Source organism: Dasypus novemcinctus, chromosome 10 (assembly GCF_030445035.2).
Source record: "Dasypus novemcinctus isolate mDasNov1 chromosome 10, mDasNov1.1.hap2, whole genome shotgun sequence".
NCBI classification, from domain to species: Eukaryota; Metazoa; Chordata; class Mammalia; order Cingulata; family Dasypodidae; genus Dasypus; species Dasypus novemcinctus.
This window is the reverse complement of record NC_080682.1, coordinates 17,213,445-17,285,533: the sequence shown is the minus strand read 5'-3', so window position 1 is coordinate 17,285,533 and position 72,089 is coordinate 17,213,445. Positions and strand designations below refer to the sequence as shown.

The 72,089-nt window shown below is 39.8% G+C and overlaps 1 protein-coding gene across 1 annotated transcript; it reads right to left on the bottom strand.

Moving 5' to 3' along the window:
- Positions 1 to 51,053: 51,053 nt before the first annotated feature.
- On the bottom strand, positions 51,054 to 51,971 carry LOC101444304 (olfactory receptor 5AN1-like). The gene has a single exon (XM_004448252.1). The coding sequence runs from the start codon at positions 51,969 to 51,971 to the stop codon at positions 51,054 to 51,056; it is 918 nt and encodes a 305-aa protein (XP_004448309.1).
- Positions 51,972 to 72,089: the final 20,118 nt, after the last annotated feature.

Genomic DNA, 72,089 nt, shown 5'->3' with positions numbered 1-72,089 from the left:
CATTCAGTTTGAATGAATTCAGGTAAACTGGGTCAATGAACAACCAGAATTCAAACTATGATGGTCATTGAGATACAGATAGGGTCAAATAAATATTTTACATCTCAAATATTCCCAAATACCACCATAACTGATCAATTCTGTGAAAATATGTCAAAAATTTGACTATTCTTTTGCAATAAAATTCATTTTCTTGTACATTTCAGAGCCAGAGGCAAGCATAATTAAATGTAACGTACGTAATCAACCATTCCCAGGAGAATGAGGAGTTGTGCATTGTTTTTCTCATTCTTGATGAAATTTATCCTAATTCCTTTTAAAATTTGGCAGACAAGAGTAAAAAGAAAAACATCTACATATACTCACCTCTATTTTTAATATATTTTTATTTATTTTTAAAAGATATTTAGATTACATAAAATGTTAAACAAAAAATATATATATAGGATTCCCATATACCCCACTCCCATACCTCCCACTTTTCCCCTCATTAATAACTTCTTTCAATAGTGTGGTACATTCATTGCAATTGATTAACACGTTTTGGAGCATTGTCACCAAGTTTACATTGTAGCTTAGGCTCTCTCCCACTCCATTCTGTAGGTTATGGCAGGATATATAACGGCCTGTATTTGACGTTGCAATGTCATTCAGGACAATTCCAAGTACTGAAAATGCCCCCATATTACACCTCGTTTTCCCCGTCCCTGACTTCAGCACTCCAGTGGCCACTGTCTCCACATCAATGATATAATTTCTTCCAAGCTAGAGTCACAATAATTCTATAGTAGAAAACCACTAAATACACTCTAGTCCATATTTTATTCCCCAATCCTGAGGATTCTGAGATGCATACACTCAACTCGCTAATTTCTTTGCGTGTTTCACGAGACAATTTGGAGAAGAACAAGTGATAGACTTAAACAGTATTTCTAACTAATCAAAACCCCTTGCAATCCTAATCCTATAAGGATGTGTTCAGTTTCCTAGGTTATACAAAATCAGGCAAAGAAACACAGAGGAAGTTTCTAATTGAAGAAAACTAGGCAAGTAAAAGAAGCTTAAAAGGGACCAGAGACCAACAATACCTGAGCTTGGAATGGGCAGCTCTGATATCTGCATTCCAGAGTATATTGTCTCAAGACACCCTGAGCCTCCAAAGATGACAATGGAGAGATATTTGAGGAATTTTTAAAGTCATAATGGAAACCATTATACCATTATACCATTACACCATTATAGAGTGAATCTGCTTGTCTCTTGCTACTCAGAAACTATAAATCAAAGTCATATGTTTCAACAGAACTAATTTATTATTATTTCAAGAACAAAGTCCTCAAGAGCAAAAATTAGATGTCAGGCTTTACTGATATTGTCTCGTTTGATTCTACCTTAATTTATTCAATCATATCACAGCAGTCAGCACAACAAATAAGGCATTATTTCCTTTGTCTAAGTCAGGAAATAGATGCACTAAATACCACAGTAAGAGTAATTCATGACTGAGAGACAGCAATGCAGCTTTGACCATGGACTTTGGAATCAGACAATCTGAATTGAAATGTGGTTTTGCCAATTGCTGGTAGTGACCATGAGCAATTTAACATTTCCATCCTGCATGCAGTTGAAGGTAGTAGGTACTTCAGCGAATAGCACACATAACAAGAATTCAATTCGCTAATGTATATCAAGCATTTTTCAGAATATGGTATATATAGTATGCCCTTTATTAATAATTGGTGTAATTTCTATTTTCTGATTGGATTTCTAACATATTAATCTGCATTTCTAATCTTTAAATATATACATAAGATCATTACCGGAAGCATTAATTTTTTGAAGGAGCTCACCTATACTGCCAGTTACTAGGAATGCAGAGTTATTTTAGGTAAGATTCCTTACTTGGTCTATTTGCTTCAGACAAATTTATCTAGGAGGGAAAAAGAGGAGTGGGAAGTTAATTATTAATTAAACCCTTGTAATAGGTTAGTACATACAAATACCTCCTGATAAGGATTGTTATGATTTAAGCCTTTCAACTGAACAGCTTCTTAAGACACTTTGAAGAAATAGCACCAAGAGTAAGATATTTAAGCACAGTGAAATAACAAAGAGGAAATATATTTTGTCAGTACAAACAGTATAGGCACTAAAAATCATACTTTGTAAGATTTGAGATAGATTACTTCCTACATCAAATGCATGGCAGAACTCAATATGCTCTATATTCCATTTGCAAATGTGGAGAATTTCTTACCTACCAAATTCATGTGAGCAGAAAAAAAATCAAATCTATATAATGAAACTATATGAAGGATAAAATGTACAGATAATAAGAAAACATGAATAAAACCTGATCCATAAATTCTGGCATGTATAAAATATCTCTTTGGTAAAAAAAAATTAACACTTTAAAATTTTCATTATTGGACTCTGAGTCTCCATGTTATCTCTGGTTCTAGTTTTTCGCACCTTTCTTCTCAAATTGAGGCCATGTAATTACTGGGCTTTATAGTACCCAAGGACTGGTTCTGCCACAGTAAACACATTTCAACAGTCACAATTTCTTATACATCCTTGCATATACAGTCAATTGATGTTCAACAAGGCTACCACGCCCTTTCAACTAGGAGAGAAGGCCTTTTCAAAAAATGGTACTTGGAGAACCGGATATCCATATCCAAAATAATAAGAGAAGAACACCATCTCATACCTTATACAAAAATTAACTCAAGATGGATCAAAGATCTAAATATAAGAACCAAGACCATAAAGATCTTGGAAGACAATGTAAGGGAGAATCTGTGGGATCTCATATTAAGAAATGATGCCATGAACTTTACAACCAAAGCATGAGCAATGAAATAAAAAATAGATAAATGGAACCTCGTCAAAATTTTAAAAATTTGCACCTCAAAGGAGTTTGTCAAAAGACTGAAAATGCAGTCTTCTCAATGGTGGAAAGCATTTAGTAACCATATATCTGATAAGGGCCTAATATCCAGCATATATAAAAAAATACTACACCTCGAAAATAAAAAGACAAACAACCCATTTAAAAAATGGGCAAAGGATTTGAATAGACACTTCTCCAAGAAGAAATGCAAATGGATAAAAAGTACATGAACAGATGCTCAATGCCAGTAGCTATTAGGGAAATGCAAATCAAAACCACGATGAGATATCATCTTAGACCCCTTAGACTAGTGGCTATAAAAAGGCAGAAGACTACCAGTGTTGGAGAGGATGTGGAGGAATGGGAACATTTATCCATTGCTGGTAGGAATGTAGAATTGCGCAGCCATTGTGGAGGAGAGTTTGGCAGTTCCTCAGGAACTTAGCTATAGAACAGCCATATGATCCAGCAATCCCACTGCTGGGTATATACCCAAAAACATTGAGCAGGGGCATGAACAGAAATAATGCACACCAATGTTCATAGTGCTGTTATATTCTATTGCCAAAAGTTGGAATCAACCCAAAAGTCCATCAACAGATGAATGAATAAACAAATTGTGGTATGTACATACAATGGAATATTATTCAGCTGTAAGAAGGACTGCAGTATTAACGCATGGGATAACACGAATGAATCTTGAAGACCTTATGTTGAGTGAAGCAAACTAGGCACTGAAGGACAAATGTTTCATGACCTTACTGATATGAATTAAGCAGATTGAGAAGACCGAAAACCTAGAATCTGGAGGATAAGTTTACAGGAGACAAAAAGGGAGAAGAAGATTGTGAGTCAATGCCCATATGGGCAAAATCTATGATAAGGTTGACGAGTGTAGTTGTGTAGTGAAAGGTCGTAACAGTGGTACAGTGATTCTACTGGGTTGGACAGGGCTGGTCTGTGATGGAAGGGAGGATGGGGAGGGGGGGCTGGACTATCCATGGAAGTGGGGGGAGGTTTGGAGGAAGCAGCAGGTGAACTATGGGGATTTGCAGGTATGTGGTTGAAACTACAACACTGGGAATATTCTTTTGGCAAATATGGTAGGGGAGGGTTACTGATATAAGGTGTTAGATGAGAGGGGCATGCAGGACAGGATGCACCTGGAGCAGGTCTCTAGGGAGTGTGTCGTGTTCATCTTATCAGGGTGTGTTGTATCAGTAGGTGGAGACTCACACAATAAGTGGGATGGTATTGGACTCCATCTGGGGAAGTCTTGCTACAATCTGAAATAGAGGGGAGGGAGTCTCTTGAGAGCATAGGCAGTGCCTAATAGGGGAGGGCAGGCCAGTATGACAAGTCCTCAATGTTGTTGCAAGTTACTATGAACTGTATTCTTCAATGAGTTAATATTGGTAGTTACCGGGAAGGGGAAAGGGGGAGGCTATTGGGTATATGGAAATCACCTATATCCTGTATGTGACTTTACTGTATTTTAAGCGTCTTTGAACACAAAATGAAAAAATAAGTACTGGGGGAATAAATGGAAGAAAATGTCGCTGTACATACAAGACAACACATCCTACAGTGATGAAAGACAGTCAATTTTTTAAAATTTGAAATACTTTATTATTTTTATTATTTCAAATTTTTTAAATTTTTTAATATTTTATTCATTATTTTTAAAATTAATTATTTCATTTTCTTATTAATTGTATTGTTATTTTGTTGGCTTCAATTTTGAAGAACTTTTGGATCAAAGAAGGGTTACAACTGTGGCAGGGGAGGATCATCTGTGCAGGGTGTCAGAGATGTGGGATGCATGGAAGGAGGCTCACCTGGGGCATACCTATAAGGCATATGAATATGTTAAAGTCTTCATGGGCACTGTCACACTGGGAGGAGAGTCATACATTAACCAAAAGAATATAGAATTCCCATTCCTAATGGGACAAATGGCGGTGCTCAGTGAAGGAGGATGGACCATTTTGCCAAGCCTGTAACATTGATAACTGTACTTGTGAACCTTTTCTTTTGAAATTGAAACTTAGTCTGGTATTATATGTTGCCTAAGAGATGACTTCTGAGGGCCTCCTCGTTGCTCAAATGAGTCCTCTTTCTAAGCAAAACTCAGCATATAAATGCTCTACGTTCCACCTGGCATGGGACATGGCTCCTGGGAATGAACCTCCTTGGCACTGAAAGATTACTTCTAAGACCAGTTAGCAATGCACCTGGAAAAAGACCTTGACCATAAGGGGGAAATGATAAGTACAGATGAGTTGTAATGGCTAGAAGATTTTGAGGTAAGGAGGTCATTCCGATCTTACCCTTTTGTATGTCTCAGCAGGATCCCATTAACTGTCCAAGTAAATATTGCCTCAAATAGCAGGGTTCCTGGGGGCTCTGGAGATACCAAGACATTATAGGCAGGGCAGATGGCTTAGGAGATTTGTACCCTGCCAGTGGACCCTACTTTGGAATTTATGTTCCCCAGTGTAACTGAGTTGGACTCATTGGTGGTTTCCCTACAAATGACTCTATTGCCCCTTCTATTTGAACCTATAGTTAGTAGTAGAGTAGATAGATGTATGTGCAAGAGACTTAAATCTTTAGGCTTTCCATGGGCCAGTTGGGTCCATAATCTCAACAGCATTGCAACACCTATTCTACAGTTCATTAGACTCACCCAGGACAACCAACAAGGTGATGATGATGGACAACTTCTGTCATAAAAAAATATTTAAAAAATAAAAATAGGGTGGGTTGGGGGAAAAATACACCAAATGTAAGAAAAGGACTACGATTAGTAAGATTTTTACAGTGTTCTTTCATAGTTTGTAACAAACGTCTCATGACAATGAAAGGTGTTGGTGGAGGGTTGATGTAAGGGACCCCTGTATGATATTACGCATGTTTGCTTTGTAAGTTCACAGCTTTCACTATACACTTAATTGTTTATGTGTGTTCATATATAAATGATATAAAGAGAATAATAATCGGATTGGTTAGGGGAAAACTAATTTGTGTAGTAGTAGTATTTTGACAATGTTCTTTAATCATTAGTTAAAAAGGTTTAAAAACAATGCATGTTTTTGGTGGTAGGGTGAGATGTTATATATGTTTGTTTGATGTTATATATGCTTGTTTTGTAAGCTCACAACTATTATACATTTATTGTTTATGTATGAGTGATATATTTCAATAAATGAAAAAAAATAATGGGAGGAACGGACGTGGTCCAAGTGGTTGAGTGCCTGCTTCCCACATGGGAGGCGGGGCGGTCCTTTGTTTGGTTCTGTTACCTCCAAGGAAAATGAAAACGAACAAACAAAAACGTAAAAACCAACTCAGGGGAGCCGATGTGGCTCAGGGGTTGAGCCCCAGCTTCCCACATACGAGTACCTAGGTTCATTCCCCAGGCCCCAGCACCTCAAAAACATAAAGGTGGGGGGAAGCCACAAAAAGGATGTGGAGAAACTGGAATTCTTGTACACTCTCAGTGGGGATACAAGACGGTATATCCCTGTGTTTGGCAGTTCCTCAAGAAGTTAAACATTTTGGCAGTTCCTCAAGAAGTTAAACAGAAGTACCATAGGACCCAGCAGTTCCACTTCTAGGAGTATACCCATACGAATTAAAAACAGGTTGTCAGACAAAAACCTGTCCATGGATGCTCACTGCAGCGTTAGTCCACAGCAAGCAGAGGGATGGAGTGAGCAGCTGAGCACGTGGGGGGGGGGTGGTATTGAGTAAAGGAGGAACAGAGCTCCTACACACACGACAACTCGCGTGGACTCTGACCACGCTAAGTTAAGTGCCAGAGGCCGGGCTCCACCAACGAGAAGTCCAGACGGGCAAACCTAGACAGACGAGGAGCAGACGGACACCAGGGTCGGGGAGGGGGCATGGGCAGTGCCTGCTTGATGGCGCGTGGGTTTCTTTTGGAATCACGAAAACTTTTGGCTCTAGAGGTGGTCGTTGCTCAACATTGTGAACATATAAAATGAACTGTACACTGTAAATGGCTGATTTTTGGTTACGTGCTGTTTACCTTTAAAGGTAGAAGGGGAGACGGCCTCTCTGGGCGAGTCCACTCCCTTCCCGCACCCTTGGCCTGACGGGAGGCCTCCAGAAGCAGCCACTGCCCCGGCCTGGCCGGGCACATCTGGCGCATGTCCAGTCACCCCGCACCCCCTTAGCCCGGAAGCCCTTCTCGATGAGGGTTCCTGGCCCCTGCTCCTCAGCTGTCACAGAAGCCGCCTGGGGCCCCGGGGGCATCCCTCGGCCCCAGTCGTGCCATGGCACCCTGCCCGAGGGTGGCCAGTCTCCATCGCACCAGCTCCGGCTTCCGGGGGCGCTGTGCAGGGTCGAGGAAGGCAGGCTCCGGGCGATGGCTGCTCACCTCCACCACGCAGCCTCTGCTTGAGAACCACACCCCAACCACACGGCCTCGGGCGGCAGCGGCCGGTAGGATCCCACCACACGGAAGGCCCAAGCCACACGGCTGCAGAGACCAGGGCCAGCCCCCTCAAGTATTTTTTATTTGGTCGGAGCTGAGGATACCCGCGCCCCACTTGCGTCCACGGCCCTCCGGGGTCTGTTCCACTGAACCTCAGTGGCTCCTCGGGCACGCAGGCTGCGGTGGCCGGTGCCAGGAGGGAGGGGCCTCTGACACTGGGCCCCATCTGCCCAGGTCACTCCCGGCTCAGCACCCCAGGGACGGCTCGCTCTAGCCGACCTTCTTCTGGACCAAGCGGATACAGCCCCAAACGCAGGCCCACCGTGGCCCTCCCCGCACCGGGAAGACAGCCCCAGGGTCCAGGGAGGGAACTGGTCTGGGTCAGGGGAGCCCTTGAGGAGACCCCGGGATCAGGGGTCGAGAGGCCGCAGCAGAGTCAGGGCACCTTCTCCCCACCCCACCCCACAGGGTGACAGGACCCTCTCAGGCCATGGGTGCTGCCTGCTGTCCTGGAGCTCCGGCCACCACTTACAGTCCCGTGGGGCCATGGAATGATGTGGACAAGGAGGTGCAGGGAGCCACCGAGAACCTGCCTGCCAAGCCCAGAGAGCCGGGCACCGCCAACCCCGCCGACCTCGGGCCCCCCCGCCCCTCCTCAACCCCAGTACCCCTCCTCGGGCCCACCCCTGCCCCCTCCTCGGGCCCCCATCCCTCCTCGGGGCCCCCCGCCCCCTCCTCTTCCTCCTCGGGCACACCCGGCCCCTCCTCGGGACCCCCGCCCCCTCCTCAGCGCCACTGCCCCCTCTTCAGGGCCCACTCCCGCCCCTCCTCAGCCCCACTGCTCCTCCTCCGGCCCTCCACACCCTCCTCGGGCCCCCCCGGCCCCTCCTCAGGCCCACCCCTGCTGCCTCCTCGGGCCCCATTGCCCCTCCCGGGGGGCTCCTGCTGCCATCGGTTTGGAGCAACCGCTGAGTCTTCCACGCTCGGGCCTCCAGGCTGTACAAGCTCCGCAGACAGCTGGCTTAAACCAGAGGGATTTATTGTCGTAGGCTGAAGCTAACGTCAGATGAAGCCTGTCCTTGGCCGATGGCTGCGTCCCTCTGTCTTTCCGTCTGTGTCCACACCTCTGCAGCCCTGGAGGTTCAGGGCCCCGTAACCGATCGCACTTCAGAAATCCACTTGCAGATGAGCTCACGGTTCCAGGAGTGGGAGCCAGGCCTCAGGGACACACAGCCCCAGATGGAGAGGACCCTCTGGAAGCACTGACAGATGCGGCTGCTGCATTGTCACCTCACCTGGCGGCCGTCAGGGCAGTGCAGGTGAACAGGTGCGGAGGCCTGCACCCCTTGCAGGCCAGAGAAGGGCACCTTTGGCGAAGCACCCACAGGTGCTCTGTGGAGAGCAAGCAGAGCCTAGCTGCCCTTAGTCCAGGTCCCAGCCAAGGTCAGCTGTGGAGACTCGGGTCCACTTCCCAGACGGGCAGGCGGCGGGGGGCACAGCTCACCCTGGGCCTCCCCAGGGCAGCTGCTCTGGGTGGGGCAGGGAGCCTCCACCAAGTGTGGAGAGCACCCACAACCCCCTCCAGGGCTGACCCAGGGGGCCCACAGCTACGAGGTGACCAGACACCACTGGCAGGTGCCACGAGTTCCCTAGAGGGGCTTGGTGCCCCAGTGTGTGCCAGCTCAGCCCACCCCCGGCTGCCTTGGGAAGGAGGTGGACACAGCCCAGTGCAGGGTGAAACGCTATTGTGGGGTGATGCTGGGCTGGGGCACGAGCAAGGGGCCATGGGCATGGGCAGGTGTGCAGCTGGCTATTTGAGCCTTTCCATGCGTGGAGAGCAGGCTGTCTTCAGTGTGTGGGAGCCCCGTGTTCTTTACTTCCCACTTCTGAGCTCTTTTAATCTGGGGTCTCTTCTGGCTCAAAGCAGCCCCTCAGGGTCAGTGGTCAGCTCAGGGTGGGGCCCTCCTGGGGGCTGGCCCTCCCCTCTGCTTGCCTCATGCCACCCTTGTCCCCATCCTGTGGCACTTGTGGCCCCTCTGCTTCTGACAGAGTCCCCGTTTCTCTCTTTGGGACCCCCATAGCGTCTCAAGCCCCCACTGCACCAGTGGAGGGGGGGTTCCTGTGGGTGGGCTCTGGTTCCCATCCTCACAGACCCCCGGCTTTGGACAAAGGAAGGGAGGAGGTCCCCACCCCTTCCAGGTCCAGGCTGCACTGACCAACCCCAGCCCCACTCTTAGAAAAACAGTAGGTCAAAGAGGAAATCTCAAAAGAAATTAATAACTACGTTAAAACTAATGAAAATGATAACACAACATACCAAAACTTATGGGATGCAGCAAAAGCAGTCTTGAGAGGGAAATTTATAGCCATAAATTCATACATCAAAAAAGAAGAAAGAGCAAAAATTGAAGAACTAACTGCACATTTGGAGGAATTAGTAGAAAAACAACCAGTAACCCCATAGGAAGAAGAAAGAAAGAAAGAACAAAGATAAGAGCAGAAATAAATGAAATAGAAAATAAGAAAGCACTTCAAAGGATAAACAAAACCAAGACCTGGTTCTTTGAGAAGATCAATAAAATTGACAAACACTTAGCGAGACTAACAAAGAAAAAAAGAGAGAAGATGCAAATACACAAAATAAGAAATGAGAAAAAAGATATCACAACTAAACCCACAGAAATAAAGACTATCATAAAAGGATACTTTGAAAAACTATATTCCAACCACCACGACTATTCAGAGGAAATGGACAAATTCCTAGAAACACATCAGCAGCCTATACTGATGAAAGTAGAAATTGATGATCTCAACAAACCAATAACAAGTAAAGAGATAGAATCTGTCATTAAAAACCTCCCAACTAAGAACAGCCCAGGGCCAGATGGCTTCACAGGAGAATTCTACAAAATATTCCAGAAAGAACTAATGCCAGTCTTGCTGAAACTCATCCAAAAAATCAGAAAAGAAGGAACACTTCCTAACTCATTCTATGATGCCAACATTACTCTAGGTCCAAAGCCAAACAAAGACACCACAAGAATGGAAAATTACAGACCAATTTCTCCAATAAACCTAGGCAAAAAAATGCTCAACAAAATACTTGCTAACCATATTCAACAACACATTCAACAAATTACACACCATGACCAAGTGGAATTCATTCCCGGTATGCAAGGATGGTTCAACATAAAAAAATTAATCAGTGTAATACACCATATAAACAGATTGAAGGGGAAAAAATCACATGATTTTATCTATAGATGCATAAAAAACATTTAACAAAATACAGCACCCTTTCTTGATAAAAACACTGCAAAAGATTGGAATACAAGGAAATTTTTTGAACATGATAAAGATTATATATGAAAACCCACAGCCAACATCATTTACAATGGTGAAACCCTAAAATCTTTTCCTCTAAGATAAGAAACAAGACAAGGATGCCCACTATCACCTCTTCTATTTAACTTTGTCTTAGAAGTACTTGCTCAAGCACTGAGGCAAGAACGAGATAGAAAAGGCATTCAAATGGGAAAGGAAGAAGTCAAAATTCATTATTTGCAGATGACATGATTCTATAAATAGAAAAATCTGAGATATCTACAACAAAACTTCTAGAACTGATAAATGAGTTTAGCAAAGTCACAAGTTATAACATCATTGTGCAAAAATCAGTAGCATTTCTGTATACCAATATGCAGCAAGCACAGGAGGAAATCAAGAAACAAATACCATTGACAACAGTAAATTTTTTTAAAAAAACATATTCCTAGGAATAAATTTAACTAAAGATGTAAAAAACTTACACACAGAGAACTACACAAGACTGTTCAAGGAAATCAAAGAAGACCTAAATAAATGGAAGAATATTCCCTGTTCATGGATAGGAAGACTAAATATTATTAAGATGTCTATCCTCCCAAAACTGAACTAAACATTCAATGCAATCCCAAAAAAATCAATACAGCATTCTTTAATGAACTAGAAAAACTAGCTATGAAATTTATTTGGAAAGGAAAGAGGCCCCAAATAGCCAAAGACATACTGAAAAAAGAAAACAAAATTGGAGGAAACACACTACCTGACTTCAAACATATTAAAAAGCTACAGTAGTGAAAACAGCATAGTGTTGGCAGAAGGAAAGACACACAGGACAATGGAATGGTTCTGTGAGAGTTCTGATATAGATCCTCATATGTATAGTCATATAATATTAGATAAAGCCACCAAACCCTCTCAACTGGGAGAGAATGGCCTATTCAACAAATGGTGCCTGGAGAACTGAATATATGCATGTAAAAGAATGAAGGAGGACTACCAATTCACACATTATACAAAAATCAATTCCAGATGGATCAAAGACCTAAATATAAGAGCCAAGACCATAAAGACTTTGGAAAACAGTGCAGGGAAGCATCTACAGGACCTTGTATAGGAAATGGCTTCATGAACTTCACACCAAAAGCATGAGCAGTGAAAGAAGAAATAGATCAATGGGATTTACTCTAAATTAAAGCCTTCTGCACCTCAAAGGAGTTTGTCAAGAAAGTGAAAAGACAGCCTACCCAATGGGAGAAAATATTTGGTAACCATATATCTGATAAGAGACTTATAACCTGCATATATATAGAACTCCTATACCTTGAAAAGAAAAAGAAAAACAACCCATTTTTAAAAATGGGAAAAAGATTTAAACAGACACTACTCCAAAGAAGAAATACAAATGGCTAAATGGCACATGAAATATGCTCCACATCTCTAGTTATCAGGGAAATGCAAATCAAAACTACAATGAGATATCATCTTACTCCCCTAAGATTGGCAGCTATGAAAAAACAGAAGAATACAAATGCTGGAGAGGATGTGGAGGAATGGGAACACTCATCCACTGCTGGTGGGAATGCAGAAGGATCCAACCATTCTGGAGGACAGTTTGGCGGTTTTTAAAAAAACTAGCCATAGATTTGCCATATGACCCAGCAATTCCACTGCCGGGTATATACCCAATAGAACTGAAAACCAGTGCACAAACCGATACATGCACACCAATGTTCATAGCAGCATTGTTCATTATTGCCAAAAGTTGGAATCAACCCAAATGCCCATCAACAGATAAGTGGATCAATAAAATGTGGTATATACATACAATGGAATACTACTAGGCTTTAAGAACAAATACACTACAAACACACATGATAACATGGATGAATCTTGAGAACCTTATGTTGAGTGAAGCAACCCAGGTATTGAAGGGCAAATTCTACATGACCTCAATGATATGAAATAAGGAAACCAAGCTTCCTCAGAGAGCTAGAGACTGGATGATAGGCTTAAAGGAAATTGGAGATGAGGTAGAGAGGGGATGTAAGCTGACACGTACATGGGTGAAATCAATGATAACCTGAAGGTAAGTATTTGTACAAGGAAGGGGTAAAATGGGGAAATAGGGTTACCTTTGGGTGGGGCTTTGTGCGCTTGAGGGGGGTAGGGATGGGAGGATGGGTAATATTGCCCAAGAAATTGGGGGGAGGGTGGGGCAACATTTGAACATAGGAGATTGTCAGGTATTTGGTTGAGAGTATAATGCTGAGAAAACTTTTTCAAAAATATAATGAGGAAGGTTACCTGTTTAAGATGCTTAAAAGGGATAATCTGATGCAGGACAGGCTCCTAGGGAGTGTGTGAGTGCTCATTTTGACATAGTGGGTTTTGTCATTGAATAGAGACCCATATAATAAGAGTGAAGGTATACCCACATTCTGGGGAGGACTGATGCTCTCAAATAGAGGGAATTGTATCTCTCAAGAGAAATGGTGGCTCCTAATGCATTAGGGCAGTTGAGCATGTCAAGCCCTCAACACTGTTGCAAGTGTCTCTGAACATGGTCCTTCAAGCAATGAAGATTGACTGTCACTGTGGGCCCTAAGGGGAGGGGGAGAGAGGTATTGAATAGATGGAATCAATGTAACTGTGTGGGCAATAATAGTGTTCCACAAGATTATGCAAGGATGGATATAAGACATGTTAAATTACAACAAAAACTATATAGAGGCTGATAGGCTAAAATGTAAATCATAATATAAAACATAAGATATCTAAAAATTTAGAAAATTGTATAGTCCAAAATATAAACCACAGTGTAAACCTAAGTGTTACTTTGTTTGAAAGATATTGTCTCAATATCTGTACATCAGTTTCAATAAATATAGTATGAATATATAAAAAGATTATTGCTATGGAAGGAAAAGGGTTTATGTTGGATATGTGGGAATACTGTATATTGTATATATGAATTATTGTAATCTAAAACTTTTGTTAAGATGGGCTTAATAATTAGGGGGAAAAAAGGATGTAGACACTCAGGAAAAGAAGGAGGAGGTTGTCTTTCAAGTTTACATACAGGGCAACACTTATTGCAGTGATGAAAGGCAAAACATCAGGAACAAAGCTTTTGCATTTTTTTAATTTTTTGATACCCCAATTTATTTTTACCTTAATTTTTCTAAATTTTTATGTATTCTATATCTAACTTTTAACTCATCACTATATTCCATTTAGCTATTAATGGAACCTGAAAATGTATTGGGCCTCATTTTTTAAGAAGTTTTGGATCAAAGAGAGGTTCAACAATGGCAGGGGAGGAATATTGGTGTGGGATGTTATTGACAGGGGACACATGGTTGGCAGGGAGTTCTCCAGGGCATATATTCAGGATACATAGAAATGTTTGGATATTTTCCTAGTGGTTACAATTAGGTTAAACAACTGAGGGAGTGCTGGGTTCCTGCTCAGGGGAACTCTATCACAGTCCCTAGAGGAACAGCAACAATCCCCCAAGTGCAATGGCAAGGACGAGAATGGAAGGAAGGCCCAACAATGAACACTTGATGCTAATGTCTATGCTTGTAAGCCTGTGCACCTGAAATAAGAACAAGGCCTAGAGCTGCAGGGTGCTTAGGAGTTACCTCCTGAGAGCCTCCATGTTGCTCAAATGTGGCCAGTCTCAAAGCCAAACTCAGCACGTAAATGCATTGCCTTCCCATGCCAGCATGGGATATGACTCCTGGGGATGAGCCTTGCTGGTGCCAAGGGATTACTACCAAGTACCAGCTGATGATGTAACTAGAAAATGACCTTGAATAAAAGAGTCAACTCAGACCAGCAGAAGATCTCAGGCTACATATAATACCAAGAGTTAAAAATGCCTTTTGATCTGAACAAAAGGGGGAAATGGAAAGGACAAATGAGTTTATATGGCTATGAGTCTCCAAAAAGAACCAAGAGGTTATCAGAAGTGTTGCCCTTATGCACACCTGATCAGAGTCCCAGAGACAGATAAAGTAGATACAACCCTGGGTATTGGTTCTTCTGAGGGCTACAGAGACCTACAGGTTTTATGGTCATGCAGATGGAGTTCAGTGCCATGTCAGTTGGCCCTACTGTGAGTTTGTGTTTCTGTGTGATGGAGCTGGACTCAGTTGTGATCTTTGCCCACAAGCCTCTCTGGTTACTTTTACTGGAACTGTAGTTGGTGCTGGTCTTTGGTGTATACCCAGGGGACCTGAATCTCTGGACTGACCATGTGATAGCCAGCCCCTGAGCCACAACAGACTTGCAACTCCTACAATCTGGTTTATGGGACTTATCCCAATCAGCTAACATTAAGTTGAAGAAGGTCAACCACCACACCAGAGAGCCACGAATGCCTATAACTGAAAGCAGGAGAAGTGCATCCAGCATCCATGTGGAATGTAAGCCCCCTCTTGATATAGATGTGGAGTAGACACAACCATTCTAAGGTCCACAGGATGGAGGAATATAGTAGGGATTAGAGTTGATTTATTGATCTTCTATTCATGAATTATTGTGATTAGTAATTGAAGAAAATGTGGCATTGGTGTGGAGAAAGTGGCCATGGTGGCTGCCGGGGGTAGGGAGTGGGAGGAAAAGATGAGATGTCGGGGCATTTTCGGGAGTTGGAGTTCCCCTGGATGGTCCTGCAGAGACAGTTACCAGACATTGTTTGTCTTCCCATGTCCCATTGGATGGACTGTGGAAGAGTGTGGGCAATGGTGTGGACCATTGACCATGAGGCACAGCAGTGCTCAGAGACATATTCACCAAATGCAATGAATGTCTCATGATGATGGAGGAGGTTGTTGTGGGGAGAGGAGTGGGGTAAGGGGCATGGGGTATATGGGGCCTCATATTTTTTGACTGTAACAATAAAAGAAAAACAAAGACAAAAAACAGTAAGAGCACAAAAAATTTTAGCAATATCCATTGCTTTTATGACATTTCTCTGTAAAAGAAGACAAAAGAAAAGCTAAAACTGAAGGATCATAGAGTTCTGTGTTGGAGATTTGTACCTGAAGGGTATTGGGAATGAAAGAAAGAGAAAAAGTGGAAGGAAACAAAGAGCAAGAATGAGCAAGAGAGCTGGGATCAGGGGGTCTGTGAGTAATAACTCCTCAGACAACTTTATTATTTACAAGGACTCTCTATATACCCCGGTCTTCTTGATAACAAGCAGCAACACATAGTTAACTATCAGCATTACCCATAGTCTAAGGAATTTTTTAAAATCTTACCTCAAGTTACAAAGTCTAAGTGTTCTATTTACTACAAAAGGTATGTGCTTATCTTTTCTTTCAGCCTTTAACAGCTTCATCCTATCTGCCGGGAACTCTTAATTATCACATTCCTTAAGTTGCAAGCTTAGCCATAGAGACAGCGCATCTCTCCTTGTGAGGCCACTGTGCCTCAGTTTCCAACATTTTCCCTTTTTTAAAAAATCAAGGTGACCATACCTGCCTTAGGTTGCTCTCCTCTGAGAGTCTTACCCATCATTGACTACTGGCCAAGCTCTCTGACTAGGGGAAGTTATTGAAGTGCTTTTGCTAGCACCAGATTATTCGCATGTCCCATAGCTGTTACTCTTTGCAATTTTCTTCAAAAGCACTGTCCGACACAGGAGAGAATCATGAGCCACAGAACAAATATGATTAGCCCTATTCCTAAAGCTGACAGGAAATGCTGTGATTTCCACCAATTAACTGGGTTAAATTTTGTAATATATGAAATCATATGTGAGAAAATATCCTTATCATTGGCTACATGAATTTGATTTTGAGACATTTCTAATATTTTTCTTTGTAATTCAATTATTTCCAGAGAGATATTACTTTTATGGCCTAGCAAATGATTCTTAATTTTTCTTCATTCTATATCAGATGAATTATAGGCAAGAGAAGTAATACAAAAGTTGCTGTCATTCCAATCACATTTCAATCCCCTTAACAAGTTTAAATTATACAATTGATCTCCAATATGCAAAACAGCTGATTCTAAATCATTAACTAATTATTTACCTGTTCATCAATGTGCTCTTGGCTATGCCACAAATCACTAGCATTTTTATGTCAATCATGCACGTATTGTTGAGTTTGAACAGTCTCATACAAGGCAACAACAGCAGTTGCAGCAGCTGTGATGATTCCAATTAGTCCCATTATACTAATTATTAGGAGTCAAATAAATCTTTTTGTCCATTTCATGATTTCTTGCACCATGTGGAGCAATAGCTGACTTTCAGGTGATGACTGCCATATTCGGGTTCATTTGGACAGGAATCCATATACTGTGTCTTCTTCTGGCTATTGTGATGGTGTCTCCATCCTGCAGCGCACTTTCTGATGAACATGTATACAAGGCACCATTTTTATAAAACAAGGCATTATCTCTTATAGTTACTTTTCCAGTAATGAATACGAAAGGATCCCTGACACAGGCTTTCAATTGATAGGTTTGATTTAATTGTAGATATTGACCTGTTTAATGTAATTACCAATCCATGCATAAGTAGGGGCAATTCCAAGAAAAACATTCCACAAGTTTTTATGTATATTAAGATTATAGGTGTCATTAATCCAAGGGATTCATAACCATTTTCCTTTACATTTCCAAATAGTAAAATCGTTAGTATATACTACTTGTTCACCCAAGAATAGAGATTCTGAAAAAGGATATTGCATATTACTAACTCATTGACCCTTGTTGTTAAGTCCATATCATATAAATCTGCTGTTATAGTCTTTGGGGGTCTCCATAGGAGCACTTTCCCACACTATTCCATAGGAATCATTAGAAATGACAGAGTTTCTTCCTATATGGCATTCCTGCCATTTCTCTTTCTTTTCAGGTTTTTGAGGTGGACAATTATAATTCTGCTTTTTAGTTACCAAAGAATTATATGAAGGAAACAAAGTTATTAATAATTTTGTACCATTATTTTTCATGGTAACCATAGTCTGATTTTTTGTTTGCATGCAAGGGGGGACTTTTTCCAGTACATAATGGTCTATGATCAAAAGGAAGGATAAAATTATATATTTCCTTCCCTTCTTCATCAGGTTTTAAGGGTAGTCTGTCATCTATAGACCCAGGAAATACATGTGTTTTATTCAAAAATACAGGAAATGATGGGTTTCTCCATGTTAGAGCACATACTAGAGGGGGGCTAGGAATATATGCCCAATAAGTATGATTTTCACCTGCATGACCCAGAGTTACCATTAACATGACCAGAAGAGGAGAAATCATAGTCAAAATTCTCTTTGTTCTTCTCTATCCATGGTTTAATCCATCGAGCTGGCACCCAAATTTGTTCCCGTCAACCTTTCCCTTTTGTCAAGTGTTAGTTAGTACATCTGTCCAATATTTTGGCTGATATTTAGCTGAGTCATGCAATACCTTTTCTTTATTCTTATTCAATGCATAATGCTGTTCAGCAGGTATTATTGAATCATATACATTAAGGAAATTTAAAGTGAATAAAGCTTTTGCCAATTGGTCCTTTGGTACTATAATGCCATCATCTCCCCCTTTTTGTTTTAATAACATTTGCTTAAGGGTATGATGCAACCGTTCAACTATAGCTTGACCTGTAGGATTATAAGGAATTACTGTGACATGAGCAATGGAATATTTAGAGCAAAATGTTGGAAACTGTTTGCCAGAATAAGCTGGACCATTATCAGTTTTGATTTCTACAGGGCATCCCATAGCTGCAAAGGCAGAGCACAAATGTGAACGAACATGACAAAACCTTTCCCCACTGTGTGCTGTAGCCCAGAGAAAGTGAGAATTAGTATCAATACAAACATGAACATATTGCAATTTACCAAAAGTTGGAACATGTGTGACATCCAATTGCCAGATCTGATTTGGAGTCAGCCTTCAGGGATCAGTGCCTTTATCAAATGTTGCTGACATGAGAGGGCACAGATAGAACAATGTTTTATATTTTGTGTTTGTAATTTTGTAAAGATGGAGATTTATGTTGCAATCCCTTAGTATTGATATGAGTTAGAGCATGATATTTGGCAGCATCCTGTATAGCCCCTGCCAGAATATCTGCTTGCACATTATGTGTGGATAAGGAGCCAGGAAAAGCAGAGTGTGATCAAATATGGGTAATGTACAGAGAATTGACTCATTGATGAATGAGTGCCTGCAATTGCAGGAACATTTGAGAAAGCTCATCAGTTACAGAGATATTAGCAGTTTCAATATGAGCAACAGTTAAGCAAACATACTCAGAATCAGGAATAATATTGAGATGCTCTTTAAAAGTCTGTAGGACCATGAGAACAGTTGATAATTTTGTACATTGTAAAGAAGTATGTGGTGTTTGCCAAACCTTTTCTGTAAAAGGAGTAACATAAGCTGCTTTACCATTGCTACTACGGTAAAATGTGTGAAAATGGTAAGTGCATTTTCAATTGGAAATGACTTAACTTTTTTTGGTAAAATCCAAGTTGTTTTCCATAAGAATGTTAACAGCTTAGAAGTGGGGTAATGGTTATCAAAAATTCCCTGAAAATCACTAATAGCAACTTGCCATTGTGTATTTGTAACATAAAGATGTTTAATTTCATCATTAGACAGAATACATATTATTCAATCAGGATCAGTCCCTTTCAGTTGCATGAGCCGTAATCGACCTTTAGCAATAATAGAAACAAGTTTCTGTAAAAATGTTTGCAATCTTTTTTGTTTATTATTGGGGATAAATACCCATTCTAATATGCCATCTTGCCAGAACAGGGTGGTAGGAGATTGTGAGGTGAAAAAATCACCAAGTCTATGGTTTTGTCAGGATCTATTTGAGTCAATTGTCCCTGTGAAATTCATTCTTCAATGAGATTTAATTCCTTTTCTGCCTCTGAAGATAATTTCCTCGCACTTAAGAGGGCAGGCTCTCCCTCTAAAGTTTGAAATATTTGCTGCAACATGTAGTTAGGAATGCCTACAGTAGGACAAATCCAATTAATATCCCCCAGAAATTTCTGAAAGTCATTTAAGGTTTTTAATTTATTATGTCTCAATTGTATTTTCTGTGGGTGTATGCATCCATTTGCCAATTGCATACCTAGATAACAATAGGTGGCATTCTGCTGAACCTTTTCAGGGGCAAACTGTAACCCATACTCAGGAAACACCTTTTCAGCATACTGAAACAATTGCTGTAACTTGTCATCCAAAGAATGGGCAAATAATACATCATCCATGTAATGAATAATCATAGCTTTTGGAAATCCTTTTCTTAGCACCTGTAGGGAGACTGATGAACAAATAATTAACATATGGTAGAACTGTTCATCATGCCCTGAGGCAACACACACCATTGATATCTCTGCATAGGGGATTGATTATTTATAGCAAGAATAGTAATGGTGAATTTCTCTTTATCAGAAGGATGCAAAGGAATACTAAAGAAACAATATTTCAAATCTATAATAATCAAAGACCAATTCCTAGGAATCATAGAGGGCTGTGGAACCCCTGTTTGCAGTGCCCCCATAGGACTCATAACCTTATTAACACCTCTTAGGTCAGTTAGCATTCGCCATTTTCCAGATTTCTTTTTTATTACAAACAATGGAGAATTCTGAGGACTATTTGAGGGTTCAATATGTTTCTGAGATAATTGTTCTTTTACTAAACTATGAAGGGCATTGAGTTTTTCCACAGGTAGAGGCCATTGATCAACCCACACTGGTGCTTCTGTAAGCCAGGTTATGGGAATAGTAATGCCCTTTATTGCAATGGCCCCTATGTTAAATTTTGCATCTCTGAATCTTGTCTCAGTGTAACAGAAACAAGTCCTCTAGGATCCCCTTGTTGACGTATGTTAGGGATATACTGCCTATCCATAAATAAACTTTTGCCTGCTCAGATAATGTAGAAATGTGAACAAAAGCTCCCCACTGACTAAGTAAATCACAGCCCCATAAATTAAGTCCAACATCAGCCACATAAGGTTGTAGCATAGATTTTTTGGCCCATCAGGCCCAACTACATAAAAAATAGAGGTACTCTGATAAATATCTGTCATAGTGCCAATGCCAGTAAAGACTGCTGGGACCTTTTGTAACGCCCATGATTGAGGCCAATATCATTTAGCAATGACAGACACATCAGCTCCTGTGTCTATTAATCCCAAAAACACTTTTCCATTAATAGTAATAGTAACTTCAGGCCGATCATCACCTACAAAAGTTTGCCAATAAATTTCATTCCCCATAGACCCAAATCCCCCATTTCTAGCAGAAGGAAGAGTGCATGGTTTGTAATAGGGCAGGAGTAATAATTGAGCTATACATTGCCCCAAAATAACTTGTACTTGACTGACAACTTGCACCATAACCTTAGTTTCTTCCTTATCATCACTGTCTATAATGCCAATTTGTACTAGCAGTCCTTTCATAGTTAAACTACTACTACCTACAATTAAACCAACAGTTTCAGGAGGTAATGTACCTTTTACACCTGTAAGTATAGTTTGCATACCCATAGCAGGAATAATAAGTTTAATTTCTGTTAAGGTAAATCAATAGCAGCACTCCCTCGAGTAGCTGCCCTTAATTCAGAAACTGGGATATATGCTGCTGGCCATTGCTGCTTGGGTGTCTTTCCTGTAGGCTCATATTGTTTGTTTGGCGGCCTTTAGCTAGGCCCACAAAACAGTTTCCAGACAGTGAGATGGGAGAGCCAATTTTATGAAATCTAGATTTACATTAATTAGCCAATGAAAGCCCTTTTGACATATAGGGCACAGTTTAGAGGGGTTTATATATCTTGTGGCTGAGCAAAATTTGCTCTGCAATCCCTTTGAAAATGACCAGATTTCCCACATTTAAAACAACTTCTACTTTCAGTCTGGGGTCTCTGATTGCCCCTTATTGCCACAGCTAATATTGCCATCTGATGGATGGTGGAACCTATATCCCGGCAAGCTGTAATATAGTCTTGTATTGACCCTCTTGCTGCCTTAATGGATCTAATAGCTCTTTTGCATTCACTATTTGCTGATCAAATGCAAGAGTTAACTGTAGCCCTGTCCCCACAGGCAGCTAAAATTCAAGTCTCTTGCATCTGGAATTTCTATAGTTTTTTGAATAATATCTGATAGCCTAGTTACAAACTCTACATATGGCTCATTTACTCCTTGTGTAACCTTAGCAAAGGATTGTACAGGTTTCCCAGGGGCTGAAATTTTTCTCCAAGCTGCTAAGCAGGACATTCTAATTTGAACTATTGCTTTACCATCACACTGCATTTGTCTGCCAACTCCTGCCCAAGCTCCTATTCCCAATAGCTGTTCTGCCAATTTAATCACTGGAGGGTCTTGATTAGCATTTCTCTGGGCAGTCATATTAGCCTCATTGGTCCACCAAGTTTTAAATTGCAGAAATTCAGCAGGGCTAAGAACAGTATGGGCTAACATTTCCCAGTCCCAAGTAATCAATCTATCTGCCTGAGCCATGCCCTGAACTAAACCAAACATAAATGGAGAATTAACCCCATATTGTACACAAGCCTGTTTTAAATCTTTCAATAGTTTAAAAGTTATTGGTTCATGATGGAACTCAACACCTCCATGAGGATTATTAGTGTCTGATGGAATTGGTCGTGATATGACCAGAAAAGCTGATAAAAATTGCACAACCTCCAGATCCCCTTGTCAAGATCCTTGCAAAAAACAGCACATCAAGGGTGTTTGAGGAGTGGGGTTGGAAACAACTATCTTTTTAACACAGGGAATAGTTTCTGCCATATCTGAAAAAATTCCAGGTGCTGAGGTCAGGGCAGCCATAAGTGGCAGCTCTTCAGGCCCAGTAGGTTGGACTGGATATAAGCTAGGATAAGCACCTGGATGAGATATATGGAGATTGGATCTTTCATTGGAGCAGACAGTTGTCTTTTATCTATAAAAGGATTAGTACTGGGATTAGTCATAAAGCCAGGAGATTCTCCTCCACCTTTTGGTTCAGAATTTAGTTCTTTCAAATGGCCCTCCATTTTCTTTTTGTCTATGTTTTGAAAATATAATAATTTCTTCTTCCTCAACTTCATCTGATTGTAAAGGATCTAAAGTGGCAGCAATTTGCTGGCACAAAGTCCATGCAGATAAAGGAATGGATTCCCCTTTCTGATATGCTCTTTATAGGCCTTTTTTACATGTTTCCACTCTTTTGAATATAAGACATTGTGTCCCCAACCCTGAAACCAACCACAATGCTTTCGTATTAAAGGAAACAGTTCTTTTAACTCACAACTTTTTACAGGCACACCCTAGCTTTCAATAAGGTTTTTAACACTTATGAATGTTCTTCCACATGTCCAGTTCAATTACTCATTATCCTGATGACTTCACAGAAAATGTTACTTACCTAAAAGACAACTCGAGTCACACTGCTTTGGATGTCACACAACCTTCGACAAGGTCTTTTCTGCGGTTCCCAATAATGATTTGGAAGACTCACTAACTTCTTTGGGCCCCAAGCTGGGCTACAGATGTTGGAGATTTGAACCCAAAAGGTATCAGGAATGAACAAAAGGGAAAAGAAGGAAGGAAACAAAGAGCAAGAACAAACAAGAAAGCTGGGATCAGGGGGTCTGTGAGTAATAACTAGACAACTTTATTGTTTACAAGGGGCTCTCTCTATATCCCAGTCTATGTGACAACAAGCAGGAACACGTAGCCTACATGACAACAAGCAGCAACACATAGCCTACGTAACAACAAGCAGCAACATATAGTTACCTATCAGCATCACCCATAGTTTAAGGAATTTTTAAAAATCTTATCTCAAGGTATAAAGTCTAAGTGTTCTATTTACTACAAAAGGTATGTGCTCATCTTTTCTTTCAGCCTTTAACAGCTTCATCCTATCTGCCAGGAACTCTTAATTATCACATCCATTAGGTCACAAGCATAGCCATGGAGACAGTGCCTCCCTCCTTGTGACGTCACTGTACCTCAGTTTCCAACAGTTCTGCATCAAGTGGTTTCCTAAATTAGATGATCACTGAGCCCAGGATCAAGATTATTAATTATTTTATGTATCTTTTTCTTATATCATTCTGCTATTTCCCAATCATTTTACTATAAATTCCTGGCACCAATTTTTATGCACCACAACAAAATACTATCGTGCTGATGAAACTGGCTCTATATTCTATATGAATTAGTTGAAATGTTTTCTTATTTAGTGATAAACATATTGAAAACTAATATATGCACTCTTCAATAAATATACATTGCATATATTAATGAATAGTTCCTTCACACAGTTTTGAATGTGGAATTAAGAATATTTTTTTCATTTTTGTATCATTTCACCTATAGTCCTATTACTTGGAAATCTTTCTTTCTGCTTCTACTTATTATACAGTACTGCCAAAATCTTGGTTGTGTTAACCAAAATGATTTAGATTCAGCTAAAATATTTTGAAAATATAAGCTTCCTGAGACAATCCTAAAACTGCACCATAATTGGTGAATTGGAAAAAACAAGTCAAACTGTTAACCAATAAGTTGCAGTAAAATTATTCATTTTCATAATATTTCAGTAACAGGGGTATTCACAATTTATCTGTAGTCTATGTAAACAACCATTCACAGAAAAGGATAGGATGAGGATTTTTTGTATTGTTTCCTAATTCAGTAGAATTTTACCCTGAAATTTTCATTTGTTAAAATTTGTTAAGCTAGAGGAAAGAGAAAAATTCTGAATATGCTCACTCTCTGTTATTAGTGACATTGCATGTTTCAGCATTCTCCAAGACAATTTGGAGAAGAAAAGGTGAGGGATGCAAACAGTGGTTGGAGATTTTATGATATGGATCCACCTAGTCTTATTCCCTTGAAACCCAGATGGATTAAGGAGGTGGTCAGTTTCCCTGTTCATGCTGGGTACAAAACAGGAAAAGAAAACCAAGAATGTTTCTGACTGAAGAACATCAGTAAATATATCTATAGGACAGTTGAATCAACAATAATAATGGTTGAAGTAAGCATCTCTGATATTTGTGTTCCCCAGTCTATTGTTGGCAGGCCCCTAGGATCTCCAAATGACAGTGAAGAGATATTTGAAGAATTTTTAAAGACCTTATAGAATTGTCCATGAGTACTTAATTATATCATTATGAAGTAACTCAGTTTGCCTCTTGATATTCAGAAATGATGAATTAAAGATGTATATTTAAATGGAATCAAAATTATTATTATTTCAAAGACAAAGTCCTCAATGGGAAAAAGGAAATTCAAAAGGTGTTAGGGAGAGGGGCAAGAATGGCGGCTGAGTGAACTTCCCTGTTAGGGTCTCCTGCAGGGAGTCAGCTGGGCGGCATTGGAGACTCTTTGGGACCGGGTTGTTTCGGGATTTTTGCTGGTCTGGAAGTGTCTGGACATTGATTTGGAGGGAAGGTAACAGAGAGGATCCATCTGTGAAATATACACGGAGATCCCGGCTACATGTGGAGGATTCCCTCCTTGGGTAAGTGGAGCCAAGGCATCTAGCACCGCGGGAGTGGGGGGAGCCGGGCCGAGCCCAGCGGCAGGGTTTCTGTTCTTTGTTTTTGGTTTTTGGTTTTTTTTTTTTTGGAGGCTCTGCAGTACTGGGGAGTTTGTGGGCCATGGGCAGCCTATTGGGGGGTTGGTGGGAAGGGAGACCCATTTGGGCAGACAGACGGGGGTTTTAGGGCAAAGCAGGGGGAATTTTGATTGCAGACACAAACAATAGCGTTTCCGCCTAGAGCCACTCCCCCCCCCCCCAAGCCCGGCTGCTGACCTACAGCAGTCTCAAAGTGATAGCAACAAAGAGACACTACCAGGGTCTCATGGGGTGGCAGACGTTTGGAAGCTGATTAGGGGAATATTTTGTGAAGCATGGGAATTTTGGGTTTGGACTCTGTTATTAGCATTTCTGGCTTCAGCCCCTCCCCCGGACCTGGATATTGATCTGAGTCATTTAATTGGATGCAGCCTAGAGGAGCCACCAGGTGGACGTTCCCGGGGACCACAGGGTGGGAGGATTCCTGAAGTCAATTGGTGATATATCCACACAATACACCCTAGTAAGTGAGTGAATTGTAGGACACAGAACACAGGATAGAGCTTGTTGATGAGACCTCACCCATAGGGCTGGCACCCAGCTGCAGGGGTCCCTGAAGGCTGTGATGCATTGTGGTGCTCCCAGGCTTCCTGTTAACTGGACTTGAGGTTGCCAGGTCTGAGTTCCCTGGACTCTGGTGGCCCACACGCCAGAGACTCACACCTCTTGAGGCCTCAATACCTCAGACTGTCCATCCCTGAATCCACCACACCCTGAGGTTCTTCTGAGGCCCTTGAATGTCCTAGCCATCATTTGTGATTTTCTGTTTTGTTTTATTTTGTTTTGTTTTTATTTTTATTCTATTTCTATTTTTTTATTCTAGTTTTTTAATGTTCTGATTCCTGACATTGCATTATCCCCTAGTCTTTTCTCCCAGCGTATCCCCCAAAGCCTCTTTTTCTTTTTTTTTTAATCCTCTCTTTCTTGTCCCTGATCTTCTTCTTATTCTATTTTATCTTAACAATACAATAGGTCCTGCAGGAAACACCTCACATTTGATGGGTTTCCTCATCCTCCACTGCCTCATTTCTCTGTGAATATATTTAGGCTATCTACACTATCTGCTTTCCCCTACAACCTGATATCCTCCACCATCTGCTCTCTCTCCTACATTCCACCTCCGTTTCTTTGATCCACAAAGTGTCTAACTCTTAATTTCTAATACTTTTGTTTAGTTTTCCATCTGGTATCCACCCTTGAAACTATTATCTTTCTTTTCTCTCTCCCTCTCTCATGAAAACAATAGCTTCTTACTACGTACCATATCCCTCCCATATTCAGTCGTCTACCTCATTATACATACTTTCCTACTACTATAACTCTACACAATTTACATGATCTAAACTCCATCCTCCCAGAACTCATATTGATGCTTTGTTAAAATATATCACTAACACTACTTTACACTTTTTCCTTCCTTACACAATTGCCTTTCCCCAGCACTAATACTTTCCTTTAAAGTGAACTTAACCAGCAATAAGAAATTGGAATAAGAAGAACAAAGTGACAAAGAGAAGATATAACACTTACGCAAAAACAACAGCTAATTAATCTCCAAGAATACACAAAGAAGCTAAGGAACTGATTAAACCCATCAAGAAAAAAATGATGACAAGACAGCAACAAAAATCTACAAACGAAACCAGTAATCAGGAAAAAATGGCTGAATCCAATCAACAAACTAAAAATCAGGAAGGGGAGCAGAACTTCGCACAAGCAATGAAAGATCTCAGAACATTTATCACCGACAAATTTGATGAAGCAATTACAGAGGTTAACAACATGAAGACAACACTTGGAGGGGAAATTGCAGACATGCGCAAAAAAATAACAGATATGATGGAAATGTCCACCACAATTCAAGAAATCAAAAATACACTTGCAACAAATATCAGCAGACTAGAAGAGGCAGAGCAGAGAATTAGTGATGTGGAAGACAGTGCATTGGAAATCAAACAGATAGTAGAAGTGGTCAATAAAAAGGTAGAAAAAATCCAGATAGGACTTAGGGACCTGAATGATAATGCAAAACACTCAAACATACGTATTATAGGCATTCCAGAAGGAGAAGAGAAGGGAAAGGGGTCAGAAGGAGTGTTGCAGGAAATAATGACTGAAAACTTCCCAAATCTACTGAAAGAGACAGATGTACATATCGAAGAAGCACAGGGCACCCCACTGGTCATAAACCCAAACAGGCCCACCCCAAGACATATACTTGTCAAATTATCCAATGCTCAAGACAAAGAGAAAATTCTAAAAGCAGCAAGAGAAAAGAAAACCATCACATACAAGGGAAGCTCCATAAGATTAAGTGCTGATTTCTCATCTGAAACGATGGAGGCAAGAAGGCAGTGGTATGATATAGTCAAGGCACTAAAGGAAAAAAATTTCCAACCAAGAATACTCTATCCAGCTAAACTAGCATTCAAAAATGATGGAGAGTTCAAAATATTCACAGATAAATAGAAACTGAAAGAGTATATCAACAAGAAACCTCCCCTTCAAGAAATTCTTAAGGGAGTTCTGCAAGAAGAAAGGAAAAAACAGGACAGTCAGAGATGGAAGAGAGTGTAAGAGTAACAAAAAAGACAAAAATAGAAGGGGAAAATAAAATAATACAAACAAAATATAACAAACACAAATCCAACCAAAATATGGCTACCACAAATAATTCTCTGAACATAATAACACTGAATGTCAACGGATTAAACTCACCTATGAAAAGATTCAGACTGGCACACTGGATAAGGAAATATGACCCATCTATATGCTGTCTACAAGAGACACATCTTAGACCCAGAGACTCATGGAGGTTGAAAGTGAATGGCTGGAAAACAATCATACAAGCAAACAACAACCAAAAAAAGGCAGAAGTAGCTATATTAATGTCAGACAAAATAGACTTTAAATGTGAAACAATTGTGAGAGACAAAGAAGGATACTACATTTTAGTGAAAGGGACAATCTGTCAAGAAGATCGAACGATCATAAATATTTATGCTCCTAACAAGAGTGCCTCTAAATATGTGAGACAAATGCTGGAAAAACTAAGTGAAAAATTAGATGCATCTACAATTATAGTGGGGGATTTTAATACACCACTATCAACTCTGGGCAGAACATCTCAAAAGAGAATCACTAAAGAAACAAAACATTTGAACAGTATATTAGAAGAGCTGGATCTAATAGACATATATAGACCATTACACCCAAACACAGCATGATATACATTTTCTCAAGCGCACATGGAACATTCTCCAAGATAGACCATATACTAGGCCACAAAGAAAGGCTTAATGAATTCAGAAAGATGGAAATCATACAAAACAATATCTCTGACCACAGTGGAGTGAAGCTGGAAGTTCGCAAGGGACGGAGGCCCAGACTTCACACCACAATTTGGTAATTAAACAGCACACTCTTAGAAAAACAGTGGGTCAAAGAGGAAATCTCAAAAGAAATCAATGACTACCTTGAAACAAATGATAATGATAACACAACATACCAAAATTTATGGGATGCAGCAAAAGCAGTACTGAGAGGGAAATTTATAGCCATAAATTCACATATCAAAAAAGAAGAAAGACCAAAAATTGAAGAACTACCTGCACTTTTGATGGAATATAGAAAAACAACAACAAAGTAACCCAACAGGAAGAAGAAGGAAGGAAATAACAAAGATAAGAGCAGAACTAAATGAAATAGAAAATAAGAAAGCACTTGAAAAAATAAACAAGACCAAGAGCTGGTTTTTTGAGAAGATCAACAAAATTAACAAACCTTTAGCGAGACTAACAAAGAAAAAAAGAGAGAAGATGCAAATACACAAAATAAGAAATGAGAAAGGCGATATCACCACTGACCCCACAGAAATAAAGACTATCATAAGAGGATACTTTGAAAAACTACATTCCAACAAAAATGACAATTTAGAGGAAATGGACAAATTCCTAGAAACACATAAACAGCCCATATTGATGAAAGAAGAAATTGATGATCTTAACAAACCAATCACAAGCAAAGAGATAGAATCAGGCATTAAAAATCTCCCAACTAAGAAGAGCCCAGGGCAGGCGGCTTCACAGGTGAATTCTACAAAACATTCCGGAAAGAACTAACACCAATCCTGTTGAAACTATTCCAAAAAATTGAAACAGAAGGAACATTGCCTAACTCCTTCTATGATGCCAACATTATCCTAGTACCAAAGCCAAACAAAGACACGACAAGAAAGGAAAATTACAGACCAATTTCTCTAATGAACCTAGATGCAAAAATACTTAACAAAATACTTCCTAATCGTATTCAACAACACATTAAACGAATTATATACCATGACCAAGTGGGATTTATTCCAGGTATGCAAGGATGGTTCAACATAAGAAAATCAATCAATGTGATACACCATAAAAAAATCACATGACTATATCTATAGATGCAGAAAAGGCATTTGACAAAATACAGCACCCCTTCTTGATAAAAACACTCCAAAAGATCGGAATACAAGGAAACTTTTTGAACATGATAAAGAGTATATATGAAAAATTTACAGCCAACATTTTTTACAATGGCGAAATCCTGAAATCCTTCCCTCTAAACTCAGGAACAAGACAAGGATGCCCATTGTCTCCGCTCCTATTTAACATTGTCTTGGAAGTACTTGCTCGAGCACTGAGGCAAGAACCAGATATAAAAGGCATTCAAATTAGAAGGGAAGAAGTCAAAATTTCATTATTTGCAGATGACATGATCCTATACAAAGAAAACCCTGAGAGATCTACAACAAAGCTTCTAGAACTCATAAATGAGTTCAGCAAAGTCGCAGGTTATAAGATCAATGCTCAAAAATAAGTAGCATTTCTGTACACCAATAATGAGCAAGATCAGGAGGAAATCAAGAAACAAATACCATTCACAATAGTAAATAAAAAAATCAAATACTTAGGAATAAATTTAACTAAAGAGGTAAAAAAAATTATACACCGAGAACTATATAAGACTGTTCAAGGAAATCAAAGAAGACCTAAATAAATGGAAGAATATTCCTTGATCATGGATAGGAAGACTGAATATTATTAAGATGTCTATCCTACCAAAACTGATCTACACATTCAATGCAATCCCAATAAAAATCAACACAGCCTCCTTTAAGGAACTAGAAAAACTAACTATGAAATTTGTTTGGAAAGGAAAGAGGCCCCGAATAGCAAAGACATATTGAAAAAGAAAAACGAAATTGGAGGAATCACACTTCCTGACGTCAAAACATACTACAAAGCTACAGTAGTGAAAACAGCATGGTATTGGCATAAGGAGAGACACACAGACCAATGGAATCGAATTGAAAGTTCAGATATAGAACCTCATGTATATAGCCATATAATATTTGATAAAGCCACCAAAGCCTCTCAAATGGGAGAATGGCCTATTCAACAAATGGTGCCTGGAGAACTGGATAGCCATATGTAGAAGAATGAAAGAGGATTACCATCTCACACCTTATACAAAGATCAACTCAAGATGGATCAAAGACCTAAATATAAGAGCCAAGACCATAAAGATCTTGGAAAGCAGTGTAGGGAAACATCTACAGGACCTTGTAATAGGAAATGTCTTCATGAATATCACACCAAAAGCACAAGCAGCAAAAGAACAAATAGATAAATGGGACTTCCTGAAAACTAATGCCTTCTGCACCTCAGAGGAGTTTGTCAAGAAAGTAAAAAGGGAACCCACACAACGGGAGAAAATATTTGGCAACCATATATCTGATAAGAGACTTATAACTTGCATATATAAAGAACTCATATATCTTGAAAACAAAAAGATAAACAACCCATTTAAAAAACAGGAAAAAGATTTAAACAGACACTTCTCCAAAGTAGAAATACAAATGGCTAAAAAGCACATGAAAAAATGCTCCAAATCTCTAGCATTCAGGGAAATGCAAATCAAAACTACAATGAGATACCATCTTACTCCCATAAGATTGGCAGCTATGAAAAAACAGAAGAATACAAATGCTGGAGAGGATGTGAAGAAATGGGGACACTCATCCACTGCTGGTGGGAATGCAGAAGAATACAACCATTCTGGAGGACAGTTTGGCAGTTTCTCAAAAAACTAACCATAGGTTTGCCATATGACCCAGCAATACCAATACTGGGTATATACCCATCAGAACTGAAAACAAGGACACAAATAGATATATGTACACCAATGTTCATAGCAGCATTGTTCACTATTGCCAAAAGTTTGAATCAATCCAAATGTCCATCAACAGACGAGTGGATCATTAAAATGTGGTATATACACACAATGGAATACTACTCGGCTGTAAGAACAAATACACTACAATCACACGTGATAACATGTATGAACCTTGAGAATCTTATGTTGAGTGAAGCAACCCAGGCATTGAAGGACAAATACTACATGACCTCAATGATATGAAATAAGCAAACTGCCTCAGAGAGCTAGAGTCTGGAAAAGAGGCTTACAGGAAATCGGGGGGTGGAGGAAGGATGTGAGTTAACGTCTGCAGGGGTGGAATCTGTGATGAGCTGGCAGTAAGTATGAGCACAAAGAAGGGACAAAATGGGGGCAGGGGGTTGCCTTCGGGTGGGGCTTTGTGGGTTTGAGGGGGCCTGGGGATGGGCAGAGGGGTAATATTGTCCAAAAATTGGAGGGAGGGAGGGGCAACATACGAACATGGGAGAGTGTCAGGTGTTTGTTGAGAACAAAATGTTGAGAAAATCACATCAAAGTATAACTACGAGGGTTACCTGTTTAGGATGCTCAGGGGATATGATCTGATGCAGGATGGACTCCGGAGGAATAGCTGAAGGCTCATTTTACCAAGGTGGGTTGTACCATTTGGAAGAGACCCAAGAAGTGAGAGTTGGGGTGGACCCACATCCTGAGGAGGACTAATGCCGTCAAATAGAGAGAACTCTATCTCTCGTGAGAAAGGGTGGCTCCCAGGGCATTAGGGCAGTTGAGAAAGTCAGGCCCTGAACACTGCTGCAAGTATCTCTGGATGTGGCTTCTCCGGAAATGGAGATTGGCTGGTGCTGTGGGCCCCAAGGGGAGGGGAAAATGGATGTGGAATGGATGGAACCAAGGTAAATGTGGGGGCAAGAGAGGAGTTTCACGAGAGTACACGAGGATGAATATAAAACATGTAATATTACACCAAAAACATATAGGGGACAACAGACTAATATTGTAAACCATAATGCAAAACATAGGATAACTAAAAAATTTAGAAAACTGTACATCCTAAAGTATGGACCACATTGTAAGCACAGATGTCACCTTGTTTGAAAGCTATTGTTTCAGAATCTGTACATCAGTTTCAGGAAATATGATATGAATAAGTTAAAAGATTATCGCTGTGGAAGGGAAAAGGTTTTATGGTGCATCTGTGGGAGTACTGTATATTGTATATATGAATTACTGTGATCTAAGACTCTTGTGAAGAGAAGCTCAATAATTAGAAAAAAAAGAAAAGAAAAAGATAGGATGTAGAAATTTTTCCAAATCAATATGTACTCTAGATCTAACCTTTAAACTCATCGCTATATTCCATTTTACTAGTAAGGGAAACTGACATTATGTTGGGATGCACTTTACAGGAAGTTTTGGATCACAGAGTGGTTCAACAATGGCGGTGGAGGAATACTGATATGGGATATTATTGACAGGCTATATATGGTAGACAGGGAGTTATACAGGGCATATGTCCAGGGTACATGGTAATGTTTAGATATACAACAGCTGAGGGGGTACTGGGTTCTTGGCCAGGGGATCTCTTTCATGGTCCCTGGGGGAGCAGCGGCAGACCCCCAGGTGCAACGGTAAGAACCAGGAAGGAAGGAGGGCTCCTGATACTAATGGCTATGCTTGTGAGCCTATACGCCTGCAATAAGAAAAAGGCCTAGAGTAGCATTGTGCCTGGGAGTTTCCTCCTGACAGCCTTCATGTTACTCAAATGTGACCACTCTCAAAGCCAAACTCAGCATGTAGATGCAGTGCATTCCCCCCAGCGTGGGACATGACACCCAGGGATGAGCCTCCCTGGCACCGAGGGATCACTACCACATACCAGCTGAAGATGCAACTAGAAAATGACCTTGAATTAAAGGTTCAATGCGGATCAGCAGAATATCCCTGTCTACATATAATAACATGACTTCAAAATGCTGTTTGACCTAATGGAAGGGGGAAATGGAAAGGAGAAATGAGTTTATAAGGCTACAAGTCTCTAAAAAAGAGTCTGGAGGTAGTCAGAAGGAAGGCCCTTATGCACAACTGAGCAGAGTCTAAGAGACAAATAAAGTAGATACAACCCCAGGTATTGGTTCTTTTGAGTTATAAAGAGACCCACGGGCTCTATGGTCATGGCAGATGGGGTTCACTGCCATGTCAGATGGCCATTCTTTGGAGCTGGTGTTTCTGCGTGATGCAACTGGACTCAGAGGGGATCTCTTTTCACAAGACTTGCATGCTACTTTACTGGTATTGTAGTTGGTGCTGGGGTTTAAGATATATTTAAGGGATTTGAATCTCTGGACTGACAATATGATACCCAGGCCCAGAGCCTCAACAGACTTCAGCTCCTACACTCTGATTTATTGGACTTACCCCACTCAGCTAACATGGAGTTGAAGAAGGTCAGCCACCACACCATGGAGCCTAGAGTGTCTACAACTGAAAGCAGGAGGAGTGCATCCAGTATCCATGTGGAATCTAAGCCCCCACTTGACATAGATGTGCAAAGGACACAATCAATCCAATGTCCACAGAGAAAATGTGGCATTGATGTGGGAAGGGTGGCCATGGTGGCTGCTGGGTGCAGGGAATGGGAGGAAGAGATGAGATGTGGAGGCAATTTCGGGATGTGGAGCTGTCCTGGGTGGTGCTTCATGGTCAATTACGGGACATTGTAGATCCCCCCAGGTCCCACTGGATGGAACGTGGGAGAGTGTGGGCTATGATGTGGACCATTGACTATGGGGTGCAGTGATGCTCAGAGATGTACTTACCAGGTGCAATGGATATGTCATGATGATGGGAGAGAGTGTTGCTGTGGGGGGAGTGGGGGGTGGGGGTGGTGGGGTTGAATGGGACCTCATATTTTTTTAATGTAGTATTTTTTAAAAAATAAAATAAAAAGAATCAATCTAGATCAATAATAGTTTAGCATGACTACTGTTGAAAAAGATTTTAAGGTTTTCTGTCTCATAAATTTATCAGTTGGCAAGTTATCTACTGTAATTCATTCCAAATAGATGTGAAGAATTCCTAAGTAGGAATTTGATTATCTAGACAGAATTATGGCCTAAATGGAAATTAAATAACTAAGCCAATAACTTATTTCATTCTTAGAGATTATTATGTCCAAAAGTTAAAGCTGTAATATAAAAATTAGAACTTTGTTATAATTAATTTCTATTATAATTATTATTTACATTTATAAATGTTTGTTGCTATGCTATTTTTTAAAATAATTAATTATATTAAATCTAACTTGGCCTTACATTTTCATTTAAAATTTGTAATTTCTTTCCATCATGTTTGTATTTATTTTACAATTTTACAGTGAAGGGCCTTTTTTTTAAGATTTATTTTATTTATTTCTCCCCTTCCTGCACCCCATTGTCTGCTCTCTGTGTCCACTCATTATGCGTTCGTCTGTGTCTGCTTGCATCCTTGGCAGCACTGGGAAACTGTGTCTCTTTTATGTTGCATCATCTTGCTGTGTCAGCGCTCAGTGTGTGCAGAGCTGCTCCTGGGCAGGCTGTTTTGTTTTGTTTTGTTTTTTTAATGCAGGGTGGCTCTCCTTGCATGGTGCACTCCTTGCACATGGGGCACCCCCATGCAGGGGTGTCCCTGTGTGGCTCAGCACTCCTTGCACTCAGCAGCCCTACACATGGGCCAGCACACCACATGGGTGTCAAACCCTGGACCCTCCCATATGGTAGGTGGGCATTCTATCAGTTGCACCACATCCGCTTCCCAAGGACTTTTTAATAGCTTTTAAAAAGTCATTGATTTGCCTTCCCCCCAGCGTGGGACATGACTTCTGGGGATGAGCTTCCCTGGCACCGAGGGATCACTACCAAGTACCAACTGATGATGCAAATGGAAAATGACCTTGAATTGAAGGTTCAATGCGGATCAGCAGAATATCCCTGTCTACATATAATAACATGACTTTAAAATGCTGTTTGACCTAATGTAAGGGGGAAATGGAAAGGAGAAATGAGTTTATATGGCTATGAGTCTCTAAAAAAGAGTCTGGAGGCTGTCAGAAGGATTGACCTTATGCACAACTGAGCAGAGTCTAAGAGACAGATAAAGTAGATACAACCCCAGGTATTCATTCCTTTGAGGGCTAAAGAGACCCACGGGTTCTATGGTCATGGCAGATGGGGTTCATTGCCATGTCAGATGGCCATTCTTTGGAGCTGGTGTTTCTGCATGATGAAATCGGACTCAGATGGGATCTCTTTTCACAAGACTTTCATGCTACTTTACTGGAATTGTAGTTGGTGTTGGGGTTTAAGATATATTTAGGGGATTTGAATCTCTGGACTGACAATATGATTGCCAGGCCCTGAGCCTCAACAGACTTCAGCTCCTACAATCTGATTTATTGGACTCACCTCACTCAGCTAAGATGGAGTTGAAGAAGGACAACTACCACACCATGGAGCCTAGAGTGCCTACAACTGAAAGCAGGAGGATTACATCCAGTATCCATGTGGAATCTGAGCCTCCTCTTGACATAGAGGTGCAACGGACACAACCAATCCAAGGTCCACAGAGAAAAGGTGGCATTGGAGTGGGAAAAGTGGACATGGTGGCTGATGGGTATGGGGAATGGCAGGAAGAGATGAGATATGGAGGCGCCTTTGGGACTTAGAGTTGCCCTGGATGGTGTTTCAGGGGCAATCAATGGACATTGTAAATCCTCCCAGGGCCCACTGGATGGAATGTGGGAGAGTATGGGCCATGATGTGGACCATTGACCATGAGGTGCAGAGATGCCCAGAGATGTACTTACCAAATGCAATGAATGTGTCATGATGATGGGAGTGAGTGTTGCTGGGGGGGGGGGGGAGTGATGGGGTGAGGGTGGTGGGGTTGAATGGGACCTCATATTTTTTTTAATGTAATATTTTTACAAAATCAATAAAAATTTAAAAAAATTTTTTAAAAGTCATTGATTATACACTTTGGATAAATCATATGTATGTGAATATATCTCCACAAAGCTGATTAATAAACAAATATGTAAATGTGCAAGAATAGTCAGAAATAGCAGCTGTGTACAGCAAGGGAAACAGAGAGGTTGACAGATGAGGAATTCTTTTTGCCTGTGTTTTATTATTATTGAAATAATGAAAATGCTTTAATAATAATTGAAATGATGAGTGCAAAACTATGTGATTATACAAAATACCATTGATTGTACACTGTGGATAAACTGCATGCTTTATTAATATATAGCAATAAAATTGATTTGTTTGTTTTTTTTTTAATCAGTGATCAGCATCAAACTACCCACTCCTACAGTTTGAATACTAAGGCTTTATTTCCCAACCTGACACAGCAAGCTGCACCAGGAACCCAAGCTTCAGTCCCCACTACTGCCTGCCAAGAGAGTGGGGGATTGAGGAGTGGCATATGCTTCAGGGAGTATGACACTTACCAGCCTCTTCTGTCCACTCTTCTACTAGACTCTAGAGTTTCAAAATAATTGATTCACACAGTTCCTACCAGTTCAATAATTGTTTTGGTGGAGGGTCTGATTCCTAAACATCCTTCTCCACCATCTTTCCTCAATCCTCTCACTCATTTTTTAAAATATTTGTTTATTTATTTCTACCCATCCCCTCATTTTTTGCACTTGCTGTGCATGCTCATCTTCCTTGTTTCTTTAGGAGGCACCAGGAGCCAAAGCTGGAGCCTCCAATGAGGGAGGGAGGCACCTAATCACTTGAGCCAATGCCACTTCCTGCTTTGCTGTATCTCTTTTTTTTTTTCCTGTGTCTCTTGTTGCATCACCTTCTTGTATCAGTTTGTCAAACCTGTCTGTCATGCCAGCTCACTATCTCCCGGATGGCACTGGGACCAGAACCAGGGACCTCCTGTGTGGTAGGCAGGAGCTCAATTGCTTGAGTCATCTGGTTCCCTCGTTCATTTTTTTTTTAAAGATTTATTTATTTTATTTATTTCTCTCCCCATCCCCTCCACCCGGATTGTCTGTTCTCTGTGTCTATTTGCTGCGTCTTCTTTGTCCGCTTCTGTTGTTGTCAGCGGCATGGGAATCTGTGTTTCTTTTTGTTGCGTCATCTTGTTGTATCAGCTCTCCATGTGTGCGGCACCATTCCTGGGCAGGCTGCACTTTCTTTTGAGCTGGGCAGCTCTCCTTACGGGGTGCACTATTGCGCGTGGGGCTCCCCTACCCACAGACACCCCTGTGTGGCACGGCACTCCTTGCCCACATCAGCACTGCACATGGGCCAGCTCCACACAGGTCAGAGAGGCCTGGGGTTTGAACTGCAGACCTCCCATGTGATAGACGGACGCCCTAACCACAGGGCCAAGTCCGCTGCCTGCATTCAATTTTTAATGACAAGAAAACAACTCAAACTGGATAAAACAAAAAAGTAAATCTGTTAACTCATGAAACTGAGGTAATCAAGGAAAAAAAAATGATCCCTTGGCTCAAATAGTATTACCAAATATCCAGATTACTTCTTTCTTTACTATGCTTTATGCAGCAGTTGTTCCACCCTCTGGCTAAATTCCTTCATGGCAGAAAAATTGTTGGTAAATTCCAGCTCTCACTGGCTCAATTCACATCATCCCAAAGAAGAAAGAATGTTTTCTCATGTTAGAAGCAGAAGAGTTAGATTTTCTTTCCCAGAATACCCAGCAAACACCTCCTTGCAACTTTCTGGCTCCAATGGGACAATGGCCCTGTATTAGTATCCTAGGGCTGTCATAACAAATTAGCTCAAACTGGAAGGCTTAAAATAACAGAAATTTACTTTTTTCACATTTCAGAAGCTCAGAAATCTTAAATCAAGGTTTTGGTAAAATTGGTTCCTTCTAAATATATTGAAAGGGAATCTGTTTCATACCACTCTCATTACTTATGGTGCTTGCCAGCAAACCTTGGTGTTTCGTGGCTTGTAAAGATGTTAGTACAATCTCTGCTACCATCATCACACATCCTTCTTTCTGTTGGTGTGTATCTTCTGTTCCTCTGTGTCCAAATGTCACTCTTCTCATAAAGACACTTGTAATTAGATTGACAAATAATTCTAATCCAGTATAACCTCATCTTAACTTGATGATAATTACTTTGCAAAGATCCTATTATTAAATAAAACCAAATTCACAGGTACCACAGGGTAACACTAGAATATACCTTTCAACACTTTATAGTGCCACCATTTCTTCCCCAAGCTAGGTGGCTAAATGGATTATATTTTCTCATTGGCTAAAATCAGTCAGGATTCAGCACTGAACCAGGGTTGGTACAAATCCTCCCAAGCAATGATGGCTGAGATTGGAAAAGAGGATTCTTCCCACTCCTCAAAAATTCAAGGTATTCTTCACAGAAAAAAAATGATCCTGCATGTGGGGCAGTAAAAATAAATGAACACTAATTTTTGTAATTTACTATCAATATAATAAATAGGAATTATACGTAGTTTTAAAAGTCAAGTCGTTTTTAAAGACCAATAGTGGAAAAAAATTCTGGTCCTGCTCCCATTCTTATTCTTCTTAGATAGTACCCTCTTCTTGTTTTAAAGAACATAAAAGTGTTTTTAATTTCTCTAAGCATATTAACTTTGAAATTTCACTTTATACATATTTTTCTGCTCTCTGCAATTTGTTTTTGTCATCTAACTGTTTTTTTTTCCTTGTTTGTTTATTTTAGGGACTTTCTCTGATAATAATTGGTTGACCTTTCATATTGCAAAGTGAGGAATGAAAAAGAACATTGAAGCTTGGTGTTTGTGGACAGTAATTGTCCTCTGACAGGCTTTACTCTATGTGATTTGGAAGAGACCCCACAATTGCCACAATGGACTCCTAATAGGTTTTTCTTCTATGCAAGTTCATCTCTACATAGTAATTCTACAGGCTCTTTCCCAGGAGATATCAACCCAACTTGGAGTGTTCTGAAAACTGAATATGAAGGGAGTGGGTGTGTGACAAGGAAAGGGACATCAGGCACAGAGAATCTCTTTTTTTTTACCGTGTAGCTACTATCCTAATTCCTCTGAGTATAGCATTCCTTCTTAGATGTGTTTGATGGCCTTAATCCCATAGACCCTGAATCCATTCTCCAGAGATTAAACTTCAGTCTTTCTGCCTGAGTGAATAAAAGATGTTGTGGAAGGAGCTGCCAGCATGCTAGAGGAAGGGAGGGATGATCTGGACTCTGGGCCTGGAAAACCAGCTATTTCTTAAGGAGAATTTCAAACAAGCCTCGCCTGTTAATTCCCACCCAGCCTGTGTAGGTAAGTACATAATACCTTCAATTTCTTGATCCTTTCTGGGGTTGTGCCATGCAAATTGACTTCCTTCTCCAAGATTTACCCTCACACACATACATTTTCCACCCCATTGAGACTCAGCTTTCTGTTTTCTCAAATCTGAGTTAGTTTGCTCTTTCTAGTTTCAACTTTTTTTGTAACCTCCTCCCCATTCTCCAAACCTTGTAGATATTCTTCTATATAAAAAATAATTTATTGTCATTTTAGGTGAGTTCCAGGAGGGAATACAGGCAATTAGACAAATTCATGGATTCAACCCATTATTTATAAACAAACATCACAACTATAATTTTAAACTTTTTAAACAATTTTATACTGTCATTAGTAAAAAATAACTGTTTAATTGATCATTTATTCCCCCAGCATTCATGTATATAATTTTAAATTATTTTTACATATCCTTTTATTTATAATTCATTAGGTATAAAAATTATTTACATTTTCATGTATTCCCTTTGAAATGGAACTTTGTGTTTGTATGTTTATATATTTATTAATCAAATTAATATTCATCCATTTTTTTAAATCTCACCTCTGCTCATAAAAGTACAACTAGATTATATGGTTATTTTACTAATTTCCAAAGACTATTGATAATTCACAAACACAATTTTTAATATTCCTAAGACTTATACCTGAAGAGGAAAATTATATATATATATATATATATATATATATATATATATGAGAAAATCACATTTCCTTTTCATTCCAAAACTATGATTAGATCATAGTTTTAAAACTTAAATTGCAGTATATAAAAATCAAGTGAAAAGCTTAGAAATCTGTATCCCCAAATATAAAATCTAAAATAGATCATTTGACTTACACAGTGCAATTGACTTGAAAAACAAATCCTATGATACACAATTTTAATTAGGTTCATTATAAAACTGAATGTGTATGCTGTTACACTTTAAGGAATCCTAAAAATTTTAAAGACATTGTAACTGTACACCCCTTAGAAGGTCTCAACTAAGAACTTATTTGCCTCATGATTCATTTCACATTTTGTGAAACACTTTCAGAAATATTGTTGAATATAAGTAACTTAGTAGTTTTGAATTAGGAGGAATCAAAATGATAAAATATGTGCTAAAATACTAAGGTTAATTCATTCATTCAAAAATTATTGATTAAGTGCATACTATATGCCAGTCACAGTTCAGATCCTGAAACATTGAGCGTCCTGTTAGCATGAGTGGTAGAAATCAAGGTGACTCTGAGTGTGTGCTGTGCAACAATCCATTTCACTCTTTGGAACACAAAGCTGATGGGTACACAGTGTCACAAAGATTTACAAAACTGAGACTTCTCCTCATCCTCCTTGGAAAAAGCAAGTGACCTCTACAAGAGGAAGGGCCACCATTTGAGCATGGAGAAAGTTTACTCTCAAACACACAATGAATATTAACAGGGATAAAAGATAGGAGAGCATAATGGTGTATTAACCAAATATTAATATTAAAATAAAATTATTTTGAATGATTAAAGAGGTAAACTCATGCATATTCTTTGGTTGGTAAATTAAAGAGAATAGCATGTATGGTATTATAGAAAACAATTCCAGAACCTTCAAACATCTGAAAACTACACTGACTGAAAGTGTTTTTATTTTTTGTCTTTATTTTTTTAATATTACATTCAAAAATATGAGGTCCCACATATACTCCCCACCCCCCTCACCCCACTCCTACCCCCATAGCAACAATCTCCTCCATCTTGTGGGACATTCATTGCATTTGGTGAATACATCTCTGAGCACCACTGCAATTCATGGTCAGTGGTCCACATCATAGCCCACACTCTCCCACATTCCATCCAGTGGGCCACGGGAGGACATACAATGTCTGGTAACTCTACCTGCAGTATCACCCAGGACAACTCCAAGTCCTGAAAACTCCTCCACATCTCATCTCTTCCTCCTATTCCCTGCACCCAGCAGCCACCATGGCCACTTTCTCCACACCAATGCCACATTTTCTTTGATTACTAATCACAATAGTAACAATAGAACAATAGTTCATGAATAGAAGTCCACTCTAATCCATATTCTATTCCTCCATCCTGTGGACCTTGGAATGGTTGTGTCCACTCCACATCTATATCAAGAGGGGGCTTAGATTCCCCATGGATACTGGATGTAATCCTCCTGCTTTCAGTTGTAGTTACTCTTGGCTCCATGGTGGGGTGGTTGACCCTCTTCACCTCCATGTTAGCTGAGTGGGGTAAGTCCAATAAACCAGAGTGTAGGAGCTGAAGTCTGTTGAGGCTCAGGACCTGGCTATCATATGGTCAGTCCAGAGATTCAGATCCCCTGGGTATATATCAAACCCCAGCACCAACTACAGTTCTGGTAAAAGTAACAGGAGAGGCTTGTGAAAAAAGATCACATCTGAGTCCAGCTCCATCACACAGAAACACAAACTCCAAAGAAGGGCCAACTGACATGGCACTGAACTCCATCTGCCATGACCATAGAACGTGTGAGTCTCTGTAGCCCTCAGAAGAACCAATACCTGGAGCTATATCTACTTTATCTGTCTCTGAGACTCTGCTGAGGTGTGTATAAGGGCAACCCCTCTCATAACCTGGCTCTTTTTTGGCAACTCATAGCCATAAAATCTCATTTGTCCTTTCCATTTCCCCCTTGATTCAGATCAAAAAGCATTTTTAACTCCTGGTATTATATGTACACTGAGATATTCTGCTGGTTCGAGTTGACCCTTTTATTCAAGGTCATTTTCTAGTTACATCATCAGCTGGTACTTGGTAGTAATCCCTCGGTGCCAGGGAGGTTCATCTCCGGGAGTCATGTCCCATGCTGAGGGGAAGGCAATGCATTTACATGCTGAGTTTGGCTTCAAGAATGGCCACATTTGAGCAACATGGAGGCTCTCAGGAGGTAACTCTTAGGCACCCTGCAACTCTAGGCCTTGTTGGGGACCTGAAGTTGCCAGTTGACCAGGCAGTTAACAGAGGCCTCCACTTCAGCAGAATAATTCAGACGGATCTGGGAGGCTGTGGTTGGTCAACAATGAGGAGCTATCCACAAAAAGTGGTGTTAGCTGGTCCAGAAAATGGGGGATGGCAAAGAAGTTGGTCCTGGAGGTTGCAAATAGGGAAGCAGTTGCAAGGTGGTTGAAGCTGAGGAGGTGTGGGGAAAAGTCCCTGGGTCTGCTCTGTTTAAACACTGTTGAAGCAAGACACAGATCCATGGGAGTGCTGGACTTGCTGTGTCCCCACTTCTTTTTTCTTCTTCTTCTTCTTTATTTTCATTTAAATGTTACATAGAAAAAATATGAGGTCCCCATATACCCACCACCCCACACATGACACCCCTCCCACATTAACAAACTTTTCCATCATTGTGGCACATCCACTGCACCCAGTGAAGACATTCTGGAGAACCGTTGCAACACATGGACAGTGGTCCAGATTGTAGTCCACACTCTCCCCCAGTCCACCCAGTGGGCCATGAGAGGACACACAACGTTGAGCACCCATCTCTGAAGCACCACCTAGGACACTCCAAATCCTGAAAATGCCCCCACACCATATATCATCATCCCTGTCCTGACCATCAGGAGCTACCATGGCCACCCTCTCCACATCACTACTACAATTTCTTCCCTTACTAATCACAATAGTTCCCCAGCAGAACACCAGTAAGCCCCCTCTAATCCACACTCTATTCCTCCATCTTGTGGACCAGAAATGGCTATGTCCAGGCCCCCTCTACATCAAGAGGGGGTTTAGATTCCACATGGATGATGGATGCAATTCTCCTGCTTGCAGTTGTAGGCGCTCTTGGCTCCCTGTTGTGGTGGTTAACCCTCTTCACCTCCATGTCAGCTGGCCAGGGTAAGTCCAAGAAACCAGAGGGTAGGAGCTGCAAGTCTGCTGAGGCTCAAGGCCTGGCCATCACATGGACAGTTAAGAGATTCAAGTCTCCTGAGTATACAAGAAACCAAACACCATCCACAGGTCTGGTAAAAGTGAGAGAAGAGGCATGTGCAGAAAGGTTATATCTAAGTCCAACTCCATTACACCCAGGAACACAAACTCCAAAGTAGGGCCAACTGACATGGCCCTGAACTCCAGAGCCATCTGCCTTGACCCTAGAACCTGTGGGTCACTGCAGCCCTCAGGAGAACCAGCACCTGGGTTTTCATCTGCCTTGGCTGTCTCTGGTAGACTGCTGAAGAGTGCATAAGCATCACCCCCTGATGATCTCCTGACACTTTTTTGGAGACTCAGAGCCATATAAATTCATTTGTCCTTTCCATTTCCCCCTTTTATCAAAGAAAAAAATGCAGTTTTTAACACCTGATATTACATATAGGCTGAGATATTCTGCTGGTCTGAGTTGACCTCTTTGTTCATCATCAGCTGGTGCTTGGTAGTAATCCATCAGTGCCAGGGGGGAAGGCAATGCATCTATATGCTGAGTTTGGCTGAGAGTGTGGCCACGTTTGAGCAACATGGAGGCTCTCAGGAGGTAACTCTTAGGCATGCCACAGCTATAGACTTAGTTCATATTTCACGTATACAGGCTCATAATCCGAGCCATCAGTATCAAGGGCTCATTGTTGGACCATCCATCTTTATTGGTCTTTGCCATTGCACTTGGGGAATTGTTGTTGTAACATCTGGGAATATGATAGAGCTCCCCTGGTCAGGAATTCAGCACTCTCTCATCTGTCATTTCCAACAGAAACCACTGTGAAAATATCCAAGCCTTTCTATGTACCCTGTATACATGCCCTGGAGAATTCCCTCCCAACTGTGTGCCCCCCCCCACCAATGACTCCCCACACAAGTGCTCCTCCCCCACTGTAGTTGAACCTCTCTGTAGTCCAAAACTTCTTCTAACAGGAAACCTAATATATTGCCAGGTTCCTTTAATAGAAAAATGAAATATAATGATGGGTTTAAAGGATAGATATAGAATACCTAGAAATTTAGAAAAATTAAATAAAGGAAAAATAAATTTTGGTATCAAAGAAATGAAAAAACTTTGTTTTTGACATTTTGCCTTTCATCACTGATACAGCTATGGCCCTGTATAGATAGTGGCAAGGCGATTTCTTCCATTTCTTCCTCAGTGTCTAACTCTTTCCTTTCTTTTTTTTCCCCCTGATTATGAAGTTTCTCTTGACATAAGTTTTAGGTCACAGTAATTCACATATACAATATATGGTACTCCCACATATCCAACATCAAACCCTTTGTCCCTTCCCCAACAGTGATCTTTTTACATGTTCAGATTATATTTGCTGCAGATAATGTAGAGATATTGAAACAATAACTTTCAATCATGGTTCCATTTGGGTTTACATTATGTTTATATTTTAAACTAGGACACAACCAATCCAAGGTCCACAGGATGGAGGAATAGAATATGGATTAGAGTGGACTTACTGATATTCTATTCATGAACTATTGTGATTAGTAATCAAAGAAAATGTGGCATTGGTGTGGAGAAAGTGGCCATGGTGGCTGCTGGGTGTGGGGAATGGGAGGAAGAGATGAGATGTGGAGGCATTTTCGGGACTTGGAGTTGTCACGGGTGATGCTGTAGGGACAATTACCGGACATTGTATGTCCTCCCATGGCCCACTGGGTGGACTGTGGGAGAGTGTGGGCTATAATGTGGACCATTGACCATGAGGTGCAGCGGTGCTCAGAGATGTATTCACCAAATGCAACGAATGTCTCATGATGATGGAGGAGATTGTTTCTATGGGGGAAGGATGGGGGTGATGGTATATGGGGACCTCATATTTTCTGAATATAATGAATTAATTAATTAAATAAATAAAATAAGTAAATAAATAACTAAAAAAATAAACTATACAATTTTCTAAATTTTTAGTTATCTTATGTTTTACATTATGGTTTATATTTTAGTCTACAGACTTTTATACATTTTTGGTGTAATTTAACATGACCTATATCTATCATGGCATGATCCTGTGCAACACTTCCATTGCACCACAGTTACCCTGATTCCATGTATTCAACATCTCTTTCCCCCTCCCCTCAGGGCCCACCATGACAATCAATCTTTACTTGAGGGACCATATTCAGAGATACATGCAAAAATGTTGAAGGCTTCACATACTTGAGTGCCCTAACCCTTTGGGAGACACCGATTCTCTCAAGAGATACAATTCCCTCTGCTTGAGAACATCAGTCCTCCCTAGGATATGGGTATACCTTCACTCTCATTTTATGGGTCTCCACACAATGACATAAACCACCATGACAAAATGAGCACTCACACACTCCCCAGAAGCTTGCCCTGTGTCAGATGCCCCTCCTTAAGCAACCCCAACAGGCAACCTTCCATATTACATTCTCTAAAGAGTTTTCTTTGTACCACAATTTGAACCAGATACCTGACAATCTCCCACAATCAAATTTACTGCACACTGTCTCCCCAATTTCTTGGGCAATCTGACCCATGCTCCCATCCCTAGTGCCCCTAAAGGCCACGCAGCCCCACCCAAAGTTATCCCTATGCCCCATTTTATCCCTTCCCTGTACAAATACTTACCTCCAGATTATCATAGATTTCACCCAAGTAACTGTCAGCTCACAACCTTCCTCTACCCCCCAACTACCTTAAAGTTTATCATCCAGTCTCTAACTCTCTGAGACACCTTGGTTTACTTATTTCATATCAGAGAGTACATGTAGTACTTGTCCTTCAATGCCTGGGGTGCGTCACTCAACATAAGGTTCTCAAGATTCATCCACGTTATCACATGTGTTTGTACTGTATTTGTTCTTATAGCTGAGTAGTATTGCATTGTATGTATGTACCACATTTTATTTATCCACTCATCTGCATTTCCAGTGATTGTTTTATGAATGGACACGAGGTCCTGTTTTGCCCACTAATAGTTGTATGGAATTCTGCTGGGGGAGGAAGGAGAGAATAGTATCTGAAAAATGTTTCCTCTTTTTATTAAAGACACACTGGTATCTTCCGAACATTGTCTTTTATAATGAACCTGCTACTAGCCTGAAAATGAAGATAACACCAAAATGTAGAATGAACACATGAAATGAACTGAGGTTCTTGATGAGAGAATTTAAAATGCCAATTATTTTTTACTGAGATATTTCTCCATTATTACTTTGGGCAGTGAATCTAGATATTTACAATGGCATTATAAGGTACTATGTTAATATACTATAGACAATTACAACAATTTCTGATATTTGAGAATATGCCTTTGAATTACGAATGTGTTAGATATGTTTTAATATCTTTCTGTGCTTGTTTTATTTCTTTTAAATTTTATCTGATCAAGACCTAATTATGATTATAAACCCAAAATTGATATAATAGAATAAGTCTTTTTGGTTTCTAACTACCTATTTTATGTTACTGTAAAAGCACACCTTTGGTGTTTTTATACATGATTTCAACTTCTACAATCTCAAGTGATGAGACACAAATTGTTCTATAATTGTTTGGAGAAATAATTACAATATTTCATACTAGAGGGATAATCTTTATGATATCAAGAATAAATTAAATGAGTTGGAAGTCTGTATTTGTAAATTAATTCCAGGATTGATTTGGTTTGATTGGGTTAACCAGACTACTGTTTTCTTAACTTCCTAACCATGTTCTTTTTCTCATGAATCTATACTGCATAAAAGAGAAATTTTTCTGGATATGAGAAAGCCAGTTTAAAATACATTGGGTAAGTCCAACCAAGTGAAGAGTAGGTGTTGCAACTCTGCTGAGGCTCAGGGTCCAGCTGGCACATACATAGTCCAGAGATTCAAGTCTTCTGAGCATACACCAACCCCAGCACCAACCACAAGTTCAGTAAAAGTGACAGAAGAAGCATGAATAGAGAGTTCACATCTGAGTCCAACTCCATCACACTCAGAAGCACAAATCCCAAAGTAGGGTCCACTGACAAGGCACTGAATTCCAGAGCTATGTATCCTAACTGTAGGTCCTGAGTTACTCTATAACCCTCAAGACAACCCCTACCGGGGGTTATATCTACTTTGACTGTCTCTGAGATCCTGCTGAGATAAGTATAAGTGCAACCCCTCTGATGACCTCTTGACTCATTTTGAACTCTCTTAGCCATATAACTCATTTTTCTTTACCATTTCCCCCTTTTATTCAAGGTCTTTTTCTAGTTGCAAAACCAGCTGGTGCTTGGTAGTAATCCCTTGCCATCAGGGACTCTCATCCCAGGAAGTCATGACCCACACTGTGGGGAAGGTAATGCGTTTACATGCTGAGTTTGGCTTAGAAAGTGGCCACATTTGAGCAACATGGAGGCCCTCAGGAGGTAGCTCATAGGTACCCTGCAGCTCTAGGCTAGTTGAAATGTCAAGCACACAGACTCATAAGCATAGTCATCAGTATCAAAGGCCAATCATTGGACCATTCTTCTACATTGGTCTTTGCTCTTGTACTTGGGGGATTATTGCTGCTCCCCTGGGGAGTGCAACAGAGTTTCCCAAAATGTAAACTCTGCTCTCCCTCATCTGTGGTGTGGAACTCTACCCCGTATGTTAATATTCAATTAACATATGAACATATCTATATACCCTATATGCATGCCCTGGAGAACTCCCTCTCACCCATGCATCCCTCATCAATGATACCCCACATCAGTGCTCCTCCCCTATCATAGTAGAACCCCTCTGTGAGCCAAAACTTCTTCAAAACTGAAGTTTAATACATTACCAAATTCAACTAATAGCAAAATAAAATAGTAATTATAGGTTTAAAGATTAGAAGTAGAATACATCATGATAGTTTAAAAAGCTAAAATAAAGTAAAAGATAAATTGGGGTATTAAAAAATGAAAAGTAACATAAAACTTTGTTTTTGACATTTTGCCTTTCATCACTGTAATAGGTATTGCCCTGTATGTACAGTGGCAAGGCAATCTCTTCCATTTCTTCCTCAGTGTCTACGTCCTTTTTTTAATTATGTCTTCAAAAAAGTTTTTGGTGTCAGTAAAGTCACATATAGAATATAGGGAGGGTGAGAATGGTCAACCACCACACGAGGGAACCAAGAAAGTCTTCAGCTGCAACCAGGAGAATTCCATCCATCAGCCATGTGGGATCTAAGGCCCTCTTAATTTAGAGGTGGAGTGAACATCACCATCCCAGGGTCCTCAGGATGGGGGAATAAAATATGGATTAGAATGAATTTACTGGTATTCTACTGTAGAATTATTGTGACTCTAGCAATGGAGAAATTATATCATTGATGTGGAGACAGTGGCCACAGGAGTTGCTGAGGTCAGGGAGAGGGAAAAAGAGGTGTGATATGGGGCCATTTTTGAGATTTGGAGTTGTCCTGAATGAATTGCAGGAACCGATGCAGGCCATTATATATCCTACCAAAACCCACTGAATAGACTGGAAGAGAGTATAAACTACAACATAAACTCTAATCCTTGCTGTGTAGCAATACCCCAAAATGTACTCATCAAATGCACTAAATGTACCACATGGATGAAAGAGGTTGTCAATGTGGGAGGAGTGGGAGTATAGGGAGTGGGGTATATGGGAACCTCTTATATTTTTTAATGTAACATTTTGTGTGATCTATATATCTTTTAAAAAAAACAATAAATATGACAATAAAATAAAATAAAATAATAAAATAAAATAAAATAAAATGGTAGCTTTTAAACCCTTCCAATATTCTAAAATATTTTTGTCATATTGACCTAAGCTGTCCATAAAACCACTGAAGCCATTCAGACCAATGACCTTATGTGCAAAAAAGTATGTGATAACTTCAACTTTTATCTTCTGCTTATTGGTACCCTTTTGTTTTCTAGTTGTTGAATCGTTATTAACATTTTCCATAAAATTATGGTACATTTCTTCCATTTATGCTTTAACAATTTTCTTACCACAGTGAATGCATTCTTTTAATGGTTTAAATCTTTCCAGTCATTTGCCTTTTCTCTGTTTCAATATTCTCTGATTTCACGCAAAAAAAAAGTCATTAGCCTTTTTATTTGCATATAAAGATCTGTCTGTCCAATGTGGTTATCAAGGTTTTCTTCTCTTTTCATACATATTAATAAATCTGCTTTTTATTTGCTCTTCCTATTTTCCTTCTGGTTCAGATTCCCATTCTTCTTGCAATTCCCTTAATTGATAGCTTCATTACTTTTCTTTTTCCTTTCCAGAAAAGATTACTATTGAACTGAGAAATTACTGTGTCTTATGAGTATTGCTATATTTCCTTCATACCATACTTGTATATTAAGAGGTAACTTGGGAAAATGGATGTGGCTCAAGCAATTGGGCTCCCATCTACCATATAGGAGGTCCAGTGTTCGATTTCCAGGGCTCCTGGTGAAGGCAAGTTGACAACATGGTGAGCTGGCCCAAGTGGAGATAAATAATTTTTTTAAAACAAGTAGTTAATTAGGTACATTGTATATTAAGAGGTAATTGAGAGGGGAGGCTTTAATAACTATGTTCCTCATTACAAATCATTTACTAACAATGTAATTTGGACAAGTTTCTAACTTCCCCTGGCTTCAGTATAATTAACTATAAAATAGTTATAGCCAGACAACTTAGCTTCATATAAGCACTTTAAAGTGCTTAACTATAAAAAGCACTGAATGAATAATGATACATAACTTGCATATATTCTTTCTTAAGTGCCAGGGACACTATCTTGTATTCTTGTTAATATCAGCTCATTTAATCATCCAAAACAACACAACAAGGTAGATATAATATCACTCCCATTTTATAGGAAGTACCTAAAGGATAGGTGCCTTGCCCAGAATCACACAGCTACCGAAGAGCATGATCTGCATTGAAACAGTCAACTCGGATCTGGAGAAAATTTTTAGTTTCTAATTTCATACTGTATTAGCTAATTATTGTTGCATAATTAAATGACACTAAAATGCAGTGCTTCATTCAACATTCACTGTCACTCAAGGACAACACACTGGAATATTATTTATACCAAAAAATGCCTCTTTTGTCCATGCATACTATTACTTTTACTAATTTCCACTCATGTGCATATTTTGTGGGTTATGATGATTGACTCTTACCAGCCAAATCTTTCACAAATATCAGTGCATGTGACATTAGAAGTGTCATCTCTTCTTTTGAAATTTCTTCAAAGCGTCTTTGATCTCCCTATTCCTCAGACTGTAGATCAAGGGATTCAACATGGGAATCACCACAGTATACAAAACTGAAGCAAATCTGTCAAAGCCGGAGGAACCACCAGAGCTGGAACTTAAATAGACAAACATAGATGATGTATAGAGGAGGGAAACAGTAGTCAGGTGAGAAGCACAGGTGTTGAAAGCCTTGGACCTGCCTTTAGCTGAAGTGATCTTCATGATCGAGATAACAATATAGACATAGGATATCAGGATAACTAGAGCATTTGTTACCCCAAATATCATTGATAATATAGCAAGCATGACTTTTAAGAAGAAAGTATCAGTGCAGGACAAGATTAACAATTGGGGTGTGTCACAGATTTCATTCGGCCCACAGAAGAGAAGCTGAAGCAAGCCACATAATTGGGATAAAGAACCAGAGAGTCCAGCCATATAGACTCCCAGTGCCATCTGAATACAGAGGCTGGGTGACATGATGGATGAATAGAGCAGTGGTTTACAAATGGCAACATATCGGTCATAAGCCATAGCTGTCAGGAGACAACACTCACTCAGTCCCATAGTTGAAAAGATGAAGTACTGGACAGCGCAGCACAAAAAGGTGATTGTTTGCTGCTTCTGGAAGAAGTGGAAGAGCATCTTTGGGGCTGTGGATGTGACATAACAGATATCTATGAAAGACAGGTTGCTGAGGAAAAAGTACATGGGTGTGTGGAGGTGGGAATCCATCCTTATTAAGACAATGAGGCAAAGGTTCCAGGTCATAGTCATGAGGTAGGTGACCAGGAATATAACAAAGAGCATTGCTAAGGTTCTGGGAAAATCTGAGAATCCCAAGAGGATGAAGTGGGTGATCTTTGTGATATTTCCTTCTATAGTCATTGACCTAGTGCTTCTAAAATCGGAAAAGAGACAAAGGAATACATTGCTGAGCTGGATAAACCGGTATAATTATCATGTTCATATGTGCCAGACTTTTCCTTCCTTAAGCTCTTGAAAAGAAATACATGCTGCTCTTCAAGTGAAAACAACCTACATTTTCACTTCAAAGTAATTAAGAAGTAGCTATTAAGTTCTTTATGTGCCAAATTAATTTATGTCATCATGAGAATTAATAAAGATATTTAAAATATTGAGTGGGATCTTTAAAAATGTACTGTTGGAAAGGCCATGATTATTACACATAAGGTAGACATCATTATTTAAATAAATTTTTTAAAAGAAACCCTGTGAATTCACCATATAACTGCTATTTTACAATAAAATTATGTGGGGTCATCCTATAATAAATTTAAAATAGACCTTCTCTCCTAGATTTTCATCAAGATATTTTAAATTTCTTCTTTTAAGAGGTATTATCTTCCCTCTTTATGACAATTTTCACTTTTTTTGCAAGTGTATTTAATGTAACATTATCAAAAATCTTGGAAAAATAACATCATTTAATACTGATTTTTTTTGTTAGGGCAGAAGTATGTGTAGCCAATAAAGTCATGGGAGCATAACTCTACTGAAGCCTTATACTAAGCATTCCTAAAAGGTGCACATGGTTCAATACTGGTCCAAACTATTGTCACAATGTTAGGTCATTTTGCCTTTTGGAAGAGAGCATAGTACTGTGGTTAAGGGTTTAGACTTTGGATTTGTGTCCTAAAAACCTCTTGCTTTAAGAACATGTCCCAATGGTTTAAACACACTAAATCCAGATTTACTCAATATAGAGTGAGGCCAGTTAAAAGCCCCTGAACTACGAGGTTATGGGAGAGCTATAAGGAGAAAAGATTCACGTGCTCAGCCCACAGTTCAGTATATAATATCTGCTCAGTTGATATGCAGTATCATAAACATTGGTTTTTTAGTGATATTCAAAGCCTATTTTCTGAGAATTTAATGGGTTAACTTGGGGAAATTCCTGAGAAATCAACAGCTCTGGAGATAGTCTGGCATTGCTTCTAGGCAGGTGTAGATTCATTTCCTCTATTCATGCAAGTCAAACCATCTAAATCTATGAAGATAACAAACCTCATAAACACTTTTCATTTAGTTTGAATGAATTCAGGTAAACTGGGTCAATGGACAACCAGAATCAAATTATGATGGTCACTGAGATACAGATAGGGTCAAAAAACATTTCATTACCCATATATATCTCAAACACCACAATAATTGATCAATTCAGTGAAAGTATGTCAAACAGCTGAGTAATCTGTTACACTAAAATTCTTCATTTTCTCGTGCATGGCTCATTCATTTCAGTGTCAGAGGCAGTAATAATTAAATGTAAGATATGAAATCAACCACTCCCAGAACAATGAGAAGTTGTGCATTGTTTTTCTCATTCAGGATGAAATTTATCCTGAGAATTTCTGTTAACATTTGGCAGACGAGGGAAAAGGGAAAAATCTGCATATACTCACTCTCTTTAATTTCTTTGCCTGTTTCATGAGACAATTTGGAGAAGAACAGGCGATCGACTTAACTACTGCTTCTAACTAATCAAAACCCCTTGCAGTCCTGATCTTGTAAGGATGTGGTCAGTTCCCTAGGTTATACGAAATCAGGGAAAGAAATACAGGGAAAGTTTCTGTTTGAAGAGAACTAGACAAATAAAGGAAGCTTAAAAGGGTCAAGAGAACAACACTACCTGAGCTTGGAGTGGGCAGCTCTGGTATCTCTGTTCCCCAGTGTATTTTCTCGAGACACCCAGAACCTCCAAAGATGACAATGGAGAGATAATTGAGGAATTTTTAAAGACGTAATGGAAACATCCTTGGGTACTATTTAATACCATTGTACAGTGAATCTGCTTGTCTCTTGTTACTCAGAAACTATAAATCAAAGTCATATGTTTCAACAGAACTAAATTATTATTATTTCAAAAACAAGGTCCTCAAGGACAAAAATTAAATGTCAGGCTTTACTGACATTGTCTAATTTAATTCTAGATGTTCCTATACACCCATTTTACAAGGAAAAAAACAGAAGGTAACAGAGTTCAAAGTCACATACTTAAGAAATTGCAGACTACAATTCAAACCCCACCACAACACAATCTGGAATATTACCTGAATTTTTATTTTGAGGTTGTTCTTTTCGTCAAAGTGTAGAAAGCCTAAAAAAATAAAAATAAAGAAAGATGTAAAGAATTTGAGTAAGGAGCATAAGACAACAAAAGGAAGAATCCTGAGAGCAGCATATGGAATCAAGGGTTCCACAAAATTGATGAATGGGAGGCTGCTCTCCATAAAATATACTCCACTTAGGTCTTACTGAAAGGATTACACTTTGAATTTGACCCACATCCCACAAACCTTGCCAAAGGAGCAATTGCTTATTTCTTCTCCAAAGAAATTTTCCAGGTGAGCCCTATTGCATGATAAGACCTGCCCATTTGGACTAGAAAATGGCTGTCCACTAACAGCAAGAGTATTTCCCACATCTGAGGATCTTCTTAAATGACTGTTTGACACAAAGGTGAAAAGAGAAAAGGCAATGGAGGATGGGCACTTTCCAGGAAATTGCATTCTGGTGTCATGGTTGCCAGGGATTTCTGTCTTTGCCAATTACATGCCCCAATTTGCCATGCATGTCCCTGATGAATTCTTTCTTCACTTACCCTGGTACTATCATGATCCCATGATTGTAGATGTTTCATTGTGTACCTTGGAGATATTTGAGCTGGAGGAGACCTAGAGATATTCTAGTGCAACATTCTCAATATTCAGATAAGGAAACTGAAGGCAGAGAGCTGAGGGATTTATCCCAAATGACGCAGCTAACTGGTGATTTAGCTTGATAATAATAAATCAGATATGAACACTTCCCTATTACAAAACTCTTTCATTTTAGATAGATATGCAAATACTTTCTTAAATGCCTTACTTGATTCAATCATCACAGCAGTCAGTATAGCAAAATAAGGCATTATCTCTGTTGTCTAAGTCAGGAAATAGAGGCACTAAGGACCACAATAAGACTAATTCATGACTGAGACATCAATGCAGTTTTGACCATGGACGTTGGAATCAATTATAGTTCAAATCTGGCTCTGTCATTTGCTGGTTGTGACCTTAAGCAATGTAACATCTCCATACTGCATGCAGCTGAAAGTAGTAGGTACTTCAGCAAGTAACACACATAGCAAGACCTAAATGGGCTAATGTACATTAAGCATTTTTCAGAATATGGTATATATAGGATGTCCTTCACTAATAGTTGGTATAATATCTATTTTCTGATTTAGATTTCTAACATATTAATCTGCATTTCTAATCTTTAAATATATACATAAGATCATTATCAGAAGCATTAATTCTTGGAAGAAGCTCACCTATGTTGCCAGCTACTAGGAATGCAGACCTCTTCTAGGTAAAATCCTATACTTGGTCTCATCTGCTTCAGACAAATTACTCTAGAAGGGGAAAAGTGGAGTGGAAGTTAATTGTTTGGTTAACACTTGTAATAGATTAGTTTTATAAGTTGCCCCTGATAAGGATTGTTATGATTTAATCCTTTCAAGTGAACAACTTCTTAAGACACTTTGAAGAAATACCACCAAGTGTAAGACATTTAGGCACAGTTGGAAGAACAAAGAGGAAATATATTTGGTCAGTAAAAGCTGTACAGGCACTAAAAATCATACTTTGTAAGATTTTAGATAGATTACTTCTTACACCAAATGCATAGCAGGACTCAATATGCTCTGTATTCCACTTGTAAATGCGGAGAATTTCTTACCTATCGACTTCATGTGGGAATAGAAAGAAAGTCAAATCTATATAATATAACTATACGAAGGATAAAATGGTGTATAAATGACAAGGAAATATATGTATAAAACCTAATCCATAAATTCTGGTATGTATAAAATTGCTCTTTGGTGAAAAAAAATGTTTTAATTTCATCATTGCACTCTGAGCCTCCATGTTGCCTCTGATTCTAGTTTCTTGATGCTCTCTTTTCATATTAAGATGATGTCATTTCTAGAGGCTTCAGAATCTGAGGCCCAGTCCTCTCCCATGGAACGTATCTCAACAGTCATCATTCCTGAGGTCTTGCATGGTCTCAGAGATATTATACCGGAAAATACTCCAGGCCAACTATGCCTAAAAATTAAGGATCTTTGACTTCTCACTAGCCTCTGAGAATCTCTCAAACTCTTTTTATAAATTTATTTATTTTTGAGAAACTTTAGATTACTTAAATGTTACAGAAAAAATATAAGGGATTCCTCTATGCTCCACTCCCTCACCCTTCCACACTTTCCCACATTAACAACATCTTTCATTAGTGTGGTACATTTGTTACAATTCATGAACACATATTGGAGCATGGTCACTAAGTGTGGATTACAGTTTAAAATCTGCCCTATGAAACATTGTAAGTTATGACAAAATATATACTGGCCTATATCCATCATTGCAACATCATGCAAGACAATTCCAAGGTTCCAAAACTGCCCCCAAATTACATAGATTTTTCCCTTTCCCTCCCCTCAGAAGCTCCAGTTCCCAATGCCTCCACATCAATGATTAAAGTTCTTCCATTTCTAGAATAAAAATAAGTCTATATTAGAACAATAATAAGTCTATTTTAGTTCTTTGTTCATTCTCCAATCTTGAGGATTTGGGGATGGTTATGCTCACTCTGCCTCTAATTGAGAAGGAGCTTAGATCCCTTCGAGCAGATGGCTGCACTCTCTATCTTGCAAGTGCAGGCTCTCTCTGGTCCCCAGGATGGGCATTGTCCATCATCACCACCTTTAGTTGTCCTGAGTGACTCCAATGAACTGGAGAATAGGTGTTACAACTCTGCTCTCTCTCAGGGTCCAAGGGACACACTGATGGACCAAAGATTTAAATCTCTTGAAAATACACCACACCATCTAGTACTAACTATAAGCTCAAATAGAAAGAGCAAAAGAGCCATGTGTACTTCCTAACTCTTGCCATCAAAGGTACCAACTTCCTTCTTACTTTTTTTCTCCCATGTCTTAGATCCATTAATAGGCTCAGGGTAAAGTTGAGGAAAATAATGTGCCATGGGAGTAAACCCAGGCAAAACTCTCCTTCCTTCTCCATTCTTTTCATGTTCTCTGTCCCTCAGTTTCAGTCAAAGTACAAAACCTTTCTTTGTAAATTACTTTTAGTTTCTAATATAATTAATTCTTTCCATGACTTTAATTTATATTACAATATTAAATGTTTAACAATTAAAAAGAAATAAAAGAGGAAGTATCTGGATGTCAATTTGGTGAGACAGTGACAGAAGAGATTCTTGCAAGAGGTAGAATTTTCGGTTTCCAACATGAAGGTCAGAAGTTGTAGGTGGAACACCTCCCCCTAGGTCTGGTGACCCATCCGCAGGGGTCCATGAAATCTATGTTGTGCTGCAGCTCTCCCAAACCCTGAGCGGGCTGTTTCAGGGGCTTGAAGGGCAGGAGGTGTCTGGACGTTGATTTGGTGAGACAGTGACAGAAGAGATTCTTGTGAGAGGTGGAATTTTGGGTTTCTTCCATGGAGGTCAGAGGTTGCATGTGGGACCCCTCCCCCTAGGGCTGGTGCCCAGCTGCGGGGATCCCTGAAGGCTGTGTTGTGCTGTGGTGCTCCCTGTTAACCAGATGCATGGTTCCCAGGTCTATGTCCCCTAAACCCTGGTGGCCCACACCCCAGAGATTCACACACCTTGAGTTTGCAATATCATAGACTTCCCATCCCAGAATCCACTGTGCCCTGAGGACCATCTGACGTCCTTGATTACCCTAGCCCTCGGCGTTTTTGGCTGTTTTTTTTCTCTCTCTCTCCTTGAACTTGGATGAGTGTACCAGCTGTCTTGGGGAGAGTCTAGGAAGAAAGGAAGGATGAATCTACTGAGAAAGCCCAATTTACCTAAACATCCTGGGATAGGAAACTTGGTCTGGGAGAAGGTGGAGTCAGAAAATCAATTAGACCTCTCCTGGAACACCTAAGGGAGAGGGACTGTAGGTAATGCCATCCAAGCTTCCAATAACATATTTGGGGTTTCTGGTGAGGTGTAGGTGCTCTCATGCTGGAAATAAAGAATCATAGTCTTCTGTGTTGAGTTGGTTCAACAAGGACCTACTTGAATCTCCTACAGGACCTGTCAGGCAGCTTTCCTGCTGCCCTGGAATAGAGAGAAGTGAAGAAAGGAGATAGGGGGAAGGTCAGATCCCTAAGTGTTTTATTTAACTGCAAAGAGGATTCCTAGCTTGAAATGAAGGTTCTTATTTTTTTTATTTTTTATTTTTTATTTTTTTGGCGTGGTTGCTGATATTGCATTGTCTCCTGGTCTTTTCTCCCATTGTATACCCCAAGGTCTTTTCATTTATTTAGCTTTTCTCTTTTTCTTTTTCTTGCTTTTTTCCCCTCCTTTTTCTTTGGCCCTCTTTTCTCTTCTCTTTTTTTCCATTTATTTTTCTTCTTCTTTTATTTTATTTTCTTTATATAATAAGTACTGCAGGGAGCACTTCACACCTGCTATGTTTCCTCATCCTCAATTTCCTCTTTTCTGTGTGTATTGATTTTGGCCACCTACACTATACCCTTTCCCCCACATCTTTCTATCCTCCACCATTAGCTGTTTCTCTCACATTCTACTCTCCTTTCTTTGGCCCCCATCTGACTTTTTATTTCTAATACCTTTGTTCTGTGTTCTGTCTTTTATCCACGCTTGATATTATTGTCTTTCTTTTCGCTTTCCCTTTCTCATGAAAACACTGGCCTTTTAATTCATACTATATCCCTCCCCATATTCAGTTGACCTTCTCATTCTCAGACTCTACTTACTGCTATAAAGCTACAAAACTTACATGAGTCTAATATCCATTCTCCTAGATCTCACATTTTTGCTCTGTTAACATTTATTACCAAAATTACTATATACATTTTCTTTTCTTACTCATTTTGCTTTCACTGGCCCTACTATTTTCCTTCAAAGTGAACATAGGCAGCAACAAGAAAATAGAGTAAAAAGAAAAAAAGTGACAAAGAGATACATAACACTTATGCACAAACAACAACTAATTAATCCCCAAGACTAGACCAAGAAGCTAAGGAACTGATTACACCTATCAAGATAAAATGATGACCAGAGTGCAAAAAAAGACTACAAACCAAACCAATAATCAGGAAAACATGGTCGAATCCAATGAACAAACTAAAAACCAGGAAGAGGAACAGAACATCGGACAAGTAATTAAAGATCTCAAAACATATATTAGAGACCAACTTAATGAAGTAAAGGAAGAGATTAACAATATGAAGAAAACACTTGGAGAGAATACAGAAGAAATTGCAGTCATACACCAAGAGATAACAGATATGATGGTGATGAACACCACAGTTCAAAAAATCAAAAATACACTCTCAGCAAATAGCAGCAGATTAGAAGAGGCAGAGAAGAGAGTTAGCGACATGGAAGACAGTACATCTGAAATCAAACAGATAGTAGAAGTGATTGATAAAAAGATAGAAAAAATTCAGCTAGGACTTAGGGACCTAAATGACAATGCAAAATGCACAAACATATATATTAAATGCATTGCAGAAGGAGAAGAGAAGGGAATGGGGACAAAAGGGGTGTTGGAGGAAATAATGCCTGAAAACTTCCCAAATCTATTGAGAGAGATGGATGTACATGTCTAGGACACAACACACCCCAAACACCATAAATCCCAACAGGCCAACACCAAGACTTATACTTGTCAAATTATCCAATGATCAAGACAAAGAGAAAATACTAAAAGCAGCAAGAGAAAAGAGAACCATCACATACAAGGGAGGATCAATAAGATTAAATGCTGATTTCTCATCTGACACCATGGAGGCAAGAAGGCAGTGGTATGATATAGTCAAGGCACTAAAAGAAAAAATTTCCAACCAAGAATATTCTACCCAGCTAAACTAGGATTCAGAAATGATGGAGAGTTCAAAATATTCACAGATAAACAGAAATTAAAAGAGTATGCCAACAAGAACCCTGCCCTTCAAGAAACACCAAGGGAGTTCTGCAGGAAGAAAGAAAAAAACCGGAGAGGCAGAGTTGGAGGAGAGTGTAAGAGCAACAAAAAGGACAAAAAGAGGAGGAAAAAACAAACAAACAAAATATGACAAACAAAAGTCCAAACAAAATATGGCTAACAAAGATAATTGCTTGAAAGTAATAACACTCAATATCAATGGATAGAAGCCACCTGTCAAAAGATTCAGACTGGAAGATTGGATAAGGAAATATGACCCATCCATATGCTGTCTATAAGAAACACATCTTACACCCAGAGATTCATAGAGGTTGAAAGTGAATGGCTGGAAAACAATCTTGCAAGCAAACAATAACCATAAAAAGACGGGAGTAGCTATATTAATATCAGACAAAATAAACTTTCAATTCAAAACAATTGTGAGAGACAAAGATGGATACTAAATATTAGTGAAAGGGGTAATCTTTCAAGAAGAATGAACAATCATAATTATTTATGCTCCTTACAAGGGTGCCTACAAACATGTGAGGCAAACATGGGAAAACTAAGTGAAAGAATAGATGCCTCTACAATTATAGTGGGAGATTTTAATACTCCACTATCAACTTTGGAAAGAAAACCTCAAAAGAGAATCAAGAAAGAAACAAAAACTTTGAACAGTATATTAGAGGAGCTGGATCTAATAGACATATATAGATCATTACACCAGAATACAGCAGGATATACATTTTTCTCACGTGAACATGGATCATTCTCCAAGATAGACCATATGCTAGGCCACAAAGAAAGTCTCAATGAATTCAGGAAGATTGAAATCATACAAAATAATAATTCTGACCACAGTGGAGTGAAGCTGGAAATCTGCAAGGGCCAGAGGCCCAGATTTCACACCAAGATATGGAAATTAAACAGCACACTCTTAGAAAAACAGTGGGTCAAAGAGGAAATCTCAAAAGAAATCAGTGACTACCTTGAATCTAATGAAAATGATAACACAGCATGCCAAAAAATATGGGATGCAGCAAAAGCAGTACTGAGAGGGAAATTGATAGCCATAAATTCATACATCAAAAAATAAGAAAGAGCAAAAATTGAAGAACTAACTGCACATTTGGAGGAATTAGTAGAAAAACAACAAAGTAACCCCACACAAAGAAGAAAGAATGAAAAAACAAAGATAAGAGCAGAACTAAATGAAATCAAAAATAAGAAAGCACTTGAAAAGATAAACAAGACCAAGAGCTGGTTCTTTCAGAAGATCAATAAAATTGAAAAACCCTTAGTGAGACTAACAAAGAAAAAAAGAGAGAAGATGCAAATACACAAAATAAGAAATGAGAAAGAAGGTATCACCACTGACCCCACAGAAATAAAGACCATCATAAGAGGATACTTTGAAAAACTATATTCCAACAAAAATAACAATTCAGAGGAAATGGACAAATTCCTAGAAACACATAAGTAGCCTATGTTGATGAAAGTAGAAACTGATGATCTCAACAAACCAATCACAAGTAAAGAGAACTAAGAAGAGCCCAGGGCCAGATGATTTCACAGGTGAATTCTAAAAACATTCCAGAAAGAACTAACACCTATCTTGCTGAAATTATTCCAGTTCCTTGTGTATGCAGGTTGTAAGTCTCCTACCAGATACATGGTTATGAAATATCTTCTCCCATTGTGTAGGCTCTCTTTTCACTTTCTTGACAAGCTCCTTTAAGGTAAAGAAGGCTTTAATTTTGAGGAAGTCACATTTATCTATTTGTTCTTTTGCTGCTCATGCTTTTGGTGTAAAGTTCATGAAGCCATTTCGTATTACAAGGTCTTGTATATGCTTCCCTACTCTGCTTTCCAAAGTCTTTATGGTCTTGGCTCTTATATTTAGGTCTTTGATCCATCTTGACTTGATTTTTGCATAAGGTGTGAGTTGGTAATCCTCTTTCATTCTTTTACATATGGATATCCAGTTCTCCAGGCACCATTTGTTCAAGAGGCTATTGTCTCCCAGTTGATAGGGTTTGGTGGATTTATCAAATACTATAGGACTAAGGATCTATATCAAAACTCTTAATTCGGTTCCATTGGTCTGTGTGGCTCTCCTTGTGCCAATACCATACTGTTTTTACTACTGTAGCTTTGTAGTATGTTTTGAAGTCAGGTAGTGTGATTCCTCCAATATCGTTTTTCTTTTTCAATATGTCTTTGGCTATTCGAGTCCTCTTTTCTTTCCAAATAAATTTCATAGCTAGTTTTTCTAGTTCATTAAAGAATGCTGTGTTCATTTTTATTGGGATTGCATTGAACGTGTAGATCACTTTTGGTAAGATACACATCTTAATAATATTTAGTGTGGTTCATTGGGCTTCCTGCACATGTACATCCATCTACCTCAGTAGTTTTGGGAATTTTTCAGTGATTATTTCCTCCAACACCCCTTCTGTCCCCTTTCTCTTCTCTTCTCAGTCTGGGATGCCTATAATACATATGTTTGTGTGTTTTGCATTGTCATTCAGGTTCCTAAGTCCTAGCTTGATTTTTTCTATCTTTTTATACATCTGTTCTACTATCTGTTTGATTTCAGATGTACTGTCTTCCATGTCACTAATTCTCTCCTCTGCCTCTTCTAATCTGCTGCTATTTGCTGAGAGTGTATTTTTGATTTTTTGAGCTGTGGTGTTCATCACCATCATATCTGTTATATTTTTGCATATGTCTGCAATTTCTTCTGTATTCTCTCCAAGTGTTTTCTTCATATTGTTAATCTCTTCCTTTACTTCATTAAGTTGGTCTCTAATATATGTTTTGAGATCTTTAATTACTTGTCTGATATTCTGCTCCTCTCTTTGTTTTTAGTTTGTTCTTTGGATTAAGCCATGCTTTCCTGATTATTGGTTTGGTTTGTAGCTTCTTGTTGCTGTCTGGTAATCATTTTATCTTGATGGGTGTATTCAGTTCCTTAGCTTCTTTGTCTAGTCTTGGGGATAAACTAGTTGTTGTTCATGCATAAGCATCATGCATTCTTTTGTCACTTTGTTCTTCTTAATCTATTTTCTTGTTGCTGACTAAGTTCACTTAGAAAGAAAATATTAGGGCCAGGGAAAGCAAAATGAGTAAGAAAAGAAAATGTATAAAATATTATTGGTAATAAATATTAACAGAGTACCACTGTGAGATCTAGGAGAATGTATTTTAGACTCATGTAACTTGTGTAGAATTATAGCAGTAAATAGAGTACCTATAATGAGACAGTCAACTGAATATGGGGAGGAATACAGTATGAATTAAAAGGCCAGTGTTTTCATGAAAGAGGGAAAGAGAAAAGAAAGACAATAATATCAAGAGTGAATAAAACAGAAAACAGAACAAAGGTATTAGAAATAAAAAGTCAGACAATTTGGGGCCAAAGAAAGTGAGGTGGAAGGAAATAGAAACAGTAAATGATGAAGTATAGAAAGATGTGGGGGAAAGGGGATAGTGTAGGAGGCCAAAATCAATACACACAGAAAAGAGAAAATGTAGGACGAGGAAGCACAGCAAATGTGAAGAGTTCCCTGCAGCACCTATTATATAAAGAAAATAAAAGAAAAAGAGAGAAAAGGAAAAAAGAGAAGAGAAAAGGGGGGACAAAGAAAAGGGGAGGGGGTACAAGTAAAAAAAAATGAGAATAAAAATAAATAAATGAAAAACACCTAGGTGGATAAAACAGGAGAAAAGACCAGGAGACAATGCAATATTAGCAACCATGACAAAAAAGAAACAATGTTCCAAGCTAGGAATCCTCTTTGCAGTTAAATAAAATGGTTAGGGATCTTACCTTCCCCCTTTCTCCCTTCCTCACTTCTCTCTCTCCCAGGGCATCAGGAAAGCTGCCTGAGAGGTCTGGTAGAAGATCCAAGAGGATCCTTGTTCAACCAATTCAACACAGAAGACTAGGATTCTTTATTTCCAGCATGAGATCACCTAAACGTCACCAGAAATGCCAAATATGCTATTGGAAGCTTGGATAACACCTCTTACAGTCCCTTCCCCTTAGATGTGCTAGGGGAGGTCTAATTGATTTTCTGACTCCACCTTCTCCTATACCAAGTTTCCTATCCCAGGGTGTTAAGGTAAATTGGACTTCCTTAGCAGATTCGTCTCTCCTTTCTTCCCAGACTCTCCCCAGTTGAGCTGGTGTACTCCTCCAAGCTCAAGGAGAAATTAAAAAAAACAATACAAAATGCAGAGGGTTAGGTAATCAAGGACCTCAGATGACTCAGGGAATGGTGAATTTGGGAATAGGAAGTCTGTGATATTGCAGACTCAAGTTGTGTGAGTCTCTGGAGCATGGGCTACCAGGGTTTAGGGGATACAGAACTGGGAGCTACGTATCCAGTTAACACTGGTTTTGGGAACACCGCAGCACAACAAATTTTCAGGGATCACTGTGGCCAGGCTGCCAGCCCTTGTGGGAGGGGTTCTGCCTACAACTTCTGACCTCCATGTCAGAAATCTAAAATTCCACCTTTTGTAAAAATCTCTTCTGTCACTGTCTCACCAAATCGACATCTAGACACCTCCTGCCCTGCAAGCCCCTGAAATAGTCTGCTCAGGTTTTGGGAACACCTCTGCACAACAAAGATTTCAGGAATTGCCACAACTGGGCCACTAGCCCTAGGGGGAAGGGTCCCACCCACAACATCTGACCTCCGTGTAAGAGATCTAAAATTCTACCTCTTGCAAGAATCTCTTCTGTCACTGTCTTGCCAAATCAACGTCCAGATATCTGCCCTGCAAGCACCCAAAACAGCCCAGTAGAGCAGGACTATGACCCTACTCAGCCACTTCTTTGCAGAAGAGATTATGATGTACACTCACTCAGACACCATCTTCAGAACCATGTTTGAATGCCATCATTTCAATATCTGTACAATAGCTGCAGCAAATATAATATGAACATGTAAAAAAATCACTGTTGGGGAAGGGACAAAGGGTTTGATGTTGGATATGTGGGAGTACCATATATTGTATATGTGAATTACTGTGACCTAAAACTTATGTCAGGAGAAAATAATCAGAAAATAAAAAAAGAAAGAAAGGAGGTAGACACTGAGGAAGAAATAGAAAAAATTTCCTTGCCACTATACATACAGGGCAACACCTGTAGCAGTGATGAAAGGCAAAATGTCAGAAACAAAGCTTTTTCATTTTTTTCATTTCTTTCATACCCCAATTTATTTTTCCTTTATTTAATTTTTCTAAATTTCTACGTATTCTATATCTAACCTTTAAACCCATCACTATATTTCATTTTTCTATTAAGGGACATGGCAATATAGTGGGCTTCCTTTTTGAAGAAGTTTTGGACTACAGAGAGGTTCAACTATGGAGGGGAAGGAGCACTTGTGTTGGGTGAAATTGGTGGAATGCACATGGTTGGGAGGGAGTTCTCTGGGGGCATATATACAGGGTACATAGAAAGGTTCAGATATTTTCATAGTGGTTTCAGTTGGAAATGACATATGAGAGAGTGCTGAATTCTTGACCAGGGGAGCTCTATCACATTCCCCAAATGAACAACAACAATCCCCCAAGTGCAATGGAAAAGACCAATAAAGATGGATGGTCCAATGATGAGCTCTTGATACTGATGTCTCCGATTATGAGCCTGTGTGCCTGAAATATGAACTAGAACTATAGCTGTGGGTTGCCTAAGAGTTACCTCCTGAGAGCCTCCATGTTGCTCAAATGTGGCCACTCTCTAAGCCAAACTCAGCAGATAGATACACTGCCTTCCCCACAGCATGGGACATGATTCCTGGGGATTAGCCTTCTTGGCAAAGAGGAATTACTACCAAGCACCAGCTGGTGATGTAACTACAAAAGGCCATGAACAAAGAGATCAACTCAGACCAGCAGAATTTCTCAGCCTACAGGTAATATCAGGTATTAAAAACTGCCTTTTGACTTTAGACAAAAAGGGGAAAATGGAAAGGACAAGTGAGTTTATGTGGCTAAGAGTCTCCAAAAAAGAGTCAGGAGGTCATCAGGGGGTGATGCTTATGTGTGCTTCAGCAAGGTACCAGAGACAGCGAAGGTAGATGAAAACACAGGTACTGGTTCTCCTGAAGGATGCAGTGACCCACAGGTTCTATGGTCAAGGCAGAATGCTCTGGAGTTCAGGGCCATGTCAGTTGGCCCTACTTTGGAGTTTGTGTTCCTGTTTGTGATGGAGATGGACTAAGATATAACCTTTCTACACATGCCTCTTCTGTCACTTCTACTGGACCTGTGGTTGGCATTTAGGTTGGTGTATACTCAAAAGACCTGAATCTCTGAACTCTCCATGTGATGGCCAGGCCTTGGGCCTCAACAGACTTGCCACTCCTACCCTCTGGTTTCTTGGCAGCTGACAAGGAGATGAAGAGGGTCAACCACCATGCCAGGGAGCCAAGAGTGCCTACAGCTCCAAGTAGGGGAATTGTATCCATCATCCATGTGGAATCTAAACCCTGTCTTGATGTAGAGGGGGACTGGGCATAGCCATCCCAAGTCCACAAGATGAAGGAATAGAGTATGGATTAGAGTGGGCTTACTGGTGTTCTGCTGGGGAACTATTGTGATTAGTAAGGGATGATATTGTAGTAGTGATATGGAGAGGGTGGCCACGGTGGCTGCTGATGGTCGGGAGAGGGAAGAAGAGATACGGTGTGGGTGCATTTTCAGGATTTGGAGTTGTCCTAGGTGGTGCTGCAGGGATGGATGCTGGACGTTGTGTGTCCTGTCGTGGCCCACTGACTGGACTCGGGAAGAGTGTAGACTACAATGGGGAACACTGTCCATGTGCTGCAGTGGTTCTCCAGAATGTATTCACCAGGTATAGTGGATGTGCCACAATGATGGAAGAGGTTATTGATGTTGGAGGGGTGGTGTGTGTGGGGTGGGGGGTATATGGGGACCTCATATTTTTTGCATGTAACATTAAAAAAAAAAAGAAAATAGAAATATGAGAGGTTCCCACATTTCCCACACCCGACCTCACCCCCACTCCTCCCATATCAACAACCTCTTTCATCAACATGGCACATACATTGCATTTGGTGGACACATTTTGGAGCACTGCTGCACCACATGGATTATAGCTTACATTGTAGTTTACACTCTCCCCCAGTACATTCAGTGGGTTATGGCAGCATATATAATGTCCAGAATCTATCCTGAAATATCCTTTAGGACTACTCAAGACCCAAAAATGCCCACATCAGGGGAGATTTTATAAAATTTTTCTCTGCTACTCCCAAACCAAGGCTAAGAGAGATGTGCATAACACTGTCACATTGTATAGGGTTTGTTTTTGTCTAGTTTTCTCTCTAAGAGCATCATCCTTTAAAGGACTTTCAATTCTGTAAGATGAGAAGTTTCTTTAATCCAAACTCACACACTCCTTTTCTACCACCTTCACACACATGGCCATTAAAATACAGGCCTTGGAGGGGATGTGGCTCAAGCAGTTGAGCACCCACCTCACACATGCGAGGTCCCAGGTTCAGTACCCAGGGCCCCTTAAGAAGACAAGCAAACAACGATCAGACAATGAACAGACATTGAGCATTGATGGGTACACCTGACCTTGGTTTATCTTCTAACTCTAGAATTCCCCACATTCCATGATGCTTTCTATTTTTCCTTCATTTTTGCTTGCAAAATGATCAGTTGCAGTGTGAGCTTATCTTTTTCTTATAAAATGTTGGAGGGAGTGGATAAGGCTCAAGAGGTTGAGCGCTTGCTTCCCACATGGGAGATCCCAGATTCTGTCCCCTGTGCTTAAAAAAAACAAACAAACAGAGAAACAAACAAAAAACAACTCAGGGGAGCCAATGCAATTTACAGGTTGTACTCCAGCTTCCTGTTTACAAGGTCCTGTATTCAATCCCCAGCCCCAGTGCCTATAAACCAAAACAATGTTATAAATTTATCTAACAGCAAGCAACATGTCCTAAAAGCATTTTTAACATGTTTTCACCTAAATTTGTACATTTATTACTTAGATAATTTCCTTCTAAGTTATTTCAGGTGCTATTTGCACCAAACGTTTTATTATGCCAACCATGACTATCCTTCCAACTTATGATAACAGATTCTTTGTTACCTAATGTGTGACCCTAAAGATACTTGAAAATGTTAAGGTTTTATTTTCCTTTACAATAGCATATCACTACCTGTATAAATTTCCATAATATTTATGATGAGTTATGTTACAGTACCAAACAATTTAAAACAAGGGTTTCTAATGTAAGGGGGAAAAGGAAAGGAGAAATGAGTTTATATGGCTACGAGTCTCTAAAAAAGAGTCTGGAGGCTGTCAGAAGGATTGCCCTTATGCACAACTGAGCAGAGTCTAAGGACAGATAAAGTAGATACAATCCCCAGGTATTGGTTCCTTTGAGGGCTAAAGGGACCCACGGGTTCTATGGTCATGGTAGATGGGGTTCACTGCCATGTCAGATGGCCCTTCTTTGGAGCTGGTGTTTCTGTATGATGAAACTGGACTCAGATGGGATCTTTTTTCATAAGACTTTCATGCTACTTTACTGGAATTGTAGTTGGTGTTGGGGTTTAAGATATATTTAGGGGATTTGAATATCTGGACTGACAATATGATAGCCAGACCCTGAGCCTCAACAGACTCCAGCTCCTAGAATCGGATTTATTGGACTCACCTCACTCAGCTAAGATGGAGTTGAAGAAGGACAACCACCACACCAGGGAGCCTAGAGTGCCTACAACTGAAAGCAGGAGGATTGCATCCAGTATCCATGTGGAATCTGAGCCTCCTCTTGACATAGAGGTGCAACGGACACAACCAATCCAAGGTCCACAGAGAAAAGGTGGCATTGGAGTGGGAAAAGTGGACATGGTGGCTGATGGGTATGGGGAATGGCAGGAAGAGATGAGATGTGGAGGCACCTTTGGGACTTGGAGTTGCCCTGGATGGTGCTTCGGGTCAATCACCGGACATTGTAAATCCTCCCAGGGCCCACTGGATGGAATGTGGAAGAGTATGGGCCATGATGTGGACCATTGACCATGAGGTGCAGAGATGCCCAGAGATGTACTTACCAAATGCAATGGATGTGTCATGATGACGGGAGTGAATGTTGCTGGGGGGGGAGTGGTGGGGTGGAGGTGGTGGGGTTGAATGGGACTTCATATATTTTTTTTTAATGTAATATTTTTACAAAATCAATTAAAAAATAAATAAATAAATAAAAATAAAACAAGAGTTTATTCCTTACTAGCATATTACCCACCATTACCCACATTTAGGTGGGGATTGTTTCCTGCATCACACCATCATTGTCATAGCTATCACCATCATCATCATCATCATTTTCTTGATCAGTCAGTAATGGGAACATTGGAAGAAAAGGAGGTGACAAATCACCTACATATAAAGCCTCATCCTGGAAGGAACAATGCTACATATTCTAATGTCTCACCTGAAAAGGACATATGTCACATATGTTTCAATTGCCAGAACAACTCACATGGCCACACCTGCCTTCAAAGAGATGTATAAGTATAATCTTCCTGCAGGGAGTGGAGGGGAAGCAGATATTGATACATAGCTACATAATAAAAGGCTGATGAGTTTCATTATTTCCATTTTTCCTAAATTGTTTTGTAAATTTGTGTCCTTTCCCTAAAAGATATCCTATAATAAGTAATGCCAGGAGAATATTCTCTTCTTCCATCTGTTTTGGGCATCTTTGATTTCATTATTTCTTAGGCTGTAGATCAATGGATTTAATGTGAGGATCACCACAATAAATAAAACAAGCCAAATTATTTTGGTTAGAAGAATCATCAGATCTAGGACTCTAATACACCAAGGCACCTGATACATAGTAGAGGGTCACTGCTGCTAGGTGAGAAGGACATGTGTTGAAGGCCATTGACGTGCCTTCAGCTGAAGTGATCTTCAGAATGTTGGCAATGATTTAAGCAGGAAAGATAAGAATCCAAAAATCACTATGATCACAGTTGTGATGACTTGTAAGACACAGCTTTGGTAATTTATTAGCTTACAAGATTGAAGTTTTGAAGTCATAAAAATATCCATTTGAGGCATCATTAAGGCAATGCTTCCTACTGGAAGATCAGCTGTGGTGATCCTGGGAGTCCATTATATAACAAGGACTATGGTGGTACCTACTTGTCTCTCCTTTCCTCCCTGGTTACATCACTCTAAGTTTCTCTCTCTCTCTCTCTCTCTCTCTCTCTCTCTCTCTCTCTCTCTCTCTCTCTGTCTCTCTGTCTCTCTCTCTCTCTCTCTCTCTCTCTCTCTCTCTCTCTCTCTCTCTCTCTCTCTTTCCCCCCTCTCTCTTTCTGTCTCTCTCTTCCCCCCCTTTCCCCCTCTTTATTCAACCCTATTATAACAGACTCCAGTAATAAGATTAAGACACATGCTTGGCATTCTCTCTTTTTTTTAAATTGATTTTGTAAAAATATTACATTAAAAAAATATATATGAGGACCCCTTCAACCCCACCACCCCCACCCCACCACTCCCCCCCGAGCAACACTCACTCCCATCATCATGACACATCCATTGCATTTGGTAAGTACATCTCTGGGTATCTCTGCACCTCATGGTCAATGGTCCACATCATGGCCCATACTCTCCCCCATTCCATCCAGTGGGCCCTGGGAGGATTTACAATGTCTGGTGATTGCCCCTGAAGCACCATCCAGGGCAGCTCCAAGTCCCTAAGACGCCTCCACATCTCGTCTCTTCCTGCCATTCCCCATACCCATTAGCCACCATGTCCAATTTTCCCACTCCAGTGCCACCTTTTCTCTGTGGACATTGGATCGGTTGTGTTCATTGCACCTCTATGTCAAGAGGAGGCTCAGATTCCTCATGGATACTGGATGCAATCCTCTCGCTTTCAGTTGTAGGCACTCTAGGCTCCCTGGTGTGGTGGTTGTCCTTCTTCAACTCCATCTTAGCTGAGTGAGGTGAGTTCAATAAATCAGATTGTAGGTGCTGGAGTTTGTTGAGGCTCAGGGCCTGGCTATCACATTGTCAGTCCAGAGATTCAGATCCCCTAAATATATCTTAAACCCTGACACCAACTACAACTCCACTTGGCATTGTCTTAACTGAAGTAACCTAATCAAAAACTACGCATACAGTAGGTTGTCACCCAGAGGAAGAGATTAGCTTGAAGGACATGATTTTCTGGGATACATACACTTTCAAAGCACCATGGTGGTGTAGAGCAGAGGATTACAAATGGCAGCATATCTATGATAAGCCATGGCTGCCAGAAGACAGCACTCAGTCAGGCCAACACTAGCAAGGAATGAGTATCACTATGCACACCCTATAAAGGAGATGGATTTCTGCTCCTAAAAGTCAATACTTGGATAGGTTCTTTCCCTTAAATTCTATATGCTTACATTAATACTCCTATCCACTATGTTTCCGTTTCAGTATGTCACATGCCTTTCACCCATCACTTTGTATTTAATTATTTGTCATCATTGGTGTTGTGAGCATCTTAATCTAATAAGCAGAATATCAGTGGAGTTGGATTTTCTTTTTACCTAATGTGACAACAGGATTCTTGATTGTTCACATCATAGTTTTTTTTTTTCTCCTAAGAAGGGCATTTAACACAAACAGGCACATACACACTAATACACAAAAATGTTTTAAATGTTATATTTAGCCTTGTTTCTGCATCTTTTCAATTCCCTTTGCTGTTTTAATGACATTTGTTTAATTACTTTGCTGAATTATTTGAGTTTACTGTTGGAGCTCTGATTACTCTTCAGCCTGCATTCACTTGGTATTCTTGTATCTCTCAGTATAGTTGGCCAATGGAGAAGGATTAAGGCCTCTCACTTACTTCAACACAAGATCTTTCAATCATTAACATCTTCTTTAAATTAATGTCATCAGTATTCCAGTAGAATTTTCTCATATTTTCTCTGGAATATGGACTCTCCTTATC

What these genes read in the sequence shown, in the direction of transcription:
- LOC101444304 (XM_004448252.1), bottom strand. Translation starts at nt 51,971, where the DNA reads ATGACTATAGAAGGAAATATCACAAAGATCACCCACTTCATCCTCTTG.